This window comes from Rhinolophus sinicus, chromosome 18 (assembly GCF_057876585.1).
Source record: "Rhinolophus sinicus isolate RSI-liver-muscle chromosome 18, RSI-T2T, whole genome shotgun sequence".
In the NCBI taxonomy this organism is placed as follows: Eukaryota; Metazoa; Chordata; class Mammalia; order Chiroptera; family Rhinolophidae; genus Rhinolophus; species Rhinolophus sinicus.
In genome coordinates this window covers 37,627,982-37,693,504 of record NC_142518.1, presented here as the reverse complement: position 1 = coordinate 37,693,504, position 65,523 = coordinate 37,627,982, and the positions used below count along the sequence as shown (strand labels likewise).

General features: G+C 49.4%; 5 protein-coding genes across 9 annotated transcripts; 1 reads left to right on the top strand and 4 right to left on the bottom strand.

Annotated features, from left to right (window-relative positions):
- The first annotated feature begins 5,369 nt into the window (after window positions 1-5,369).
- Window positions 5,370-10,304, top strand: PCSK1N (proprotein convertase subtilisin/kexin type 1 inhibitor). The gene is made up of 3 exons (XM_019714266.3): window positions 5,370-5,605; window positions 9,113-9,585; window positions 9,968-10,304. The coding sequence occupies exons 1-3, from the start codon at window positions 5,492-5,494 to the stop codon at window positions 10,155-10,157; spliced, it is 777 nt and encodes a 258-aa protein (XP_019569825.2). The 5' UTR covers window positions 5,370-5,491; the 3' UTR covers window positions 10,158-10,304.
- A 1,135-nt stretch (window positions 10,305-11,439) lies between these two features.
- Window positions 11,440-12,311, bottom strand: ERAS (ES cell expressed Ras). The gene has a single exon (XM_019714280.3). It carries the CDS (start codon window positions 12,164-12,166, stop codon window positions 11,465-11,467), a length of 702 nt encoding a protein of 233 aa, XP_019569839.2. The 5' UTR covers window positions 12,167-12,311; the 3' UTR covers window positions 11,440-11,464.
- A 3,672-nt stretch (window positions 12,312-15,983) lies between these two features.
- HDAC6 (histone deacetylase 6) lies at window positions 15,984-34,814 on the bottom strand. 4 transcript variants are annotated; one of them, XM_019714298.3, is made up of 29 exons: window positions 34,677-34,814; window positions 33,475-33,597; window positions 33,262-33,390; window positions 33,039-33,127; window positions 31,130-31,214; window positions 30,994-31,034; window positions 30,204-30,300; window positions 29,965-30,062; window positions 28,913-29,017; window positions 28,721-28,789; window positions 24,462-24,588; window positions 24,283-24,348; window positions 24,145-24,204; window positions 23,978-24,067; window positions 23,554-23,660; window positions 23,403-23,470; window positions 22,989-23,160; window positions 22,771-22,899; window positions 22,448-22,616; window positions 22,038-22,171; window positions 21,475-21,543; window positions 21,172-21,364; window positions 19,499-19,648; window positions 17,928-18,102; window positions 17,314-17,816; window positions 17,117-17,227; window positions 16,841-16,987; window positions 16,618-16,746; window positions 15,984-16,409 (listed from the first exon to the last, which is right to left on the bottom strand). In XM_019714298.3, the coding sequence occupies exons 2-29, from the start codon at window positions 33,565-33,567 to the stop codon at window positions 16,341-16,343; spliced, it is 3,474 nt and encodes a 1,157-aa protein (XP_019569857.3). In that variant the 5' UTR covers window positions 33,568-33,597; window positions 34,677-34,814; the 3' UTR covers window positions 15,984-16,340. The 4 variants fall into 4 exon arrangements, with proteins under 4 accessions (XP_019569857.3, XP_019569859.3, XP_019569860.3 ...); XM_019714300.3 differs by lacking the exon at window positions 34,677-34,814 and adding an exon at window positions 34,075-34,214; XM_019714301.3 differs by lacking the exon at window positions 34,677-34,814 and adding an exon at window positions 34,012-34,030.
- A 4,894-nt stretch (window positions 34,815-39,708) lies between these two features.
- GATA1 (GATA binding protein 1) lies at window positions 39,709-46,597 on the bottom strand. The gene is made up of 6 exons (XM_019714275.3): window positions 46,485-46,597; window positions 42,388-42,626; window positions 41,509-41,886; window positions 41,264-41,409; window positions 40,639-40,764; window positions 39,709-40,226 (listed from the first exon to the last, which is right to left on the bottom strand). Exons 2-6 carry the CDS (start codon window positions 42,605-42,607, stop codon window positions 39,855-39,857), a joined length of 1,242 nt encoding a protein of 413 aa, XP_019569834.1. The 5' UTR covers window positions 42,608-42,626; window positions 46,485-46,597; the 3' UTR covers window positions 39,709-39,854.
- A 9,401-nt stretch (window positions 46,598-55,998) lies between these two features.
- GLOD5 (glyoxalase domain containing 5) lies at window positions 55,999-61,436 on the bottom strand. Of its 2 annotated transcripts, none has more exons than XM_019714277.3 (4): window positions 61,262-61,436; window positions 58,337-58,474; window positions 57,327-57,482; window positions 55,999-56,323 (listed from the first exon to the last, which is right to left on the bottom strand). In XM_019714277.3, the coding sequence occupies exons 1-4, from the start codon at window positions 61,331-61,333 to the stop codon at window positions 56,198-56,200; spliced, it is 492 nt and encodes a 163-aa protein (XP_019569836.2). In that variant the 5' UTR covers window positions 61,334-61,436; the 3' UTR covers window positions 55,999-56,197. The 2 variants fall into 2 exon arrangements, with proteins under 2 accessions (XP_019569836.2, XP_019569838.2); XM_019714279.3 differs by having other exon boundaries at window positions 61,271-61,433.
- Between the last annotated feature and the right edge of the window lie 4,087 nt (window positions 61,437-65,523).

Here is a 65,523-nt window from a genome sequence, read left to right as displayed (position 1 = left end):
TTAGTGCAATGTCTATATTTGGTTCACTGTGAACTTAACTCCCAGGCACACGCAGGGAGGAGACTCAATTAGCTGAAGACGCACAGGGTTTCAGAAATGTGCACTATTACTGAGTTGAAGGTCGCAGTCCAGGGCAGTGAGGGCTTCAGCTGAATCTCAAGGAAACCTCCATTTGTGTTAATGCCTATCAGTTAAAGACCGTCAGGAACACAGCTGTAGTCAAACCACATTGGTTGTGTTGTTGCAATGAGGGAGATCACACACCCTGGGAACCATTATTATTGGATTTGAGCTTATGTTAGGTGATTTTGTAGTTTTCAGTGTACAAGTCTTATTTTATTAAATTTATTTGTAAGCTTTTGTAAGTTTTTTATTCTTTTTGATGCTATTGCAAATGGAAAATTTTTTAAATTTAATATCTGCCAGATGACTAATTTTGTCTTCAGTTATGTCCATTCTATGTATTCAGCCCTGTGTTCATTGTTCTTTTCATAGCAGCCTCTTTTTTTAAAGACTTTATTTATTTAGAGCAGTTTTAGGTTCACAGAAAAATTGAGAGGAAGATACAGAGATTTCCCAATATCCCCTGCCACTAAACATGGCCTCCTCTTATTGTATGAGTGTAGTATCAATATTTAAGAAGTTTCCATGTTCCTTTGATTATCTTTCTTTCCTCTCATTTTTCCTGTTCTGTTTATTCTTTGTCCTTCTGTTTTGTGCCATTGTTTTTTCTTAAATTAATTCAATACTTTATACCTACCTATTGAGCACCTATTGTATTTCAGGCATGGGGATGCAGTGGTGAAGAAATCAAAGACTTGGTTCCCATAAAATATGCACTGTAGTTGGGGAGACAGTCTATAAAGCAATACAGAGATAATATGATGAAGGCAAGTGATCAGTGATACAATGGAAGATAAAGCAGACTACAGAGACAGAGGACATGAAGCAGAGAGATCAGGGAAAGCCTCACTGAAGGAGTGAGGTCTAAACAAAGACCAGAATGAAACGAGGGAACAAGCTGCACACAAAGCTACCAGCAAGTGCAAAGACCCTAAAGTTGTGAAAATGCTTGGCATGTATGAAGAACAAGAAAGATACCAGTGTGGTGGGAGCAGAGTGAGTGAGGGAACAGTGGTCAGAAACGTGACAGGACCTAGATCGTACAAGGCCTTGTGGACCGTGGGCTTTATCTGGGACCATAGACTTTAGCTTTTATTCTAATGGGGGGAGGGATTCTGAGTAGATAAGGGACATTATTGGGTTACAATAGGACCCCTCTAGCTGCTATGAGGAAAAGAGAGTGTAAGAAGGCAAGGGAGGAAGCAGGGAGACGAATGAGGAGGTTACTGTGAGGGTCCAAATGACATGTGGTGCTGGCAGTGGAGAGCATGAGAAAGGGTTGGATTTGGGATCTATTTTGAAGGTGGAGCCGACACGATTTCCTCAGAGACTAGATATGGGGGCAAGAAGAGCGGAGTCAAGGATGCTTCATGGTTTTTCACCTGAAAAGCTGGGTGAATGATGGACCATTTATTGAGATGGTAGATCCCGAGGGAGAAGTCGCACGCACACACGTGTGTGTGTGTGTGTGTGTGTGTGTGTGGTGGAGGAGCAGGCCTTGGAGGCAGTCAATCAATAGTTTAATTTTGGGGAAGTTAACTGAAATGCCTATTAAACAGCCAAGGGGAAGTGTTGAGGAGGCAGTTGGATTTTGAATCTGGATAGGCCCAAACTAGAGATAGGAATTTGGGAGTAACAGTAAATAAACACTATGTAAAGAAATTAGAGAGACAGAGAGCTCTGGAGGATCTCACACTGGCAAGTGCTCCAGCCTGAAGCAACACACACCACTTCTGTCTTCTTTACTCCCCCCTTTCAGAATTGATTTAACTATTCGCAAACTTTTATTCTTCTACATAGGTATCTATTTATTTATGTATTGAGATATAATTCACATACCATAAACTTCACTATTTTGAAGTGTGCAGTTCAATGGTTTTTAGCATGTTCACTAACTTGTGCAACCATTAGCACTATCTAACCAGAACATTTTCATCACCTCAAAAAGAAACCCTCAGAGGGTAAGGGGGGTGGGGAGTGGGGGGTGGGAGATGAGGGTAAGGGGGATCTAATATATGGTGATGTAAGGAGAACTGACTCTGGGTGATGAACACACGATGGGATTTATAGATGATGTAATACAGAATTGTACACCTGAAATCTATGTAATTTTACTAACAATTGTCACCCCAATAAATTTAATAAAATAAAATTTAAAAAAAAAAGAAACCCTGTACCTATTAGCAGTCACTCCCCATTCCATTTCCTTCTCCCCCCAGCCCCTGGCAACCACTAATCAACTTTTTATCTCTAGGGATTTGCCTATTCCGTACATTTCACATAAATGGAATTTTGTAGTATGTGTTTTTTTATGTGCCTGGCTTCTTTCACTTAACATATTTTCAAGTTTCATCCATATTGCAGCATGTATCAGTACTTCATTTCTTTTTATAGATGAGTAATATTCCATTATACGAATATATGCCTCATTTTGTCTATCCATTCATCAGTTGATGGACATTTGGATTGTTTCTCCTATATGGCTATTATGAAAAATACTGCTTTTATAACATTCAAAAATAAGTTTTCATTCTTCATTTTTTTTAAAGAAACTGTTTTAGTCATCATTATGTTTAAGGTGGTATTTGATCACCATCACTTACTTTTTTTATTTTATTTTTTATTTATTTTTGACATTTTTAAAAATTAAATTTATTGGTGTGACATTGGTTAATAGCATTATATAAGTTTCAAGTGTACAGTTCTGTAATATATCGTCTGTATATTGCATGCGTGCTCACCACCCAAAGTCTGGTTCCTTCCATCACCATATATTTGACCCTCTTTATCTTTCCTCCACCTCCCCTTTCCCTCTGGTAACCATAGTACTGTTCTCTGCCATAACATACTTTTCTGTTGTAATTTCTGCAAACATTAAATAAAAGAATATTTTTTCCAGAATAAATAAATAAGTTTTATTGATTTTCCTTAAAACATTCATCTGGGATTTAAATTGAGATTTTATTGAAATTATATATTAATTTGGAGATCATTGAAATCTTTATAATAGGCGATTATCTCATCCAAGAGAGTGAAATGTCTCTTCATTTATTCAGATCTTCTTTTATACCTTTTAATGAAGTTTTAAAATTTTCTCTATAGAGGTCTTATTTATCCCATTTATACTAGTTTTCTATTGCAGTGTAACAATATTACCACAAACCGCTCAGCTTAAAACAACATACAACAACATTATCCTACAGTTTTTGCGGGTCAGGAATCAGGGTGTGGCTTAACTGGGTTCTCTGCTTAGGGGTCTCGCGAAGCTGAAATGAAGGTGTTGACTGGGGCTTCAGTCTCATCTGAGGCTTGACTGGGGAAGGATCAACTTCCAAGATCAAGTTTTGAGCAGAATTCAGTTTCTTGTGGTTGTAGGACTGATGGCTTCAATTTCATGCTGGCTGTGCCCTGCTGGCCACCCTGGACTTCTAACGGCCACTCTCTGTTCCTTGTCTCATGAGGTTCCCCAAAGTGGCCACTTGGTTCATCAAAGCCAGCAGAGGAATGGGAGTCTCTTCCCTTGAAATGACGAGATGGTTGTCTCAAACTCATTTTTAACATAATTACATACATGTAATCACATACATCTGGTCACCTTTGGTCATGCACGTACTCAAAGGGGGAAGATTACACAAGGATATGAACACCAGGACGCAAGGATCATGGGAGCTACCTTAAGCATGTGTCCATTGCACCATCCTTGGGTATATAATCTTCAGGTCCATAAGGAGATGCATATAAGGTTTTTCATTGTAAAGTTGTTTGTAATACTGAGGAGATGGAGGCAGTTAGAATCAATGGATTAGATATTCTCACAGCAACATAAATGTATCTTTCTTCACTTTTATGTCATGTTACCATACTTCATTTTAATTCCAAAATGAAAATATCTTTATTTTTTTATCTGATTATAACAGTAATACTTACACATTACAACGTGTTTTTTTTCAGACAACAGAGAAAAGTGTAAAGGAGAAAGTGACAAATCATTAGTTATCTACCCGCCCGTACATAACCACTAACATTTCCTTCCCAACATATTCTCCTCTGTGGATCCACAAATTTTACCAAAGTTTTGTTTCCTTTGATGTGTCATTTTAAGTGGCTTGAAATCCTTTCTGGAACAATATATGGGTAAAACCTATCTACGTATTTATGGAAAAACAAGTAGATACAGACAGTTAAATACAGACAGAAGGAGGGTGTGAGGACAGAGCCAGGAGTGCAGTTTCCAGACTCTCGGCCTCACATAGAAAGGTGCTGGCTCAGGTAGTAAAGGGCCATCAACTGTGATCGGATGGCCATCAGCTGTGGCTAGTTGGCCGTCAGCTGTAACCAGTGAGCCATTGGCCACCCATATAACTGCTGTGGCTACGCTAGCAGCGAATGATGGTGGCTGGCAAGCGTGGATTGCAGTTAGCAAGGGGTTGGTTGGTTGGTTGTTGGTTGGCAGAGAAGCGGCCAGCGGATTGTGGATGCTGCTTCCTGTGTCTCCAACCCAGCCGCCAGCGAGAATATAGTGGCATGACTCCGGTATCTATGGCTCCGTGGGTGTTCCTTTTAGGCCTCACCATATCCTGTGTGCTTATGTGGGGAGCGGGACTAGAGACCCCACATGACACCCTGCATGACAGAGGGTTGTAGAGCTAAAGGGAGAAAAAGAATCAGAGGCAGAGAGAGACAGATGGGAGAGGAAGACAGAGAGTTATGGGCACAGAAGGACAGAAAGAGAAACACAGAGAGCCATGGAGCGATGAAGATACTAGCAAAGAGACAAGGACAGAACGGAAAGGAGCATTTATTGAGCTACTACTGAATGTCATTCTTATTAAACCTTCAAAGTCACTCTGAGGGGCACTTACTAGTAACCCCTTTATGCAGGTGAGGGGCTGAGTCTTAAAATGGTGAACTGACCTGTTCATGGTCACATCACCAGGATAGAACCCATGGCTCTGTAAAGTGCCTGGTCCATAATAGGCGATCCATAACTGTTTATCCAACGAACAAGGTCATATATCTCTTCTTCAAGGAGGGAGAGGTGGGGACCAGACCCCCATTCCACTCCATTGAGTTAATTTTTCCTCTCTGCTAAGGTGACAGCAAGGACTGTTGCCCTGGCAACTGCCGTGGCAACTGCCATCAGTCTCCAGCTCTCCACCTTGCCCCTTGGGCATCTCCATGGCAACCGGCGGGATGGAGGGGCTGCGGAAGCTCCCAGGCTGCGCCTGCGTCAAGTGGCGCGAGTGGGTGGCAGGAGAGGGCAGGCCGGCGTGCGCAGCTGCAGAGCACCGCAGCCTGGCCCGCTAGCCCCAGCGCTGCGCATTTGCCAGCCAGTCCGCCCGTCCGGAGCCCGGCTCGCTGGGGCAGCATGGCGGGGTCGCCGCTGCTCGGCGGGCCGCGGGCCGGGGGCGTCGGCCTTCTGGTGCTGCTGTTGTTGGGTATACTTCGGTCACCTCCTGCGCTCTGCGCACGGCCCGTAAAGGTGCGATCCGGGTAGGGCACGGGGTGGGGGGCGGGGGGAGGATGCTACCTCACCCTCCCCGACCCCAGCTGCCGGGACATGGGGAGACTTAGGCCAACGTGGCCCGGGATCCAACTGCCAGTCCGTGCCCAGGCCACGCCGGTGATCGCGGGGCCGGGCTGGGTCTCTGGGTGTGCGGGTGGCGGTGTCCTGGGCTTTGCCAGCAGCCGCGCCCTGCCCATCCCTCCCTGCCCGGCACCGGTGGCGCTGTCCATGGGACTAGTGCGTATTAAGGAAGGGGGTGCGCGCATCTTCGTCTGTGCGCGCGTGATGTGATGACACGGAGGTGAGGGTGTGGTGACCTTGTGTGTGTCCTTTGATGTGAGCGCTTAAGAGAGTCCATACAGAGGTGACGTTGTGGCTCCAGCTGGGCAGTGTGTGTGTGATGCTGGGGGTGCTTCTGGGTGTCTTTTCTCAGTGACACCGTGTGTATATTTGTGAATCCTATGGTGATGGCGTGACCTATGGGCGTGTGTGTGTGTGTGTGTGTGTGTGTGTGTGTGTGTGTGATTTCGTTTGTGTTCTGGAGGGAGTGGTCTTTGAATCCCCGGGTGCACATCCCATTTTGGTTCTGTTGCACTGAGTGACTACTAGGATTTTGTATGTGTGTTCATGAGGCTGTTTCTTACTGTTCCTTTGTAGAGCTGTGTCATTGTGGGGAGAGAAGCCATGATGTCTGTATTGCATTGTGTCTTTAAGGGTGCTGCGTGACCTTGCATCGGGGTAGCTTGGCGATTGTAACTGCATGAGCAGCCATTTGTGTGAATTTGTACAGTTCCTTGCATGTGGATGTGGCAGGGTTGGGTTGTATATGTGACATCTCAAGGCCTGTCAGCCCATGGCAGTGTGAGTGAGGCTGTGATTGCTAGTGAGTGTGTGATTCCCTGGGGGTGGTGGATGCCAAGGTCACTTGGAGCATACCCTCCTCTAACTCTTCAGAGCTGGGGAATTTTAAAAATTATTAAATATTTTATATACATGACATAATATATTTAACATATATGTGCAATGTAAGGAATTATGATAAAATAACCCCTGTGTGTGCCTACCACTCAGTTTAAGAAGTAGAGCACGACAAATCGAAGCCCCTGGGTACCCCTCCCCACAGAAGCCACTCTCCTCCATGATCATTATCCTGTATTTTCTGTTCATTAATCCCTTGTTTTTGTTTGTAACTTACAACATATACAATAAATAATATTTTGTTTAGTTTTTCCTCCTAGAAATGCAAGCATACTGGGTGCCTGGCCTCTGGTCGACACTAGGGGTCACTAGGAAGTCATCAGGTGTCGGTCTCAGGCAGCCTGCAGTACAACTCCCCAACCTCTTTTTTCCCCATCTCTACATTGATTGTGAGATTCCTCCACACTGAATGAGGTGTGGCTATCAGTCATTTTTTAATGCTGCATAGTATTTTATCCTATGAGTATATCATGGTTTATGATGCAGTCTCAATATATTAGTAGACAGTTGGGTTGTTTCCAGGCTTTTCTTTCTTTTTTTCTCCCTCCACTTTGATACCATGACAAACAGTGCTACTGTAGTTTTTCATGAATTTGTGTTCAGTAGTACCTTATATGTAAAAAAGCTTCCCTGGGGTGTAACATCCCAGGAGCAGATTGTAGATCTGCATCTTTTTAGACATTGTCAAATTGTTCTTCAAAGTTATTTTGGCAATTGACTTCTTACCAGCAACGTATGAGTGTTTCCATTTTTTCCACATCCTTTTCAACGTTGGACATTATTGGACTTTTTGATTTTGCCAATCTTTTGGACTATTTTGCATAGTACCTCACTGGCATTTTAATTTTCATTTCCCTGATTACTAATGAGGTTCACTATTTTTCATGTTTAGTAACTGCTTTTGTCTCCTTTTTGTGAAATACTTGATCACGAATTTTGCCTGTTTTTTATTGGTTTTTAGACATTCTTTGAATATTGGATACTAAACCTTTATTGACTATTGGTATTGCAAGTATTTTCTCCCACTCTGGTTTACTTTGCACTCTTTTTATGGTATCTTTGGATAAAAAGAAATTCTTAATGTAGTCAAATGTATTTGTCTTTTCCATTTTCTCAAATTTGGATCACTTGTTCCTGCATGATTTATTGAAGGAGTTCGTCCTGTCCCTACTACTCTGCAGTGCCACCTGTCATGTAGCAAGTGTCAACATGTGTGGATCTGTTTCTAAGTTTTGTTCAATCCTATTATTTCCTGTGCAGTATCTAACTTCTGTTTAAATTGCCTGTTTAATTTTTAATTTGCTTTAAAATATATTTCCAGGTGTTCTAGGTGTTTTGTTTTTCTTTTAAAAAGATTTTTATTAAAATATAGTTAACACACAACATTATATCAGTTTCAGGTGTACACCAGAGTTATTCAACACTTATAGACCTAAAGCAGTGATCACCATGATAAGTCTAGTAACCTAGAAGTTCTAGGTGTTTCTTTTTTCAAATCTTCATTCATCATCAATTTTATGGTCTCTCATTCCTTGTTCATACTTTCAACACCCTCATTTGTTTATTTAAACTAACGTAAATTGTTTCAAAACTGTCTGAACTACAAATTAGTCATTGTGTAATTTATTGTACAGGTAGACTTGCACACGTGCCAAATGATATATAAATGTTATTCATTATTTGTAAGAATAGCAAAAGATTTGTAAGAATAGCAAAAAACACCCTAAATATTCATCAATTAAAGACTGGTTAAATAAACTATTGTACATTTACACAAAAGGCATTCCATGCATAAGAAAGGAGAGAGAGAGAGAGAGGAGAGAGGAGAGAGGGGAGAGGGGAGAGGGGAGAGGGGAGAGGGGAGAGGGGAGAGGGGAGAGGGGAGAGGGGAGAGGGGAGAGGGGAGAGGGGAGAGGGGAGAGGGGAGAGGGGAGAGGGGAGAGGGGAGAGGGGAGAGGGGAGAGGGGAGAGGGGAGAGGGGAGAGGGGAGAGGGGAGAGAGAGAGAGGAGAGAGGGGAGAGGTTAATGAACTGATGTAGATATAGATTCCAAAAAACAAGGTGCCGAAAGGTCTGCTACCTTTTGGGTAAAACAAGTGGAACCTAAAATGCAAATATAGGTTCCTGTTGTCCACAACATTAATGTAAAAAAAACTATAGCTGTCATATCTACCATTGTTACTACTATAAAGAAACCTGGTCTCAGGCAAACAGCCCTAGGGCAAGTTCTGAGTCATTAGGAGGAAATCGGTGAGTGTGTGTGTGTCTGTAGGGGGAGTGCATCTCTCCGGGTCTTTTGTGGTTTTAAGTGTCGTCTGGAGATATTTGGGTGCTTTCAATGGCTTTAGGGGTGTGGTGCCTTTGAAGGGCACAATTTGAAGGGCCATGGTGCCTTTGGTGTTATCTGGGGATGTTTGAGGTTCACGGAGACCCCCAAATTGGGGGTCCCTGGCCCGACGTACGTTGACAACCCCCCCATCTTTACCCCCACTTCGTCTTCCCGCAGGAGCCCCGCGGCCTGGGTGCAGCCTCGCCGCCCTTGGGCGAGGCTGGTGCTCCCCGCCGCTTCCGGAGGGCAGTGCCCAGGGGTGAGACGGCGGGGGCCGTGCAGGAGCTGGCGCGGGCGCTGGCGCACCTGCTGGAGGCCGAACGGCAGGAGCGGGCGCGGGCCGAGGCGCAAGAGGCCGAGGATCAGCAGGCGCGGGTCCTGGCGCAGCTGCTGCGTGTCTGGGGCGCTCCCCGCACCACCGATCCAGCCCCGGGCCTGGAGGACGATCCTGATGCGCCCGCCGCGCAGCTGGCCCGTGCCCTGCTCCGCTCCCGCCTGGACCCTGCCACGCTCGCAGCCCAGTTGGTCCCCGCCCCTGCCCCCGCCGCTGCGCTCCGACCCCGGCCCCCAATCTACGAGGACGGCCCCGCGGGCCCAGAGGCCGAGGACGCCGGCGACGACACACCCGACGTGGACCCCGAGCTGCTGAGGTAGCCGGCACGGGGTGGGCGGGAAGCAGGCGCCAGAATCCTGGGGTGGAGGTGCGAATATCTGGGTCCTGGGACTCTAAGAAGGAGTGTGGGGGCAGAGGTGCTTGGCTAGGGGGTCTGGGGGACTGCACTCTCGGGCCCTTGGATGAGGGACTCCAACGCCCAGTTTCGGGAGAGGGGAGAAGGCGGGAAGCTGTAGTTTTTGGGGTGGGAGGCGGGGACTTTGTCTCAGGAAAGCAAAGGGCTGGGGACGCTGGGGTGGAGAAGAGACTGGAGGCGGTGGGTCCCCAGGCAGTATGGGGTTGCAGGGCCGTCAGGGTCCTAGGGCCCGGGCGTTGACACGCCAACACGTCCTCACTGCATCCGCTCTGCTCCCCTACAGGTACTTGTTGGGGCGGATCCTTGCAGGAAACGGGGACCCCGAGGCTGTGGTTGCCCCGCGCCGCCTCCGCCGCGCGGCCGACCAGGATCTGGGCCCTGAGGTGCCCCCTGAGGGCGTGCTGGGAGCCCTGCTGCGCGTGAAGCGCCTGGAGACCCCTGCGCCCCCGGCGCGCCGCCTCTTGCCGCCCTGAGCACCGCGTGAGTCCTGCGCGCCCTCGGGCCCAGGGCCGCTCCTGCCCGGACACCCCGACTGCTCCCCGCCGGCACGGTCCCCGCCAGCCGCAGTTCCTGCCCTCGAACCCCAAGATCCCCACAATAAATACGATCTGAAGCAGCTATGTGCTTGTTTGTGAGTGGCAGTTTCTAGGGGGCTGGAGGACTAGGTGGTGATGGCCCTTAGACCAGGAAGAGCGGCCCCTTACCTCGGTCCGGCACTTTAGAGACACCCCCTTAGTGCCGCAGGGGCAGTGCCTACCCAGTGACCCACTTGGATATGGGGAGCCCAGAAGGCTTTGGGGCCACTTTCAGGGCCAGCAGCAGCGTCTTCCAGGGTCCATCCTCCTGTTGTGAGGCGGAGGAGAGCCTGAGCTATGTTAGCTGGCATGTCCCCGAGCACCTGAGCTCCTCCTGTGAGGAGGGGCCACCGGAGGAAGGGAAAGGAGTGCGCTGCAAGTCAGGGCTCAGCCCTTCCAACGCACTGGCATCCTGGCATGAAACTCTGAGAAGTACCAACAATTCGAACCTCGGCCTCCAGGTCGTTAAGCAAGTGTTATTTGTTAAGGTAGGAAGCTAGAATGTATGCTGTTTACATTTGTTAGCTTGATTTGTAATATTTAAATATTTAGTTATATAGTATAGAGGCCACTGTATCTGTATTCTTGCCCACCCCGGAAGGTATCGGGAGTTGGCCTGTTGGTAGCCGGTTTCTGGTTATGGCCTTTGCACTGGTTAATCCCGCTGCCCCTGGTCATCTGCAAGGTTTTGCTCAAATGTCACTCCCCCAATAAGGCTTTCATCGACCTACCTGTTACACTTTATCCCGTCACCTGCCTTTAATATATAACTTTATGTCCTATGTACTGGGGCAGGGATTTTTTTTAAATGTCTTGCTTGCCTCAACATCCTTTGCACCCAAAGCAGGGCCTGGCACACAGCAGGCTCCCTCACATTTCTTGAATGAAAGGATCCTCACAATTCAAGTAACATTCTCCCCAGTTTCACTCCCACCCACATAACACTTAGCGTGGAGGCAGCTTTGAAACCTGAGAACACCATTTATTCAATTTTGCACAGAATCTCTCAACTTGCCAGAATGTAACCAACACTAGTATGCTGCACATTATCAAAAAGCCCATCACCAAACAAAAACCTCCCCAGAAGAGGGGTCCATCTATCTCTAGTACACCCAGTGTCCCACATAGCTAGTAGCTCAGGGGTCTCATTCCAAGGCACCACCACCCAGGCCTGGGGGAGGGTCCGCCTTTCTTGACAAAGACTTTCAGGCCACGGCACAGCCACCATGGCACATGGTCTTCCGGTGCCGGCCCTTCTGCCCACTGGATTTTGCCTCAGCCTCCTTTGCCATGGCATCCTGGGCCCTTTGGATTTCATGGATGAGCAGGGTAAAGGCCTCTTCTACACCTTGCCGTGTCTTCGCTGAGGTCTCCACGAAGGGGGCCCCCCAGCTCTTCGCGAGGTCTATTGCAGCAGCATGAATATCTCCGACGCCAGCCACCAGGTCGCACTTGTTGCCCACAAGGACGAGGGGCCGGGTGTAGTGAGGGCCCCAGGTAGCCCGCATTTGCTGCAGCTGCGTCAGAGAGGAGGGGTCGTCGAGGGCGAAGACACACAGCACACCATCCCCAACAGCCAAGCACTGGTCACGCAGGGCCTTATGGGCAGCCTGCCCTGCCGTGTCCAGCACGTTCAGAACACAGCCCCCCTCGCCCAGGGTCACCTCCTTCCAGTAGGAATCCTGGATCGTGGGGTCATGGTCTTCCACGAAGCAATCATGGTTCAGCTGGATGGTCAGCGCACTCTTGCCCACGCCACTGGCACCCACCACCACTGCCTTGTACTCCGGCAGCTGCTTGCCAACACCCTTAGAGGGTTCCTGAGCCCTGTGGCTCTCCTCCTGGGTGCTGGGGCTCCACGTGCCCAGGCCCAGATCAAGCGTGTTAGGTTTTGTGGGTGGCGCCATGCCCAGGGAAGAGATGTGGACAGCAGGTCTTGCAACTAGGAAGAGAAGAAAGACAACAGCACGCGGGGAGGGGGGGGATTGGAAGCGTTAGGTTAGGAGAGGAGACCATTTGGGGGCAAGGGGGCAGCTAGTGTCATTGACTCAACATTTACTGAGTGTCCAGTGTGTACTAGTCACCTTCTAATATGCTATGTATATATGTCGTTTACTCTCTCTCTTTCCCTTCTATGACATAAACTCTGTGAAGGGAGGGATTTTTAAAACAGCTTTGAGATACAATTTATAGACCATAAAGTTAACCTAGTTAAAAGTGTACAATTCAATGAATTTTAGTATATTCACAGGTTGTGCAACCATCACCACAATCTAATTTTAGAACATTTTCACCACCCCAAAAAGAAACCCCTGCCTATTAGCAGTCCTACCCCATTCCGGAGGGAAGGCAGGGATTTTGTTGGTTTTGATTTTGAATTTTGAACCACTGAACCCCAGCCCAGCACAATGCCTGTTGTACAGTATGTGATGAGCAATATTCTTGCCCCAGGGGAGTTTATGTTCTGAAAGATGATGACAACGAACCAAATAAAGAAACTGTGAAGTATGTTGGCCATTATATAGAATTCAGTCTTTATTACTTATTCAGCATACTGCTCCTGGGAACCTACCGTGTGGCAAGGTGGAGGAAAATAGAAAACAAACGCTAGCCCTCAAAAATGTGACAATCTAGTCAGGAAGACAGACACAGAGAGTTCAGCCACAGGTGATAAGTATACAAAGGGTGCTCAGTTAATGTAAGCATTTCCATTATAATTTTATTTCATTACTTTGAGGCTTCCTGCATGCCAGGCATTGTGATGGGTGCCAAGATGGGGGTGGGGAGTGACAAAATGAAGTCCCTGCCCTTGGGAGGATTAGATTCTAAAAGCGAGGAAGAGATAATAAACAAGATAAGCAAGTAAATTACCATGCAATTAGAAGAGGATGGGCACACAGCAGGCGCTCAATTAGTGTTAGCTATTAATAGCAAATAACCGTTAATTCATTCAATACACATCCTGGACTTAGTTCAGTGTGTGGCCTCAAGGAAATGCAGCATCTTAATGGCTGCTACCTGTCTCTCTGGAAACTCTGGAGCAATGGCAGTTTGGGGGTAGATGGGGGTTTCTGTTGAGTTTGGGACCTGGGGGTCAGCGTCCCAGACGGGGATCCAGCTGTGGGGTCCTCAGCCCAGAAAGATCCCTGAAAATAGTTCTTGGATGTGGTGGCACAGAAAGAAGGGGGCCGTGATGAGGAAAGAGGTAAACCGAGGACAGAATTCTGGGGCCCCCAAACATCGCGGACAGAGACAGGGAGAAGATGTAGCTGTGAGGACGACTGAGGAGGGGGCGAGGGCAGAAGCAGTGAGGCGGCCCCCGCGGTAGTCCCGGCTGGAGACGGCAGTGGTTGTGAAGAGGAGAGGTCGAATTCCGCTATTTTCTAAAGGTGGAATTAATCGGCAGGATTTGTTGAGAGATTAAGGGGCAGGGGAGGGGGTCAAAGATGACCCCTCAGTTTGGGGCCTGGGCAGATGGAAATCTGAGGGAGCCATCATTTAAGGGTGGGGACAGGTGGGATGGGTTCCTCCCTCTTGGCAAAGGTCGCCATGACGGTGACTAGGATCCCCAAAGCAGTGGGTATTATTTACCGAGAGCCTAGCTCATGCCTCTCTATCAATGAGGAACAGGAGGCTCAGAAACGTGAGGCGACGGCGACGGCCCGAGGTCCCAGAGCCCATCGCAGATCAACGGAAGAGAGGTGTCACCCTTCTCAAGTAATAGAGGAAACTTGCTTTGGAAAGTGCTCTTGGAGTGTCACTGTAGGGTCCTCGAGACCCTCTGACCCCCTTCCCCCACCCCACCGCAACCCCACCCCCATCCCCGCTGCCTGGACCACAGCCTTTGTGTGTCCTTTGTGTTCGCCTAATTGACCCGGGGGTGAGGTGGGGGGCATAGATTCAGGGAGAGTGGGGGGTTGAGGGACCACCCCAATGTAAGCCCTTACGACTCCCCTTTCAGGGCCAGCTCCGGATAACCTCACCAGGTTACACTTCCCCTGACTAAGCCAGGTGTGGTGGAAAGCTTGGGGCAGGGAGGGGTAACCCCCAAGTTTCACCTCAAAGCCCAGACCCTGTACTCAGTCTGCACCATATCGGCCAGTTTTTCTTCAGGGGGGACGGGGCAGGGCGGGGGAAGAGACGCCACCACCCCGAGGCCCGGTCCACAGCCCCGCTTCCCGACCGGCGCGGCGGGGCCCAGCTCGGCCTCCACAAAGCCAGCCGCCAGAGGGTCTGGGAGTTGGTGGCTGTCCCCCGAGGAGGGGTGGTGGCAGGGGAAGGGCTCCCCGCAAACCGCACCTCGGTTGCGCCCCAAAGCCCTAGGCAGAAAGCCCTCCCAGGTTAGGTCTGGGCTGGGGCCCAGCCGGTTGGCTCACCTGAGTCCGCGGAGAGGAGGTTGCGCTGGGACCCGAACCCGCCGCAGCTCTGACAGGACTGACAGGGAAGGAGGTGCTGCGCTCACCCCAGCGCGGGGGCGGGGGCCAGGGGTACGCATGCGCGTGGGCCCGCCCTCAGGCCCCTCCACAGACGAAACCCCTCCCCTCATCCCCCCGCCCTGGGGAGAGCGCAGGTCCTGACCCCGCCGGCAGGTGCGCACCAAGGAGGTCCGCTCGGGATGCGCTCGTTGCTGGCAGTCAGCCTTTCTGGCGGGCGCCAGCGTCCTGCGGCACCTCGCCCTTACCTTGCCTCCATCTGGGCTGCGGTTTCGGGTTTTTATTGTGCGGGGGCGGGGGGTGTCGGAATTTTGACCTGAGTGGCCAGACTTTGGGAAATATTTTGGCAGGGCCTCTTTGAGGCCATGGAGCCTGTGCTGCCCCAAGCAGGCTTTTTGGTAGCTTGGGAGCGAGTTGTGTCTGTTCCTGAAGGGGACAAGGTGCCAGAGAGGGTTGTATCCGTTGCGGAAGAGGGCTGTGTCCGTTCCTGGAGGTAAAGAGTTGTGAAGGAGTGGTTTTTCTGTCAGGGCAGAAAGAACCTGGTTTGAGATGGACATACTTCAAGGCTAAAACATTTCCCAGACTCCCTTGCAGCTACGACATGTGACAGTTGTGACCAATGAGATGAAAGCATGGGTTACTGTGTGTGGCATCCAAAATGAACCTTAACAAGAGGATGGACTGAGCTGGCCACAGGCCCCTTCCCCTTCCCCATTTTCCTTCTTGACTGGCTGGAACTCTGGTGGTCATCTTCAGGTCATAACATAGCCATGAAGAAAAATCCAGAAAACCTCAGCTATGGACTCCTTTGAGTTGCCAAATTAATTCTCATTATCTGGGAGAACTAAAACCCCCAAATTATCCTCCAATTCCCCACCTCTGGTCAATGATAGGTACTACTTCCCCCAGGAAGCTCCATGTGACCACCAAATCTAAGTATGTTACACCTGGACATTCCCCACCATCAGGACAAAAAGACAGGTGTGGAGGCTGAGGCCTGGTGAGGACACTTCCTGATAGTTTTCTTGCCTTCTCAGCCCAGGGTGTAGCTGGGACTGGCTGTGAAGCTCCTATTTCTAAGACAGGCACTGATTTTCTCGGATTCCACCATTTAATCTATTGTGGAACCAGTCAAGCTGCGTGCTCTATTTCCAGTTAGTTTTTTGGGTACTGGCTGGGAAAGGGGTTGACCGGATAAAGACGCATGCCCTCATCCTTCATTACTCATCAGCCCTGTTGGCCAGGGATGTGGAGTTCTCTATCCACTCAAAGTTAAAACACTTTCTCCAGGTTTTTGTAACAGCTTGTATTTTATTACATATGCAACCCTGCCATATCTGTCAGTTGATCCCCCCCGTTTTCCAAAGTATCTTCTTGATATCAGTCCCCTCTTAGGGACACTGAGCTGCTCCCCGTTTGCCCCCCTTTCCTTCTGGGGCGGAGTAAATGGAGTCCCAGGAGCAGGCAGTGGGCACAGCTACAATTCCTCACCACAGTCCTCTTACAGGTATTTACAATGAAATCAGCACCCTTGGGGAGTTGTAAAGGGTTTTCAGGATGGGATAGAGGCTCATCCAAGGTACAGGTTGGAATGAGCTAAGGCTGGGCTATCTTGGGCCTCAAGGTGAAAAGGAGCACGTCCTGGGAGTTAGTGTGAGTGGGGCATGTCCTCCCCAAACTTGTTCTGGTGGGCGATGTTCTTCACATCTAGGACAGTCTGAGGAAGCAAGAGAGGGTAGGTAAGAGAGAGTGGGGACCCCCTCTACCTCAGCCAGGAGGCTGCCCCCACTCCGGCTCTCAACCACCCTGTCTCCCGGACTATTCCACATGCAGGAGGGCCTCCATTTCCTCCTTACCCCATCACAGGAGGTATGTGTGTGCAGGGAGGGAGTACACACACGTTAGGGGGTCTGCCCAGGACGCACCTGGTGGTGGACATAGGCCTGACATTGGTAACACCAGGTAGAAAGGTCAACATAGCTGAGGACCAGCGGGTGTCCTGAGGCTTCATGGTGCTGGAGCATGTGGGCATTGACGTAACGACTGCAGTAGACCTGAGGTTGGGGCGTGAGTGTTGGGCAAGGATCAGCACCCACCTATGGCCTGTTCCTGGGCCAACCTCCCATCCATCCACTTCCTGTTGCGTACCTCATAGCAAGACAGACACACCCAGTTCTCCTGGAATGCTCCACAGTCCTGACAGGGTTGGGTCACATCCAGGCCTGCTTCAGGAATGGGGCAGACTGCCGCCAAATGGGGACACCACGGCAGTGGTGTCACAGCGTAAAACATGGCCTGGGTGGGTGAAACTGAGTAAGCTAAGGACTTATCTCCCCATTATATGTTCCTTCATTACATGCTCCTACCTGAAGCACAAATAGGCAAGAGAAGGAAGCCACGGTCCCCTCTTCTCCCTGAGCTCACCTGGTCAGTGTCCCCAATGACCTGCATCAGCACTGAATCATCCACGTCCTGACCTCCAGCTGCCTCTCCTAGTAGCCTCTCCTCTCCTGGGATCTGAGACTCTGGGGACCCCTGGACACACAGAGGCAAGAGATGTATCCGAGAGGCCTGATTCTTGTCCCTTCTTCCCCCTACCTGGATGTGGTAGTGGGCCTTACCTGAGCCTTGTTGTCTAGTTCCAAGATCCTGAGAATCCCAGTAAGCTTAGTGGGGGAGCTCTGAGGTGTGGCTCCTTGCACAGGTGAGGCTGGAGGAGTCTGGTTGTCAGTGCACGAAGCTGGACAGGTTTGGATCAGCTCAGCTCCTCCCACGGCCTCCTCTGAGGTGGTCGGGTCCGGCATGGCTCCCTCTGAGGTGGTCGGGTCCGGCATGGCTGCCTCTGAGGTGGTCGGGTCCGGCATGGCTGCCTCTGAGGTGGTCGGGTCCGGCATGGCTGCCTCTGAGGACTGGTCCTGAGTGAGGTCCGCCACAGCTGCCTCTGACTTGGTCTGGGGTGGAGTGGACTCTTGCACAGATGATGCCAAGGTGGTCTTCCCCATGCTTGTGTCCAGAATATTTCCCTCTAGTGTGGTCAGCCCCTCGGCTGACCCAGGATTGGCTGGTTGGAGTGCTTCCTTGGTGATCAACTTAGAACTGGAAGGTCCCTCCTTGTCTTTCACCTCTGGAACCATAGGAGGGAGAGCCTTGAGTGTGGGTGCTATCCCCTCTCCTGCCTTTAATCCCTGCCCTCTCCTGAGCCCCTCATTGTTCCCGATTCCCCACGCCTACTCACTCATGACCCGCAAGCTGCGCCAGTATCTGCGATGGACTTGGATGGTCTCAGTGATTGAGGCTAGGGCCCCTGATAGTGGGGGCCGTGGCAGGGTCAGAACAGGTGGTGGGTCCCCAAGGAGGGTGCGGGTACAGGCGGCCATGGATTCCGAGATGGACGTCAGGTTATACCCACCCTTTTGAAGGAAAAGGGGAGGGAAAGGTATGTTGGGCTAGCCTCAGGGAATTTGGGAAGCAAGATATCCTGCCTCCCAAACCTGCCTCGGGGTCCTGCAAGTCTGGAGGGTGGGGACTGGGGACAAGTGAGTAGAACCATCTGTCAGATGGGTAGCACCCACTGTGTGAGGTGGTTGTTGAGGGGGATAAATTGTGATGTAACGTGCAAGATAATAGTAAGCACAATAACAATAATACTGATGGTAACAGTAATAGCTGCCATTCGTTAAGTGCTTCCTGTGTGGTAGGCCCTATTATAAGGACCTTATGCATATTAACTCACTTAATCCTCAAACCACAGGTGCTCAATCTGTGCAGGAACCAGTCTTCACAGTATGGGAGCCCCTGGCTGCATCCACACAGAAACCCTTGTCCCAAATTGGTACAGGAACAACTGGTCTTTCTCTCTATATGAAGCCGTCCTGACCTGGTACAGGAACCCCCTTTTCTCAAACTCTATAGGGACCTCAGTCTCTGCTCTTTTTACAGATAAAGAAACTGAGACTCAGAGTGGTTAGATGACTTGTCTGAGGCCATAATGACTGGGAAGAGGCAGCGCTGGGCTTGGAACCTGGGCTATCTGATGAAAGAGTCCCTGTTCTTAACCACCAGCCTGCGCTGCCACAAGTAGTCTGGGTACAGTGTGGGACTTTTTACCACCTAGCTCATCTCTCTGTGACTTACTGTCTTCATCTGTAAAGTAGTGAAAACAAATACGTAAGATTGCTGAGAGGGTTAAAGTAGTGTATGAACAAAGCATAACACTAAGAAGCTACAGCACTTCTACAGTGCTTACCATACGCCAGGCCCTCCTCCATGACTAATTAGCCAGCCCCATATTACAGATGAGGAAACTGAGGCCCAGGGGGCAGTAGCACTGAATCATTTACGAAAGGTCAGTGAATTTACTTTGTCTCAGAAACTTGTTAGAGGCAGTTCAAGTAGAGGTAAAAAGCATAAACTCTGGAGCCAGGCTGCCTGGATTCAAGCCCTGGCTTTTCCACTATTAAAAGTGTGGTCTCGGGCTCGTCACCACACCTCTGTGCCTAAGTTTCTCTGATCTTGAGAGAGGAAAATTATGAGGTCAGCAGACCCCACCTCAGAAGGCTGCTTTGTCAATGGATTAATAATATATATAAAGCGTTGAGAAGAGTGTCTTGGACACAGTGAGTGCTCAATGAAATTTGTTAATGCTGCTGTTATTAACGCCCAGTATATGCCAACAATCCCAGGTGGAGACACTCAAAGGAGATTTTAGGAAATAGCCCCAAGTCTTGCAGCCAGCCAGCAGAAAGGGCAGGACTCCCAGTCTTCCAAATCACCCCCCACTATGGGAAGAGGGACCGAGAGAGTTACCTCTAGGATTAGGATAATGCGGCCACTGGCAAGGCCCATCAGCAGGTGGGTGAGGTGGGCATAGCCCTCAGGTGACAACTGGCAGCCCCCCAGTGGATCCCCCCGTGCCGCGTCAAAGCCAGCTGAGACTAGCACCAGTTCTGGGTTAAACTGCAGCAGGGAGAGAAGAAATGCATGGATATGAGGGTAGAGGCTTGGGTAGGCAGCAGGTGAGGTAGCCCTAGAGACATTGAGACAAGGACAAATGAAGACATGACGACGCAAGTCAGAGAGATGAAGACATGGCACCTGGAGTCTGGGAGACACAGACCAGAACCCTGGAAGTAGGAAAGGGAGGATGTGGAGACACAAGGCGGAGATACATGAGAAGCATCAACAGAGACTTGGACACATCAGACAGACCTAAAGGCATGAAACACTAGAAATAGATGGACGGGGACATAAGGTAGAGTCATGAGATGAGGAGACTCAACTGTCAAGAGATGAGGACATGCGACACAGAGAGACAGAGATATGTCCTTATACACATACCCAAGGGTGAGATCGAGAGGCACACGCTCCCCTCCCTGGTCAAACATGGGACACACATGAGCAAGACACAGGGTTTTATACCCCTGGGCCCAAAGAGAGGTACACACATACTTCCATCACAAGAAATGACAATGCAAGTGCCACACACAGAAGACGGTCACATACAGCCACACCCACCCACACACAACCAGTCCCATAAAGACCAGACTACACATTGTGCTAGTCATGCACACACACAGTTTCTCAGAGGGGACAGTAACCCACAGTGACCCCTGCACAGACACAATCACACACATGCCATCACCACAGTCACAACAGCCACACATATACACTGTTGCACCCATACAAGGTGGTTGCTTACACACAGTCACACACACAATTTCAGTTACATACAAGTGCGCGTACACACACACACACACACACACACACACACAGGAAGTAGTCACAACCACTGTGCATCGTCAGACACACATACATTTGAACATACACAGAAGTCACAGAGATGGCGCTTTTATCCAGCCTCAGAGTTAGTCACACACATACAATCTGCCACAGGCACACACAGCTTACCCATGGAGAAGGTGGTTACCTACAGCCACTCATGCAGAATCAGGTAAATATATACAGGCCAGCCCCAGTCAGAAAAAGACACACAAACAGCTACAGCAGACAGACAGATAGATGACTGTCATGTACAGCCTCCCACATGGCATAAAGTTACACACTGGCTGTCACAGAGACAGCACCCATCACAGAGAGAAACAGTAGAAATAGCCACCTGCACAGAGTTGAACACACATACTCAAACCCCTACCCACCTTGCACATGCAATTCCACAGAGATGACAGTCACATGGGGCCACCATCACACAGAGGACAGGCACTGGTGATGATATACGCATGAGACATGTACACAGCTAGGCACATGCAGACTATGCCCCCATACCCAGAAGCCTCTCACAGTTGCACAGAGAAGGGTCACATGCAGCCAGACATATGCAAAGGCCATCACAGCATCATACCCGCACCTGCCTGCCGTCCCCATTGCTGTCTGTCATCTCACAGAATCAGTCACCCGGAAGCCAGGCACATACGCCCCCGCTGCCATGCACACAGCTGTGTCACATACACCCTGAAGTGTACCTCGTAGGCAATGGGAAGCACCAGACGATGCCAGGCAGCCAGGTACTCGGCGTCACCCATGCGGGGCCCATTCCAGGCCACGTTGACGGTGAAGCCCATGCCTGCAGCCCAGCCCACCTGGTTGCTGGCACCCTCATCTCCCATGGGAAAGAAGGTGCCATGATCATAGCGGTGCAGGGAAATGTAGAGTATGCTGCCGGAGATGGGGTGGGAAGGGGGGCCATGGCTGGTTAGTGGCCTGGCACCTGAGCCATGGCCCGCCCACCTCCCCGGCCACACCCCAACACTTGCCCAGCCCCTCACCTGGGGTCCTCCTCAAATATGTGCTGAGTTCCATTACCATGATGGATGTCCCAGTCCACGATCAGGATCCTGGAGAGAGACAGCTTCTCGGTTACCCAGAACACTTGCCCCCTAGGAGAGGGCAGGGGCTAGACCCCTAGGATCTGTCTGCAGGGGCATTTACTGTGGGTGGCAGGATCCTGGATCCCTAGGGAAAGTGCTGGGTGGCAGGCTTGGGGGTCCTATGACAGTAAGGATGACAGCTGAGCCCGGATCCTGAGCAAGTGCTCACGGACAGACACCAGGCCGCGTGGGGAAGCATCGGAACCTAGACCCTGGGTTCTGTCGGGATAGTAATCAGGGGTGAGAAATGCTGGGGAGCACCCTGGATCCTGTTTTATAAGCACGTGGGTGCCACAATCTTGGGGTCCTCTCTGAGTAATAAGCACTGAGAGGCTAGATCCTCGGTCCTTTTATGGGGAAGTGCTGGGCAACTAGACTGTTGGGTGTTTCTGGGTAAGTCCTGGGGCAGCATGGGGCCGCTGGGTAAGCACTGGGCTGGGGGTGGGAGCGGGATCCCTCACCGCAGCGCATGCCCACTGATGGCCTGGGCATGGCGAGCAGCCACAGCCACAGAATTGAAAAAGCAGAAACCGCAAGCAGCGTCCTGCTCTGCATGGTGTCCTGGAGGACGCACCACAGCAACACCATTCAAAACCTGGAGGAGGAGCAGGGAGCCAAGATCAGACCACTGCCCTAATCGCTTTCTCTCCTCTCCCCTCTCTCCCATCCTCCCACTACCAGCTTCTAGGGGCTCCCAGCCCCGCAGCCCCATCCCTCTGGACACACTTCCCAGTAAGCAAGGCCTCTGGGGAGCAGGCGTCTCCTCCCCATTGGCCTTTCCCCAGGCCCTGCCCAATTCTCTCCGAGCCACCTCTCTCCCTCCCCCAGGACCACGTCTTGGAGCTGGAGCCCCACCCCAAAGCAGACGCACCTCTCCTGCCAGCACAGCTTCTACAAGGCAGCATGTGGCGCCAGTGGCCAGCTTTGCACAGGCAAAGGTGCTGGGGCAGATGTAGATGGAGTCAAAGCTGGCACCTTCGCGGTGCAGCTCCCGGGTTTTCATCTTCTCTGTGGCCCGTAGACGACCCACATACTCAGCACTGGAGGCACAGAGAGGGCACCAGGGACAGTCAGGTGGTTCTGTCCCCTCCACAGCCCCTGCCATGTCCCCCAGCAGCTGTGTCGCCAGGCACCAGCCCCCAGGTGGAACGTGTGCACCGAGGCCCCACCCCACCCTAGGCACGAGGGTCTGACCTGTGGCAGGTGAGCAGCTCAGCATCCGTGGCGGGACGTGTGGGCAGGATGAGGCAGCGCTCGGCAAGGCCCAGCTCCTCCAGACGGCACATGATCTGTGAGACGCGCTGGGGCATCTCGGGGTGGTGGCTGCAAGATGGGGAACACAGAGGCAGGGCTTAGTGCTTGAGGAGGGGGAGGGACCCCTGACAATTTAGCGTGGCCCTCTGACCGCATACTTGTCCCACAAGTTGTAGTGACCCATCATCCGTTGGTCATAGACCAGCCCCGTCCGAGCCTGCAGCACCGGCCACGTCAGGCCCGGGGGCACAGGGGGCTGCCACGGCCTCTCCTCCTCCTCCGCTTCCTCCGCAGTGCTCCCCTCCACGCTGTCCTCCTCCAGGGTCTCATCTGGAAGGGCAGACCACATTCACCCTACTCCCTCACCCTGGATCACTGGAATACTCTGGAATTCCGTTTACCCAAATGTAACAAGGGGTGGGAGGCATGAAGCCAGGGCCCAGGGAGAGAGAGGGCCTGACCCTCATCCAGCAAGGCAGCTCAGGAAAGTCAGAGAGGGGTCTCGAAGTCTCCCCCCATGGCTCATTCCATCGCTGACCTCCTCCCCACTAAGCCCACCCCCTGCCTCCTACCTGATCTCACAAGGATCTCCCAGAAGGGCTCCAGAGCTTCCAGAGTGCAGGACAGTGACAACTGGGCACTGGAGGGGAGGGAAAGTGTGACCCAATGCCCCTGGGGTGGGCAGTGAGGGTCCCACTTTTCCTCTCCTCCACCTGGACTCACCTTGGGCAGGGGGCGCCAGGGGATTCCAGCAGGGGGCAAGGGTCTCCCAGGAGGGTGTGAAGCGAGGCGCTGACGCCCTCAGCCAGGGAACGGAGGTTGTAGCCACCCTAGAAGTGTGTGAGGGGGCTCAGGAAAGAACTAGACATTACCAGGGAAGGGTGGTGGTAATACTACTACTAGGGTGCTGACTACATGTCAACCAACAAGGAATTTGGGTGACTTCATTTCACTCCCTGAACAGTACTAGGAGGTGATTACTATTAGTATTATGACCATTTTACATAAGGAAGGCAGAGGCATGAGGAAGTTCAGCGACTCAGGCAAGGACGTGGAAATGCCGGGGCAGGAACTTCTCCTAGACTTGAGAGCTTCATTCTTATGTTCTGTAGGATCCACTGGCTCAGAGACCGAGTGAGTCACTCACCTCCAGAGACAGGATCAGCCTGCCTCCTGCCAGACCCATGAGCAGATGGGTTAGCTGGGCGAACCCTGCCGGAGTGGCGGCCATCTCGCCCTAGGGGGAATGTGAAGTCAGCCTGGCTCCGCGAAGTTCCCTTTTGCCCACCTGCCATCTCAGGGAGCCCATCTTACCTTGGGGTCCCCTTGGAGGGCATCAAATCCAGCGGCCACCAGGACCAGCTGGGGCTGGAACTGAGGGGAAAAAGGACTCTATGAGGTCACCTGCCCTCAAAGCCCATCCCTCACCGTCACACCCCAGACCCCCAGGACCTCAAGGGTGACCGGCAGCAGGATTTGCAGGAAAGCAGCAATGTAGTCGGCATCTCGCATCCCCACCTGCAGACAGAGGCACATGACGGTGAGATGGGGACATTCTGCCCTCGGCCCCAAACCAGATGAAGGGTGGGTGTGGACCTCACTCTGGGTGCAAAGGGTAGGCAGACACTGACCTGGTTCCAAGGCACATTTATGGTGTATCCCTGACCTTGGCCAAATCCTGTGGTGGACCAGTTAGAGGCTTTGAGGTGCGGCCAGAAACGACCCTGCTCGTAGCGGTGGATGGAGAAATAGAGCACGCTGGGGGCAGAGAAAAAAAGAGGGCAGAGGGTTGAGGTGTCAATCCCCCCAGACACCCCCAACCCACAGCTACCAGTTCCCTCAACTGCTCATTCATTCTCTCATTATTTCCCCCATTCATTCTTTAATTCACACATTCATTCATTCTTCCACTTATTTATCCACCTCACTCATTCATTTCATGTCTTACCGGAATCCCTCCCTCAGCAAACATTGCTGCCCCCCTCAGTGCCCAGCTCTGAGACCCTGATGGCTAGCGGGTCTATCCCAGTCCCTGAGGGCTCCTGACCCTGTGGGGACTTTAGATCGTGCCCGCCCACCCACCTGCCCCCGTGACCAAGGTGGTAACAGCATGACAAACCCCATCATGTCTGGAGGCCCACAGGGGGCATGCGGCTCTAAAGTGGCAGGGGCCAGCTAAGGCTGACAAGAGCATCAGGCCAGGCTGAGAGCTCGGTGTTTCCCCTGAAAGAAGTGGGAGACTTGGGGACTAGGGTTAGGAGGGGTGACACTTGGTTCTGTGTGTGGAACTGGAATGGGGATGCTGGCTAGGGCTCCATGAAACCAGCGAGGGTGGCAGTTCTTCCCAATACCTCCAGACTATCTCTGCTACTTCTTCTGTTGTATAGGTGAGAAACTGAGCACTCACAGCAGTGAGGGGCACTGACACACAGAACAGACACTGAAAAGAGATGATGGTCCAGAAAGCCCAGCAGGGGACTGGGGGAGGGCTTAATTCTGACTGAGGCATTCCAAATGAATAATCTCTTATGCATCCATCCATCTGTTTATCCGCTCCCTGCCTTGTTCCAGGAAGGATTTAAGACAGCATTCCCCCACCCCTTTTTTAGGGAAATACGAGAAAGAGTGGTAAGCAATGAATCTAGACAAACTTGACAGTCCTATTTTAATAAATGTTAATAATATAGCTGTGAAATGTAAGACAATTCGTATAAAAAGATTCTTGAAATTGAAGAAAAATATCTTGGAATTAGGGAATGCAACCCAAGTGAAAGCTCTGGTATGGAGTAGGTGGGGGATGATTTTTTTTTTGACTCTGATAAATATCAGTTCTAAAGTTTTTAAAAATGAAGTTAACCATTAAAGGAGGAGAAATACACAGTGGAACATAAATATTATCATCAGGGAGAAGAAAAGACTAAAGAAAAGATTTGAAGAAAGCCACCCCACAAGAGAGTCACCAGAGTCAACAGAAGAAATAAGACCCAGGAAACTAAGCTTATAAAGGAAACAGATTTTAAAATAAGTTCAGTTGACTTCCAGTGAAGGAATGGTTTACCTCCTCACTCTCCTAGGATCCCCCGTCAAGACAGTAAAGGAATGTTAAACAAGTATCCGCCCAGAAAGACAGAATGGGAGGAAGGATTCAGACAATAAGAGATTTCAACAAATCCCTGGAAAGTACTTAGAGGCTCCAGAGGCCTGCGGGGATGACCCGGGGTTTCCCTTCTGGAGAAATCAAGCACAGATCCAGGTCACTGCACACAAAATGAATCCTGAATAGCCAACTCGCCCAATGACCAATTCACTAAATTTACTAGTTTCTTTTAACTACTTAGCTTTAATTTGCCTGTTTTCCTTGTCTTCATAACAGTCTTTTAAGGACTGTCCAACTTGTCTCCATCTCAGGACCCTGCTGTTGGAGTTAAGAGACTGAGAGATTGGGAGCTGGGAGATTGAAGGCCATGGATAAATTCTTTTTCATCTAGACATTGCTAATCATGAGGAAGAATGCAATGAATACATTCATACTTCCCCATATCCATGCACACCGTCAACAATATCTCCACAAAATAACAGCCAGAGCCTCCAGTGCATTTATTCAAACAAAAAAAATGATTCATGATATTAAAGAATCATTGTTAATTTGCTTAGGCATGATACTATAGTTATGCTTTTTTTCGTAAAGTCCTATGTTTTAGATATGTTCTGGAATATTTACAGAAGAAACGATATCTGGTATCCGGGATTAACTTCAAAATAATACAAGAGGGCAGCAGTGAGGGCAGATATAGATGAAACAAGATTGGCCAATCAGTTGATAAATGTCGAAGCATTCAATTCTGGAAGCCAGAAAAGAACAAAATGAAGAACACGTGGAGAAATTAATAAAAATAAAAACAGAAAAAATAACGACGTCTAAAAAAACAAACAATAAAAACAGTGACGATGGCTAAAAAAGCCAAATGCTAGATTTGAAATGATAAGTAAAATTGGCAAACCTTTGGCAAGGTTAAGGGGGAAATAAGAGATGTCACCCCAAGAAAAGTCCCCCTTTTTTTGGAATTTGTCAGGATCCCATCTAATGCCAGGCTCCTTGCCCACACTCCCTAAAGTTGAGACCTGTCAGTGGACATTACCTGCCACCATCCTGGAGAAATGCCTTTCAGGAAACAGACCCACATGCATCACAGCAAAGTAGCCCCAAGACAGCCACCTGCAACAGTGCTTCGTTCTTAGGTATAAATGGCCAAATAAGGATTGCTAGACATTCGAGGAAAACTGAAGAAAACTGAAACCACTTGTAATTATTACTCTATAAAACCAAGATCAGGAATGAGAGGGCACAGAAACAGAGAGAAAGAAAGTACTTTTGGAGATTAAAAGAATGTCTAAATACATAATCCAATAGAAGGGCTTTGAAGGTAAAGTTGTGGTCATCTCTCAGGACATAGAGTGAAAGGAAAAGGAGACAGAAAACAAGAGAGAAAAAATAAGACACACAGATCGACCCTGGAGGTCTAACATCTGACTAACAGAAGAGACCATAAAGAAATACAGTAGAAGAAATCATCGAAGATCTAATAGAAGAAAACTTCCAAGGATTTAAGAAAGGCATGAGTCTTCAGGTGTAAAATGTCTACCCACTGCTAAGCAGAAGGAGGGGCCAAGGTGAAAGTTCCAAACACCAGGATAAAGAGAAGAATGTAAAACCTTCAGAGAGGAAAATACATCACTCAGAAAGGAATTAAAATCAGATTGACATCAGACATGTCAGCAACACTGAATGATAGAAAATGATAAAGCAATGTCTAGAGAACAGCCAACCTAGATTAGATTAAGGACCACAGGAGCTCAGTATCTATGGGGGAAAAGTGTATTCTATGCAGTTGGTTCAGTAGAAGGCCGGATAAAACAACAACTACTTAGTAGTGTCCCCTACTGAGAAGTCGTTCAATCACTTTCTGCAGGAAGGGTAAGCTAGTACCCTTTTTGGAGGAGAGTTTGGCATTAGATCCCAGACTTTAAAGCACACCAACCCTCTCACCCAGTAATCCATGATTGGAAATTCATCCTACAGATATACTCAGAGAAGTGCAAAATTATGTATTTACCAGACTATTTACTGTAGAACTATCTGTAATAGCAAAAACTGGGAAGCATCGTAAATGTCCCGGAATTAAAATGACCAGAGGTCCAGTCATACAACAGAACACTGGATAGCTCTTACAAAGAACAGGGTGCCTTTTAGGGACATTAACATGGAGCAGTGTCCACTGAAGGCTGTTAAATACAAAAAGCAAGTTGCCAAAGACCATGTAGAGGATTATCCTATTGGGCAATGTGTTAATAATAACGATAATGAATCTTCATACATCTATAGGAAAAATTCTGTAAGGATAAAAAAAAACAAAACAAAAAACAAAAAAAAACCTAAACTATCAACAGTTATTTCTGAGGTAATGGGAATTACAGGAGATTCATTGCTATAGACACTTCTATATTATTTTTTAGTAAGTACTTTGCAGCAGTCATAATTGGAAAAAAAATAAAGTAGTAATTTGAGGTTCATTCCAGCTCCAGGGTAAATTGGTGAACAAGATCTCCAAGTATTTGTGGGCTCAAATCTCATCTCTTCCCATTCTTCTCCGTGTGATCTTGTAACGTGTAAGGCTCAGTTCCCCCATCTATAAAATGGTGAACCCAAGAGTCCCTGCCTCAGACTGCAATTAAGAGAGCAGACAAGCAGACAGCGGCCGAGATCCTGGTCCCAGGGCAGACCCAATGAATGTGAATGCTTTCCCTTCCCTCCCGGACCACTTCTGGCTGGGCCTCTAAGGGGTTGATGTAGCTGCGAGTCTTAGCATCTGGGGTGGCACTTGGGGCATACCTGGGGTCCTGGTCAAAGGTGAACTGTGTTCCTTGACCATGGTGTACATCCCAATCCACGATAAGGACCCTGTTAGCGGGAGAGTGGGGGATGCTATGTAAGAGGATCCAGGTGCTTCTGGGGAAGTGGCCAGACCCGGCTCCCCCACCCCATGTCACCCCATCTTGCCCACCCCTGCTGCTTGCTACTGACCTCTGGATGCCATGCTTTTGTTGAGCATAGCGGGCAGCCACGGCCACATGGTTGAACATGCAATATCCATCCATAAGACTGTGCTGGGCATGGTGTCCAGGAGGCCTGGGCAGGACAGGGAAAGCCACAGATTGGGGGGCCCTCCCCTGCAGAGATGGACTCTCCCCTGCCCTCTGCTCCTGGGCTACCAACTCCCCCAGTGCTGATGCCTGCCAATCCGCCAGGAACTGAGTAACGGGGGCTCTCAGACCCTCAACCCGTCTCCTGCTCTCCCTCTAAAGGCAACTTAATAATGCTCATTAAAATGATCAATGCATACACCTTCACACCCCGCCATTCTATTCCTGGGGACTTAGCCCACAACCTAACAAAAAGTATGAAATAACATGTTTCTAAATGGACAATATTTGCTGCAGCATTTTTTGGAAACAGCAAATGATTGGGAAGAAAAAAATGGCCAATGTTAGGGAGCTGGTTAACTTAGTGTACACTCGCAAATTGGTATTCTACATGGGTCTAAGCTAGAAACTGTTAGAGGAAAGCTTTCCAAGATGTTTATGTGGAAAATGTATAGTTTGGAAGGGAGCATTTGAGTGCTGGAGTGCTCCCCTAAAAAGAGGGGAGGGAGGAGAAAGGCTCTGTCTTCTGCATTTCATCAGTTCTGGGATGCCAATGATGGTAAGATGTACTATGATTTTACATGCCAACGACAAAGCAGAAAATGCTGCCAACTGAATTCTGAGATGTCACTGTTTCTAAGATGCATCTGGATTTCAAGATGTTGCCAATATGAAAAATATGCATCTTAGAATCAACGAAATATGGTATTTACTCCATGAAGAGGCACAGACTGTTTCTGGAGCACACATGAGTCACGGGTTAGAAAAGGAAGCAGGTGTCTGGGGGACTCGGACAGAGGTGGGAGGGAGACTTTTTCTTATACCCCGTTTTGTACCTTAAGCATGTGAATACACTACGCATTACCAATACATTTTACATTTGAGGGAAGGAATTTTTGAAAATGTCAAAAACTAAACGCTGGTGGGTCCTACCTGATGATGGCCATGCCGTTCCGGATCTCAGCCCCCAGGACTGCATCCACCAGCCTGAGGACGGAGCCTGAGGCCAGGCAGGCACAGGTGTACGAGTTCTGGAGACAGTGGGGAGCCAGAAAGGGAGTGAGGGAGACAGCAGCCCTTTTTACTTAGCTGCTTCCCCCAGGGTGGGGTGGGGGTGGGGACGGGTAACCCCAGGATTGCTACCACCCTGTTCTCACGGTTCTCATCCATACCGGATGCAGGTAAACTGAGTCATAGGTGTCTGCTAGGATGCGGAGTTCTCCCTCATTCATGTATTGAGTCGTCTCCATCAGATCAATGTATTCGAGGCTGTAAACACAGACAGGGGATGAGATTCAGGGGCCTCCCTCCCTCCTCGGGCCTGCGCCAGGCAGGGCCCTATCCCCTCCCCAGCTAAGCTCTCCATGCACCTGACCCCTGGACAAGTCACACCTCCTCAATCGCCAATCTGGGGGAACAGTTGGGATACAGGCCACATTCCCTGCTTCTTCCCTAACCCACTTCATTTCCATCACATCCCTTGCCCTCTGCTCTAGCCACCCCAATTCCTACGGCCAGGCCTTTGGTCAGACTGTTCCAGCTGTCGGTATCCCCCTTCCCTCAGCTCTCCTCTTCATCTGACTCATTCTTTTATCCTCTTACACCTCAGCTCAGACACCCACTCTGCCAAGCTAGATGTCCTGGGGCCACACCACAGCAGGCCTCTTACTCTAAGTTCCTGCAGCCATCCTGATACCTCTCTCCTCAGCTGTTTACACACCAGATTATTACAACATTTCCTTCTGGGCAGATGATAGGTCAGGCACCATTCTAAGCCCCCAGCACATCAAACCCTCCTGAGGAACTTATGTTTATTAGCCCCTATGTTACAGGCGATGACACAGAGAGGCTCAGCAACACGCCCAAGGCCACAGAGCCTATGACATTTCTTCCCCAAGCATCCAGTCTGCCCGGGTGGGCCCAGGCCTCCCCCATAACACTACAAGGCTCCCAACCCTTCACCTGTGAACCAACATCAGCTCTTCCTTTTCGGCGAACCGGGCCTGGGGAGACACAAGGAAAAAGGGCTAAGGCGCTGGCCCTGCCCAGGTCCTGCCAGCTCCTGCCCTGCAGCCAGTGTATCGGCGGGGGGACTCACCTGAAAGGACACACAGCGGTCCAGGAGGCCTTCCTGGATCAGCTGCTCCTTGATGGCATGGAGCCGCTCAGGGCCTTCCGGGAAGCTGGGGTGACAGAGATACAGTCACACGCACACATAGGTATATGTGTGGACACAGATGAGCAGTATATCTGCCCAGGTACATCTTCTCATCCATCCTTCCATCACTGCTCACACCAGAAGCTTTGGAGTCACCCTTGGTGACTGTTGGCTCTGTTCTCACAATGTATCCAGGGCCTGCCCCTCTCCCATCACTTCCCCCTGCTGCTACCATCACCTCCTGCCTAGGCTACTACAGTCACCTCCTTGCTGGCCTTCCTGCTTCTGCCGTCACTCCCCCAACAGTTCTTTCTCCACAAAGCAGCAGACACTGGTTAAAACCCAAATCACATTGTGTCCCACCTCTACTCCAAACCTTCTCGTGGATCCCATCTCATTACATGAAGTACTTTTCTCCTCCCTGCCTAGATGTCTCCTCCTCTGCTTCCAGATGTCTTCATTGCTCTCTCCCTCACCTCCTTTAGGTCCCTGCTCAAATATCAGCGAGGCCTGCCCTGACCATCCTATTCGAAACTGAAGAGTCCCCTCCACTGTGCTTTCTGCTCCTCTCCCTCCTGCTTCAGTGCTTCTCCACAGCACTTCTCTAACACACTGTACCATTTACTTTTTGTTTGTGGACTGTCTCCCTGCCTGGAAAACGTAGTCTCCACAAAGGCAGGGGTTTTGTTTATTTTGACCACTGACACGTCCCTAGCTCCTCAGGAGGCAGTAGATCTACATTCAATAATGAAGCCTTTTGACATCCCGACTCTTCCATGGGGTTAGGAGAGATCGATACTCAACCAGTAAACACATAAACATAATAATAAGCAAACAATGGCATGGGTAAGGAAGAGGGTGAAGATCAGGTGTGGGGGGAGGGGAATGACCAGGCAAAGCTCTCTCTGAGAAAGTCTCCTTGAGATACGCATATTAACTGGGAGGAGAGAAGGTAGAAACGGATCTCTGGAAGAGACTGGACGGGGTAGAGACCCAAGTCGAGGGAGTGCCTGGTATGTTGGAAGAATAGCAAGGGGACCAGTGTGGGTGAAGTGAAGCAAAGCGAATGAGGGGGGAGGATGAGCTCATGAGGTCACCAAGGTGATGTGGAGCCAGATCACGTGGAACCTGAGAGGCCGGGATGAAGAATTTGGACTTTACCTTGAAGGCAATGGTCTGCCCTTGAAAGATTTTAAGAAAGAGAACATCATCTCGTACGTATTTTTGTAGGTTGCTGTGTGGAAAACAGACAGCAGGGGTAAAGGTGGAAGCAGGGGACCAGTGAGGAGGCCTCTGCAAGTCTCGGTGAGTGATGATGGTGGTGGCAGTGAAGACAGTGAGGGAAAAGGTCAGATACTGAATACATTTCGAACAGAGAGCCGAAAGAATTTGCTGATGAATTACAACATGTGTAAGCGAATGGGAGAGGGAATTCTCCTGTTTCAGCACAAACGTCGCTTCTTCAAGGATGCCTTCTGGGAGCCCTGGATGCTAGTCTAGGGTCCCTATTAAACATTCCTGAAGCCCGTGATCTTAAGTCCTCCTTCATTAAACATTTCACACTGCTTTTGGGTGTTTAATGATCTGCTCTACTCACCTATCAGCTCCTTGAGAAGGGACCCTGTCTGTCTTGTCTGACACATTTGTATCACCAACTTGGGGCACACAGTAGGCGCTCGATAAATATTTGCTGGCTAAATGAAAAGAACCCTTTCAAGCCTGAGCCCCACCTCCCTAAATCGTCTGCTTGTGGTCTCTAGGCTAGTGTAAGAAAGGATTTGTTCCTGCTAGTAGCTCTAAGTCTGCATATTTGTGTGGTTCGGGGACAGCCTAGAGGAGTCAACCTCACCTGTCATCCCAGAGGCAGTGGAATTCATTTAGCTGCTCATCGAACACCAAGCCAGTACCAGACAGTGTCTTGGCCTCAAGGTTCAGATCCTGCAAGGAAAAAAATGTGAGATACGGATCGATTTAGGGCCTGAGTCAGAGAGAACATCCCATACTGTCCAGGATGGACAACCTCAGAATTTTGATTGTCACAGGAGGCTAAATTGTGGCCAGGCCACTCTCACCAGCCCTTGCAGGCCCACGATTAGGTCTTGCCCTGTTTCTTGGCTGAGCTTCTTCATTCTGCCTTTCTTCTTAACCTCGGCTAGTTTGGGGCTGGAGCGGAGTACGGCACCCTTCTTAGCACCTCGCTTCTGCCAAACAGAAAGAAGGGTCAAAGTCCACTGCATGGCCGGCTGCTCCCCCTCCCCCTCATCAGGACGGGTCTGGGGCCTCACCGAGGTGACGCTGGAGTCGTGGGGGGGCGAGTGGGGGTTGTGCCTACTCCTTCGCTGCCTGGTTGTGGTGGAATCCTGACCGGTGGAGGTCATGGTCGGGGAGATTTCACCCCTGATGCGGTTCTGAAGGGTGCAGTGGAGGTGACTGAAAGGTCTGGGGTGCCCTGAGGACCCCACATCCCAGCCCCTTCTCAAGCCCCGCCCCCTACACTAGTCTCCATCTCTCACTCTATCCTACTCCCCACTGCCTTCTAAACTCCGCCTCTCTCAAGGCTCTCTCCCTCCACTCGGGTGTCTAATTCACCTGGTCCCGCCCATTCCACTAGACTCCACCCCTTTAACTGTATTCTTTCTCCTTTCAAAGAGCAATTAACCCCCAGGCTCAGTCCACTGTAGGGCCTGCTCTTTCCAGCAAATCACCACCCCTTCCTCTCTACCAAGCCCCATTCCGAGACCCTTTCATTCTTCTCAGCTTCGCCCAGACCTCGCCTCTTCATAGACGCCCTTTCCATCCAATCGCCCGGGATAATCACCCACCCTTTCACTCAGCCAGACCCAGACCCAAACCCGACCCCGGCCCCAACTCCACCCTTAACGAACCACTTAACTCCACCCCTTATCGGGCCGCACCGGCACCTTCCACTGGGCCAGATCCCGCCCCTAATGTTACAACAGGCCCTGTCCCTCAGGGGACGGCCCCTTTCCTTCTACCAGGCCCCACCTCCCGCCCGAATCCTAGCCCTGTCGCTTCCCCAAGCCCCTTCACCGAGTTTGGAGCCGCCTCCCGCCAGCCCCCGCCCCCTCCGTTGACGCCAACCAATCCCTTCGGCTCCACTCTCTGGGCACAGCCCTTTTCTCAAACTCCGCCCACGGCTAGGACCGCCCAATTCCCGGCGACCTGTGGGACTGTGGGAGCCTGAGGCCAGCTTTTCCTTTGGGCCGAGTCTCTCTACTGCCCGCCCAGATCCCGCCCACACCAGGATCGGGCCGCAGGACCGCGCCCCTCTGGCGGGCCACACCTCCCGCGAGCTCACAAACCGCGGGTTTGCGCGTCCGCCCGCGACGCGGGCGTTGCTGCGCCTGCGCGAAGTGCGCTGCGGCGGTTCGACGCGGCGCTCAAACTCAAGCTCGCCCCTCCCCCAACCCCTGCCGCTGTCTCCCTGGCTTTCCTGGTCGCCGTCCCTCAATCCCTGACCAGTCACCTTAGGAGCCCTCCGGATCTGCGGCTACTGTGCCGTGCGATGACTAAAGAGAGCAAGCGAGCAAGCGAGGGAGTTGGGAAAGGGCGTCTTCCCTCCTCCCTGCAGCTTCCCGCGCGGCGCGCTGTGATGACGTGGCGCGGGCGGGCTGGAGCTAGGTTGAAACTGGAGGAAGGCTGCTGGCGGCCAAATGGGATTGATGATGCTAAATGTGGCGAGAATATTCTAGGTTAATGTTCACGAAGGTGGTACACAGGCCGCACTTACCAAGTGTTAGCTATTAATGTTTTGCCGTGAAAATGGATGGTGGGCGGAAGGAGTCTTAGTAGGGGCAAGTATTAAATGATAACAAGTATTATGTGTCAGGCATTGCTGTAAGTCACAATTCTGTGAGGTAGTTCCCATTATTAAGACTGTTTTGCAGATAAGGAAACTGAGGTTATGCGACTTAGCCATGTGACGTGGGGCAAGTTACTAAACATCTCTGTGCTTCAGTTTCCTCATCTGGAAAATTGTGATAAAATAGTGCCTAGGGACAGAATGGACTCAGGGAGGGGAGTTTTTCTTGGGCGGCAGCTTTCCCTGTCAGCCCCCTCCACCGAGTAACCTTTGCTCCCAAGTTGTAATGGAAAGTGTGTGCCTGGGAGGAAGGGTAGTTGCCCCCTTGCGGCCCCCCGCCAACTCCCTCCCACCCCAGGTCTAAATAGCCCCGCAGGAGGCCGGTTTGTCTCCCTAATCTCCCTTTCTCATTCTTCACCATTTCCTACCGGGGCTGTAGGCTGGGGCCCGAGAGATAAGCGGTCTGGGGTTCAGCATCGCTGACTAACAAACAGATTGACAGCCCCACCACCCACTAGCCGGGTCCTCTGACCCTCTTTAAAACGCCAGTTCCAGCCTTCCCTTCCCTTCCACTCTTCCTGCCTGAATATGTCTTTTGTCCTGGTGGAAGAGGGTCACAGCCCTAAGACCTTTAAACCTCCACATACACCAAAGAAAACACATACAATGATGCACACAGGAATATTCTGGGGTTGTGATGCCTACAAAGTAATAGAGTAGGGAGTCTTGTAAGTGTCAAGGCCCATTTTTCTGTATAGTCAGAAGAGAGGCTTCTGAGGAGCAGAGGTCATCAAACTTTTTCTCTGCAGCACCAGATAGTAATATTTTAGGCTTTGCAGGCCACGTACGGCCTCTGGTAAATTCTTCTTTCTTTTTTTCTTTCTTTCCATTCTTTTTAAAAATGTAAAAACGGGCTGCAGTCTGGCTTTGTCCTGAATGCCATAATTTATGGGTCCCTGCAGTAGAGTGTCAGTCTTTGGCTTCCTTTATCTGGCTGGGATCCTTTTATAGGATAAGTACAGAGGTTCCATGCTTCCTGAGGAGAGGTATTCCTTTCATGTGAGGTGTAAGGAGAGGGATTCATGGACAAGGTCTGGTCACTTCTGGTCTTCTTCTACTGGGTCAAGCAAATGTTTCTGGACAGGGATTTCTATAGTTTCCTTAGTGTGCCTCCACTGAACCAAGCAGGGCTTTCTATATAGGACAAGACAGTTGTTTCTAGAGAGCTCAAGACTAGGGGTTCCCATACAAGTTCAGGATGGGGCTCCTTAGACTGCATTATTCCTACAAAGAGATAAGGTGATCCAGCTTCAGAGTCAGCACAGGTGTTTCTGTACAGGTTCAGAGCTGCATTCATGTACTCGTGGACAGTAGGATCAGGTGTTCGTGTCGAGATTCAGCCGAGATTCTTATTAATTGGACTAAATTAGGCTAGCTGCTGTAACAAACCCAGAATCTCAGGAGCTTAACAAATGTTTATTTCTTGCGCATACAAAATCCAATGTAAATATTTACTACTGGTCATTAATGGGCCCAGGCAACTTCCGTTTTGTGGCTCTACCCTCCTCTGAGTCCACAGAGTTTTCACTATTCAGCTGGTAGATAGGGAAAGAAGGAGGATTCCATGAGAGGTTTTCATGGGCCAGGCCTTGAAGTAGTGTATGTCACTCTGCCCACACTTCATTGATCAGAACTCTGTCACAAGTCCACGTCTTAACTATAAGGGAGGCTGGGAAAGTGAGTGAGCTTAGGAAGAAAGAGAACAGGTTTGATAAACCTGTGGTGGTGCCTGCTACAGGATTCTGCAGACTCTACAGAGCTGCGCTGCTTAATGCAGTAGCCATTAGCCACAGTCATGACAGTGGTTCCTGCATGAGATGAAGGTAGGGCTTCCAGAACAAAGCCAGGGCAAGAGCTGTCAGAGAGAGTCATGTCAGGGTTTCCCAAACAGGTTCAGGAGAGTGTTTCCAAAGTGTAAGGTCAGGAGTTCCTATGAAGGATCAGGTCAGACATTTCTGTAAACCAATCAAGTTAAGGATTTCTGTTGAAAGTCAGGAAAAGGTTTTCTGTAGAATCCAGTCAGAGTTTCCAGTACAGTTGTAGGCAAGGCTTCCTGTAGAAGGTCACGGCCACGGAGCTAACACAGGGTGAGGATGGGAAGTCCTGTACAGTGTCTGGGCAGGGGGTTCTGTGCTAGGTGAAGCTGTAGGTAACTGTATAGAATGAGGTCTGGGCTTAAAGTAGAGGGTCGGGAAAGGGTTTTCCATGTAAGTTGAAGACTGGATCATGGGTTCCTGTGGACTCTACAAGGTGGGGTGCGAGATAGGGATTGTTGTGCAGAGCGACGTCTTAGGGTCATTGCCAGCAATGGAAGCAAGGGCTCCTGAACTCAATCAGGGTTCCTGAAGAGGTGCCAGATGGGATGGAGATTTCTGCAGAAAGAGTCAGGTCCGTGGGTTAGAACTAGATTTTATTGTGAGCAAAATGTTTGTAAACTGCTACCTGGAGGGCAGGGCTCCAGTACAGTGTGAGGACAGAGGTGGCCTGTCCCAGGTCAAGGTAGGATTCCTAGAGAAAGATCATGGCTCAGGAAGAGGGTCAGGATAGGCGTTTGTGAAAGAGGTGGTTCAGGGACTTCCTTACAGTGTGGGTTCAGAGATTCCCATGGCAGGACAGGGGTTCCTCCTATACAATACGAGGACTGGTGCTCCTGTCCAGGGTCAGTATGGGTTTCCTGTTGATAATTAGAGAAGGTTCCTTAGAGTTCCAGAGCTAGGTTCCTGTACCAGGCTAGGACTGCAGTTCTTACAGGGGGTGAGGCCTGGGGTTCCTGAACAAGGTGGGGCCAGGCACATTTCCAGCACAGGTTCTGAGAGGGGTTTCTTTCTGTTTCAGAGGAGGGGCTTCTACAGGGTGAAAGGGCTAGTGATCTGTGGGGCGGCCGGGCAGGAGGCTTTTACAGGGCCAGGGCAGTTCTAGACAATCCCTGTAATGAGTGTGGGCTCCTGTGATTCTGCAGTGGTCTCGTGTGGCGACTCGCTAAGGGGTGCTGTTGTGTGGAGGACAGCTGCTTACCCATGACTATGTTCAGGATATATGGTCCCACCATCCCCATCTCTGGGGCTGCGGGTGAGAAGCAGCCCAAAAGCAAATCCAGATCTGAGTGAATTGAGGAGTGGTTTAAAAACGAGAGAGAAAAGCAGCCCAAGTAAGTGTGAGCAAGACTCGGGGGTGGGGGGTGGCACCATCTAAAATCTACTCGTTAAACTCAGTGTGGTCAGGGCAAGTTACTCATCCGGACTCAGACTCACTTTTTCGTTAGTAAAATGCGTACGAATATACATACTTTTTTGGAGTATTTTTTTTCAGGTGTTCATGAACTAAAGCAGCGGAGGCCTCCCAACCGTTGCCGACCCACGGTAAACACTCAGTAAATGGTGCTGCTTGCTGTTAGGAACTGCGGGGTAGAGAGGAGGCTGAGCCACGGAGCCGGGCTCAGCCCCGTGCCATCAGCTTTGTGGCCTTGGTTGACCATTTAACCTGTCTGTCTTAGAACGACACCTCACTCAGTGCGTGCTCCTACCGTGTTTCCTCGAAAATAAGATGGGGTCTTATATTCAGTTTTGCTCCAAAAGACGCATTAGGGCTTATGTTCAGGGGATGTCATCCTGAAAAATCTGCTAGGGCTTATTTTCCGGTTAGGTCTTATTTTTGGGGAAACACGGTATGTGAGGGTTTGTTAAATGGGAGAACAGATTCTGCTTTGGGAGAGCAATTCACCTAAGTGTGCTGGGGAGGGCGTTGGCACTGCGGGGAGCGCCCCCACCTACGGGGTCTAAATATTCCCCCAGAGGCTATTTGGTCCCCCTAATTTCCCCCTCTCCTTTTCTACCATTTTCCACAGGGCTGCAGGCTGAGCTGGGCCTTGAGAGATAAGAGATGAGTGACAGGAAGTCCCATGGACAACCCCACGGTCCCAGACTGGTCTTCTGACCTTTTTGTTGGCTACCATTCCAGCCGTCCCCCTGCCTTCCATTCCTGTCCTGAGTATGTCTTCTGTCCCTTGGAAGGGGGTCCCTCACGTATACCGACTGAAGCGATGTGTGTTGAGCTGCTCACAGTGTCAGCCACTGAGGGACACGGTCACGTACCCCATCCCATGGGATATGCTTACGTACACAGACTGGCACAGAAATACTGTCCTTACCAGACCCACAAAGCCATGCTGACACACACACCCTTATGGTCTCCACATCCTGTCATACATAGTCCTTGTTCAATGTTTCAGAAATTTTTATCACTCAAATTCTGTGCCCAGTACACATGCTGTCAGGCGGTTTGCACACCACCCTGTGGTGCTCAGTCACACGAACGCAACCCCACACATTTCCTCAGCCTCTTGCAGTCATCTGGTGTCACGCACGCAATCTCTTGCTGCCTCACCCCCACGCAGCGCAATCAGCCAGTCACACGCTGTCTCTCACCATGACGTGTGGATACACAGGCTGGGTTCATACACTATTATAATTGCACATCATAACCCACTATTGTGAGGGGTCACCCGTGCTGGGTCACACGTGCTGGGTCACACGTGCTGTCTCACACAGCCTCACGCGGTCATCAAAGAATCACACACTGTTACATACCCCACCTACCGTGGCTCTTTATTCGGTCCCACACAGACTCACACCTCCAATTTCAGGACTTTGTTGGTTTTATTTTACAAAAGCTTTGAAGGTCCAGGCCAAGGGGTGTCCGTGGCCCTGAGGGTGGGGTTGTACTGACCTCTGGCAACAAGAGGAGAAGGACCCCACCGCTGCCCCGAGGCCATGCTCTGTGCCCTCACGAGCTGAGTGGCGCCACCACAGTGGTGGTGGTAGTTGGAGGCATGGGGCCTGTGGGGAAGGAGCCTGTGGGCGAACCCAGCAGGGGCCCAGGGAAAGGCACGAGGTGGCTAACAGGCCCCGACAGCACCATCGGGCCCAGACCTTGGTAGAGATGGGCAGTACCAGGTGGGCCCAATGTCAAGCCTGAGGCCACCTCCCCACAATTCCCGCTACCACTGCCCCCAGCCACCACCATGAAGCCACCAGCTGGTCCTTCAGCTGCTCCTGTACCTCCCACACTCGACCCCCGTTTCTTTTTCCCTTTTCCAGATGCCTTGCGGTTTCGAGTCTGAATACCATCCTTCCGCATGGTCAGTGGTCGGTTCACCTGTCAAAATGAAGGCCATGGGTATTTCCCAACTCCACACCTTTGCCTCCACGTCTCCATCAGGGACACCCTCGCCACCCCACTCCTTAAGAATAGGGAATTGGGGGGAGGACTTCGGGAGCCGGCCCTGGGTGTGGCACAGTATTGTCCTAAGGAATCGTGAGGTTGTGAGGTCCTGCGCTGGGGAAAGACTGGGGAAAGCCTCCCAATGTAGGACTACCTGATGCTGGAGGGAAGCGGAAACGAGGAAGGAGCTGGGAGATGGAAGAGGGAGAAGGGAACAGGAGGGAATGAAAGGGAAGGGGAGATGGAGTAGAGTAGGGAGGGATGAGGGACAAGGAGGATGGGGGAGAATAACAGCAAGGAGGGAGGAAGGGAGGGAAGAAAAGAGGGAAGGGGAAGGAGGGCGCACCTGGTGTAGCTTGTAGTAGAGGCCACAGGCATTGCAGACAGGGTCCCCGCTGGCATTTCTCCGCCACAGTGTTGTGGTGGTTGTCTGGCAGTTGGTGCACTGGGTACCTGCCCGTTTGCTGACAATCTGGGAGAAGCGAGACTGTGAGGATCAGGGCATTGGGGGTAGAGGATCCAAGAGGTGAGGATCAGGGTGAAGGCAGGGCTTCCTGTACAGGGTGCAGACTGTGGCTTCTGTATAGGGCACCGACAGGGCCTCCTGTCCAGGACAGGGGCTTTCAGTATCACGTGGGGAACTACATTAGTAGTTCTCAACTTTGGCGGACACTGGAATCACTTGGGGAGTTAAAAACAATCCTGATGCCCAGGCAGCACCCCAGACCAGTTAAATCAGCCCGTCTAGGGGAGGGCCCCAAGGTGATTCCAGTGTGAGGCCAAGGATGGAAACTGCTGTGCGGGGAGAGGACAGGCTTCCTGCTCACAGCCTGTGAGGGCAGGTCAAGGCTAGGCGTTCCTGTGCAAAGCTGGCTTCCTGTACGAATGGGGAAGGGACGGGGGAGCTGGGTTCTTGTAGAGCTTGAGGATAGGAATTGCCCGGTTAAGGGGAGGCAGGCCTGGGGTCTTACCAGGCGCTTCTTGGGTCGGATGAGGGGCCTGTTCTGCCCATTCATCTTGTGATAGAGGCCACAGGCATTGCACAGGTAGTGGCCAGTCCGGTCCCGCCGCCACAGTGGAGTGGCTGTTGCTCCGCAGTTCACACACTCCCTGGCCTCTGGTGAGATGGACAGAGGGGAAGAGGGAGCCAGGCTCAGCCCAACTTTGCCAAGGACACCCCCACCTCAGCCTCCCTGTCCCTTTTTGGGAACCTCACCACAGGTGGCCAGGGGCAGGGTTCCACGGAGCTTGGGGGAGGCGTAGGTCGCTGGATTGAGGGGGCTCCCGGTGGGAGAAAAGAAGTTACTGGGAAAGTCAGGGCCCCCATAGGCATTGCTGGGGACAGGGAGTGATGAAGGCAGTGCAGGCCCCAGAGTCAGGAGGTCCGGACTCAGTCGCTCTGTCTTTAAGGTCTCCAGGAAGCTGCTGCCGCCTTTCCCATCCGGATCTTCTGGGGCCTGGGGAGGGGAGTCCTCACGGGTGGGGCACACAGTCGAGGGAGGATACAGCCCGGTCTTGCTGTAGGCCCAGCTGGCATATGGTGAGCCTCCTGGAATCCCCTCCATGCAATTGAGCAATGGGTATACCTGAAAGACTGTTACAGGGGTGGGTATGGGAAGGAAGAAAGAAGAGGACAGAAGAGTCTAAAGCCGTCCTGTACATCCTAAAGCTTTCAGGGTGCAATGGTGCCCGACAGCCCCAACATGGTGGCCAGCTCTCCAGCCTTCCCACAGGTTGCCAGAACAGCTGCTGGCCCTTGGGTGACTCCTGGATCCTCAGCCCCACTGGTCACTCTGGCAACTGCAGTAACCTCCCGCCATTTCCCAGTGGGCTTTGAGGATGACTGTGGGGATTTGGAGCCTCATGGGACACTTGACAGCCAAGGCCACCACCACCTGCTTCCAACACTGCTTCCCAGTGTGGCAGGCTAAGGAGCATGGGCATTCCCAAGTCTGGGCTTCAGTAGGGGAAGTCATGTGAAGGCTTCTGGCCATGTTCAAGATGACCTCCGTGTGGGGCTCTGCCATAGCAAAGGGTCTCCATGGCAACTCAACAGCATGACACCAGTGTCAGGGCAGCCACCCAAAGGAGTTACCTGGGGAGTGTCTGTAGGCCTCAGCATCCCTGTAGTAGGCCAGTGCGGCAGCTGCAGCTGAGGCGGTGCTCTGGGCTGTGGAGGAGGCTGCTACATCCAAGCCCTCAGGCCCAGGGGGGAAGAACACCCCAGATTCTGGTGGTGAGGACACCAGGGCAGGGTCCACAAACTGAGGCAGGGACTCAGAGGTCCCCAGGGCTCCCAGGCCAGGGAACTCCATGGGGCCTCTGGGGTTTGACCTGTGAGGACAGGAGGGGTCCTCAGACACAGAAATCCTCCTCCCTCCCCTCTTCACCCCCTCTTCCTTCCTTTCTCCCTCCTCCCACTCCCTCCTCCCAACCTATATCCCTCCTTTCCAGCTCTCTAGTTTCCTCCTCCTCTTCCTCTCTCCTTCCTTCCCTCTCCTCCCTCATCTCTCCCTTGTCTTCCACTCTCTCCTCTTACTCCCCGTCCTCCTTTCCTTTCTCATTCTCCTCCCATCTTGCCCCATTTGTCTTTTCTTTCCTCCGTCTCTCCTCCTCTCCTTCTACACCCCTTTCTATTCCTTCCCCTTCTCTTCCTCCCTCTGTTCCTTCCTCTTCTCTTCTTCCTCTTCCTCCCTTTCTTCTCGTTCCTATCCCTCCTCCCTCTTCCCTCCTCCCTCCCTCCCGTCTCTTCTTTTATCTTCTCTCACTCAACTTCCTTTCTTTCTCCTCTTCTCCCTCTTCCTTCTCTTTCCACTCCTCCTTCCTCCTCTTCTCCTTCCCCCCTCTTCTTCCCCTCCCCTTCTTTCTCTCCCTTGGCCCCTCATCCTTGCTCCTTGGTCCCCCTTCTCTCCCTCCACCTCTCCCTTCTTCTCTCCCTCTCCCCTCAGCCACCTTCTCTCCCTCGTCCCCTTTCTATATCTCCTTCCCCCTGCTTTTCTGTCCTGTTCCCTTCCCTCCTCTCTCCTCCCCTCCTTTTTCTCCATCCTTCTCCTCTTTCTCCATTTCTGCTCATCTCTTTCTCCCTCTCCTTCTTCTCTCCTCCCCTCCTCCTCCTCCACTTCCTCTTCTCTCCTTACCCCCATTTTCCCTCCCCTCCCCCTCTAGAGGAGTCTGGGTGGGGTGGGCTGGGGTGCAGAATCAGAGTCCCTTGAACCACTTGTTCACTCCCTGGGACCTTGGGGTTCACCCTCCTGTGCTCCCCAACTTCATCCCTATCTGTTGCATCTTGCCTTCTGACTTTCTCAGAAACCCCATGGTTTCCGGCTTGACTACCCCCTCCCCCACCTCCGTTGGGTCTGCAGACAGAGTTCCTCCCTGCTCCATGGGGGGGTCAGTACCCCCACTGCTTATCTCTGCCATCCCCACCCAACTTTTGAAATCACCCTACGGCCACTAGCTTCCTCTGAGGAGGAGGACAGGTGGGAGGCGTTCCCTTTACCCTCTCCCCTGGGGAGTTTGGCCATAGTTCTGCTTTCGGGTTCGTCCAGTTTTCACCATCCCTAGGCCTCAGTTTCCCCATCTGCCAGATACAAGGTGGTGACAGGGCCAAACTAAGACCTGTGAGATGGCGGCTTGGCCTATACCATTTTGCCTCTGTACTTCCCTGTGTGTATTTCTGTCTCCCCTGGGTCTCTTGTTCCCTGACAATCTCTTTCTTCTCAAGCTTGGCTTTCTGCATTTCTCTCCCATTTTTCTATGCTACCATGATGTACATCGCGCTCTTTCTCTGTGCTTCCATAAATGTCTAATGTTTTCCCTTCCCTTTCTCTGTCTTTCCATGTCTCTATCTCTGATTGTTTCCCTCCATCTTTATCTCTCCGTCTTTTGATCTCTGTTTCTCTTTCTCTTTCTTAGCTCTCTTTATCTCTTTCTGTTTCTCTTCTCTCTCCCTCTCCACGCGTATCTTCCTCTCTCCTACTCCATCTCTTTCTGCTTGTGTGTCTCTCCGGGCGCTCTCTCTGGGCCCTCTGGCCTCGTTTCCGTGTCTGTTTTACTATCCCCATATCCCTGACCACACCCCACTGCACGCAGCCCTGGATGATGAACCAGGAAATCTACCCCTACCCCTGACTTGCCCTGTGAATCTGAAGCCCTTGGTTTCCCTGCCTGTGGCGTGCAGGAGATAGAGCGGAAGGCCATCTTCAAACTCCTTGCCTATGTGACCCATTGTGTAGATAGGCTCAGGGCTGGGCCTGGGGTTGGAGGTTGTACTGGGAAAGAGATGGGCCTGTGGATGTGTCCACCGCCAACCTAGGCCCCAGCATCTCTCCCTGGGGAGGGCGTCTTGGCCCCTCATCTCGGCCTCCATCTCTTCCCTCTGGGTCTCTCCAGGATTCTGTCTATGAGTCTCTCTCTGTGTGTGTTCCTGTCTCACTCTCATTTCTGTTCCTGGGTCTCCCTCTCTCCTGCTGTCTCTCTTACTCTATTTCTGAGTCTCTCTCTCTCTTTCTCCTTTCTCTCTCTGTATGTCTCTGCCTCTTGCTCTTTTATCTCTTTTTATCCTCATCTCTCTCTTTGTTTCTTCCTTCCTACTCTCTCTGTCTTCCTGTGTGTCTCTTGCTTTTTGTCTCTATCACCACTGTTCCTTTATCCCCTCATCCTCGCCTCATCCCCCATAATCTCACTCCAGCCCCACTGCCCCCTGTCCCTGCACCTGACACCTTGGTGGGTCCAGGGCTGCCTACCCCTCCCATGGCAGGGGCCCACCCCCCCACCCCCAGTTATCACTCTCTGGACAGAGATAAAGTTTATCTCGAGGCTGGGGGATATGAAAGCTCCTTATCAGCTGCCCCACTAGAGTAAGTGCTGCCCCAACGGGCAGTAGGCAGCAGGTCGGCACCCTCAACTCTCCCTCGGCCCAGCCCCTCACCCAAGGTAATGACCCTCTCCCAGCCTTCAAGGGAGGGTCCCTCAGGACTGAAGGGAGCAGAGATGGGGTCTGAGGGCAGATGCATCTTAGGAGGGTTTGAGGCTCAGGTATGGGGTTGAGGAGTCAAGAGAGTTTGGGGGTATAGCTATGGGGGATGAGGAAGCAGACACAGGGCTTAAGGAAAAGAGACAACCTTGAAAGGTCCCATTTTGTGATCAGAAATAGCTTGGGAAAGCGGAGACAAGGTTGAGAGTCAGGGGTGGAATTTGAGAGTCAGATGAAGTTGAGAAGTTGGAGATGTAGTTTGGGGGTCAGACTGGATTCTGAGGGTCATGGAAAAGTTTGGAGGTCCAAGGGTTTTATTGGAGCAGAGATGGAGTTTCAGGGGTCAAAGATGGTTTTGGACATGAACAAATGTGTCTGATGATTAGAGATGGGTTATGGGTGCACAAGAGGAGTTTGAGAATGGAGATAGAGCTGGAGGAGAGAAAGATTTGGGGCCAGAGAGAAGATCTGGGGAACAGAAGACATTCTGAAGCTGAGATGGGGTTTAGGGAAGGCAGACACAAGGATTCATGTGACAGAATAGATTTGGAAGAGTAGACTTGGTGTTTGGGGTAACAAAGACATTTTCGTGCACAGCCAGAGGGTTGGGGGTGAGAAATAGTTTTGGGGGGTCAGAGAGAAGTCACAGAGAACAAATATAGGGTTTGAGAGGCAGAAATGGGGGTAAGAGAATGGAGCTAGGGTTTGGCAGGCCAGAGACAGGTTTGGGGGGTCAAAGAGAGTATTGGGGGCAGAGGCAAGGATGGTGTGGAGCAGATAAGGGTTTGGGGGGCAGAAATAGGAAGGAGGCAAAAGTGAGTTTTGGGGGAGAATTTGGAGATGAAGACAAGTTCGGGTAAGTGAAAATCAGAGTTGGGACAGAAGTAGGATTCAGGGAGATGAAAGAATGTTTTAGGGGGCAGAGATAGGTTATGGGCAGCAGCAATAAGGGATCAGGGGAACATAGGTATCTTGAAAGACATGGATGGGAGTCAGGGCAGAGAGAGGTGGGGTAACGGGGTAAATTTGAGGTAGAAATGGGGGTTGGGAAGACCGATGGTCTGAAGGAGCTGTCAAGGGATTCAGGGATGGTAGACACTTTGGGGACCAGCAGTGGGTTGGGGAGTCTGAAGCAGGCTGCAGGAGTAGCCTTAAGGTAAGAGGCAGCAGACCCGGGGTTTGCCTTGCTGGGGACTCTTGGAGGGGCTGAGACTGACCTGGGCTGGTTGGTGCGGAGGGTTCAGCTGCTTTGGGGATGTGGCGAGCTCAGCGTGAATCCAGGGGTGTCCTGGCTGGCCTTGGCCTTTGAGGCTCCCTTCCTCCTTCCCTCCCTCCCTCCCCTCTCCCTCCTCTCTCCTCCCCAGGGAGTGGCTGGTGCCCTAGTGGGTGGGGCGGGCCAGGGGAGGGGGCGGGCCCCCTGCTGGTGGGGCACCTCTTGGGCAGTGGGGGCCTTCCTTCACCCCACCTGCCCACCCTTCAGATTCTCGGACCCTGTTAGACTTGGGCTCCTGAGGACTTCAGCGTCCGGCCAAACAAAATGGGCTGAAGCCAAGATAAAATGTAAATAGCAGATAACGGCTTCATGACTCTGCTGGGCCTTTCGGTGCTTGTAAAGCCCCTACTGTGTGCTGGGCCAGGTGTGGGCTGTGTCCATATGTATGCAAGTCTTTGTGGCCACAAGGCTAGGAGGGATGTGACTGTACCCATTTTGCAGGCGAGAAGAATGAGGCTCAGAGAGGTTCGGTGGGATGTGAACCAGAGCCTGAGGGACGTCTTGACTATCCAGGCCCAGCACAGGGGCCAGGGCAGGGCTGGCAGGAGGCAGGGGCACACTCACTCAGCACCTCACTGGGGCTTAGGCCAGCTCTGGCCTGCCCTGGGACAACAGATAAGTCTTATCAGATGGAGGCCACTGTGGCTGTTGGCTCCGGTAACTGGCTGTCTTGGGATGGGGGCGGGGCTGGGGGTGCACACAGGCACAGCGGCTTCAATTTCTTGCCCGCCATGCTGCTCTGGAGGCGGGAAACAGGTGGGAACCAGAGTTGGTTCCTCTGCTGATCCTTGAGGAAGGGAAGGAGAAATGAAAGGACAGAGAAGGGAGAGAGATAGAGACAGAGAAAAAAGGAAATGGGAAGACACAGAGACAGAGACACAGAGCTGGAAGGAGGCAGAGCACACAGAAAGAAGGGAGAGACAGAGGGAGAGGGAGAGAGACACACAGGGAGAGCCAGAGATAGTTAAAGACAGAAAGGCAAAGAGAACGAGAGACAGAGATGGACAGAAGGGAACGATAAAGCCTGCAAATGACAGAGCCCAATGACACAGGTGCAGAAACAGAAGGAGACAAAGCTGACATTGTAGAGAGGAGGAAAGAGACAGAGAGGTGGCTATTCAGAGGCAGAAAGTCTGAGAGGAAGTCCATGAGATCCAGGTGGTGGCCTGGGTATGCCCTGGGCAGGTGGTGCTGTGGTGGGTGGGACAGGGGAGTGTGGATTGCTGTGGACCCATGTGGCCTGTGGCTCTGCCCTATATCTGCTGAGAGGGACCCCTAGAGAGTTGCTGGGCCTCTGCACCTCCGCCACCACCTTCCTGCCCTGTCCTACCTCCCCTAGATAGTAACAACAATGACAACAACCAGTGTTTTACGCTGTCGTAGATCCATGCCTGGCCTATTCTGAGCACTTTCTCCATGGGAAATCATAGGACGCATGCTCACAGTGGACATAGTATGTGTCCAACTTGGGTCCTCAATATGGCAGAGGTATAAGACTACCCAGTTGTGACCCCAGGACTTCATGGGACAGGCAGCTCTTCTGACCACCCATTCTACAGATGGGGAGACTGAGACCCACGGAAGGCAGAGGGCAAGATTGGAGCCCTGAGTCAGTGGGGTCTACTCACCCATGGGCCCACCCCAGAGGGAGTTTTCCATCCTCATCTGCCTCTCTGGGCCTCCGTGTCCTCATATGCAAAATGGGAGTTTTGAGGAGGAAAGAGCAAGGCCGTGACTTTGAATTTATTGAGCTCCTGCTGTGTGCCATGCCTTGTGCTGAGCCTTCATTGGTAAGAATGAGGGCAAAGACCCCTGTGATGTCAGTGGCCATGGTTTCAGGACATCTACTCTGGAGCCAGCCCACCATCATTTACAGACCGTCCTACCAGTGACTGGCCATGTGGCCTTGGGCGAGTTCTTATCTGCTCTGGACCTCAGTTCCTCATCTATAAAGATGGGGTAATAACAGTGGCTGCTCCGTAGGGTGATAGGGCCGCTAAATGAGGTTTAATCCGTCAAGTGATTTTTAACTCACTAGAATCTGAAATCTCAATAACTGTTAAGTATTCTTATTTATTTATTGAGTACCTACTGTATACAAGGGATAGTATTTGGACCTGTTTTTACTGTGACTACTACTAATTCTAGTACTGATGCTAATCAGATGCTGACACCAATACCAACACTAATTCTAATTACTAATATTAATATTGATTCTAACACTAAGACCATTTATTTTTAATTTATTGGGGTGACAATTGTTATTAAAATTACATAGATTTCAGGTGTACAATTCTGTATTACATCATCTATAAATTCCATTGTGTGTTCACCACCCAGAGTCCGTTCGCCTTCCATCACCATATATTTGATCCCCTTTACCCTCATCTCCCACCCCCCACCCCCTTACCCTCTGGTAACCACTAAACTATTGTCTGTGTCTATGAGTTTCTGTTTCTCATTTGTTTGACTAAGAACCAATTTTAATAGTGAGAGTAATACTAATGCTAATTCTAATCTAACACTAATGCTATTATTAATACTAATACTAAACTAATAATTATTCATTTTAATTCTATCAACAACAGTAATGATAATGCAAATACTTTTCTTAGCACTAATATAATAGTAATAGCAACAGCGGCAATGCTTGCCAAGCCGCACCAGGCACTGTGCTCAGTACTCTCCACACATAATTGTGTCCCATTCTCACCAGGTCCTGGTGGTGTAAGTGCGTATAATTGCCCCCATCTTCTAGACTGAGAGAAGGCGCAGAGAAGTGAAGACTTTCGTCCAAGGCCCCGGGTTCTTGTCTCAGCTCTGACACTGATTTGCTTCATGATTCCCGGGTGAGACACCCTCTGAGCCCAGTTCTTTTGCCTGGAAAATGGGTATAATCATAGAGCCCACATGGAATGTTGTTGAGAGGCCACTCAACACAAGGCCTGCCTGGCACACCACACGTGGTGAGCTGTGTAATGGTCACTCATCATCATCATCATCATCATCATCATCATCATCATTATTAACAGCCATTGAAATGTCGGTGGAAAGGTAGAGAAATCTGTCCTCCTGGGGAAGGGCAAGCGGGAGGCATGTCTCAGACCAGGGTTTGGCCACTGGACTCACGGCCCATTTCTTCATAACTGTAGGGAGAAAGGGCTCAGGAAGAGAAGTAAAGGGTGGGGAGTGGGGGGGCCTCAGAGCCCTGCCTCCATCAAGAGCCAGAAACCCTAAGGCTCTGAGGCCAGGCCTCACCCTATCCCCTCCCCCATCCTGGTGGAGGGGGCACAGGCCCAGAAGTCTGCGGCGACAGCTCAGCCAGCAGGGAGGCAGCTGGGAGTGGGCAGATAAGGGAATCGGCAGGGCCAGGCCAGGCTTTGGGGGAGACCAACGACGAGGGCAGGCAGTGGGGGTGAGGGTGGGGGTGGAGTGTCCCGGCCAAGCAACCTCTTTGTCAGGCCTCCATTTGAGACTCAGCCCCAACGTCCTCTCTTCCCGGAAGCCTTCCCTGACTGGTTCCCTCCCTCCTGGCATTCTCTGAGGTTCTAGAGTTTGGTGCAAGCCCTTAGTATTGGGACTATTCGTGCCTCTTCCAGACTGTGGAGTCCACCGGGGCCAGGACAGAACCCGACTCCCCTGGGTGTTAATAGCACCTAGAGAAACATCAGCCAAAGCCTGGCTAAGGAGTCAAACATTCGCCTTAGAAACAAACCGTTTTGTTTAACAGAAAAGTATAAAGAATTCTATAACAAGCATTCACCTGTGTCAAACATTAGTATTTTGCCTTATTTACTTCAGATCCTTTTAAAAAAGAAATATAATATTACAGAAATAGTTGAAATCTTTGCACCAATTCCATTTCCCTTTCTCCTTCCACTGCCTTGTGTTCGGTGTTCATCTTCCTCATGAGTATTTTTATTCCATTAGTACATATATATGTACCCATAAACAACATAAGTTACTGGGGGTTTGGGGCCTGTGTTTGAATTGCATATCAATGGAATCATACAGTAAGTGCTTCTTTTGATCGTCATAATGTCTGTGACATTCATCCAGGTTGTTGTGTTTATTAATAGTTCATTCTTTTTTATTAGGATGATATTTATTAGAATGATAATTCGCGTACCATAAAATTCACCCTTTTAAAGTGTACATTTCAGTGGTTAGTCTATTCACGTAATTGTGCAGCTATCAACATTACCTAACTGCAGAACATTTTCACCGCCCCAAAAAGAAGTCCTGTACCCATTCACAGTTACTCCCCATTCCAAGCCCACTAATCTAATTTCTGTCTCACGGATTTGCCTGTTCTGGACATTTCATAGAAATGGAATAGGAGGCCTTTTGTGACTGGCTTCTTTCACTTCACATAAAGTTTTCAAGGTTGATTCATGTTGCAGCATGGATCAGTACTTCATTCCTTTTTATGGCTGAATAATATTCCATTGTATGAACATTCTACATTATCTTTATTCATCTGATTAATGAACGTTTTGGTTCTCATGAATAATGCTGCTATGAGCATTCATGTAAAAGTTTTTATGTGGCTGTCTGTTTTCAGTTCTCTTGGGTATATAACTATGAATGGAATTGCAAAGGCTTATGTTAATTCTATGTTTAACTTTCTGAGGAAATGCAAAAGAGTTCTCCACAGCAGCTGTATGAGGGTTCCAATTTAGCCGCATCCTCTTCAGCACTTGATATTGTCTCTCTTTTTGATTCTAGCCATCCTAGTAGGTATGATGTGATATCTCATTGTGGTTTTGATTTGCATTTGCCTAATGAGTAATGATATTGAGCACCTTTTAATGAGCTTATTGCCATTTGTACATCTTTTTAGAGAAATGTCTATTCAAATTCTTTGCCCATTTTTGATTGGGTTATTTGTCTTTTTATTGTTAGGTAGTAAGCTTTTTTTATATATCCTTGATGCTAGATCCTTATATATATGTGATTGGCAAATATTTTCTCCTATTTGTGGGTTGTCTTTTCATTTTCTTGAGAGTGTCCTTTGAAGCACAAAAGCTTTTAGTTTTTTCGTGTTTTTTTTTTTTTTTTTTTTTTTTAAGATTTTATTGGGGAAGGGGAACAGGACTTTATTGGGGAACAGTGTGTACTACCGGGACTTTTCCAAGTCAAGTTGTTGTCCTTTCAATCTTTAGTTGTGGAGGGCGCAGCTCAGCTCCAGGTCCAGTTGCTGCTGTTAGTTGCAGGGGGCGCAGCCCACCATCCCTTGTGGGAGCCGAACCTGCAACCTTCTGGTTGAGAGGACGCGCTCCAACCAACTGAGACATCTGGCCACCTGGGAGCTGAGCGGCAGCTCATTGACTTCATTCTAGTTGCGGAGGGCGAAGCTCACTGGCCCATGTAGGAATCGAACTGGCAGCCCCGTTGCCCAAAGCTCGCGATGTAACCAACTGAGCCACCCGACCGCCCCAAAAGCTTTTAGTTTTGATAAAATGCAATTTATTTATTTTTCTTTGGTTGCTTATGCTTTAGGTGTCATATCTAAGAAACCATTGCCTAATCCAAGTTCACAAAGATTTATGCCTATGTTTTCTTCTAAAAGTTTTATACTTTTAGCTTTTACATTTAGGTCTTTGATTCATTTTGAGTTAGTTTTTGTGTCTGGTATGAAGTAGGGGTCCAAGTTCATTCTTTTGCATGTAGCAATCCAGCTGTTCAAGCACCATTTGTTGGAAAGACTATTCTTTCCCCACTAACTTATCTTGACACACTTGTCAAAATCAATTGCCTATAATGTATGAATTTATTTCTGGACTCTTCATTTTGTTCCATCGATGTATATATCTGTTTTTATGCTAGTACCACAGTCTTGATTACTGTAGCTATGTAGTAAGTTTTTAAATTGGGAATTGTGAGTCCTCCAACTGTGTTTTTCTGTTTCAACATTGTTGTAGCCATTCTGGATCCCTAGAATTTCCATATGAATTTAAGGATCAGTTTGTCAATTTCTGCAAAGAAGCAAGTGGGGATTCTAGGGATTGCATTAAATCCATAGATCGATTTGGGATGTATTGCCATCTTAACACTATAAAGTCTTTTATCTATGAACATGTGATGTTTTTCCATTTATTTAGGTCTTTTACTTTCAGCCATGTTTTCAGTGTACAAGTCTCACCCATCTTTTGTTAAATTCATTACTAAGTATTTTATTGTTTTTGATGCTATTATAAATGGAATTGTTTTCTTAATTTCACTTTTGGATTATTCACTGTGAGTGTGTACAAATATGATTAAGTCTTGTGTAATCTTGTATCTTGTTACCTCACTGAGCTCAAGAGAGAGCTCGAGAGAAAGCTCAAGAGAGAGATGGTTTTGTTGTGGGTTCCTTAAGGTTTTCTGTGTACAAGATCATGCTTTCTGCAACTAGAGATAGTTTTGCTTCTTTTTTCCAATATAGATGACTTTTATTTGTTTGTTTGTTTGTTTGTTTGTTTTTACCTAATTGCCCTGACTAGAACCTCTAGTACGATGTTGAATAGAAGTGGTTGGAAGGGATGTCCTTGCCTTGTTCCTGATCTTTGGGAGAGTTTTCAGTCCTTAATCATTAAGTATGATGTTAACTGTAGGTTTTTTTGTAAATGTTCTTTATCAGGTTGAGGAAGTTCTCTTCTATTCCTAGTTTGTTGAGTGTTTTTTTCAATGAAAGGGTGTTGAATTGTGTCAAATGCTTTTTTTTCTGCATCTCTTGAGATCATGTAGTTTTTGTACTTTATTCTATTAATCTTCTGTATTACATTGATTGATTTTCATATGTTGAATCAATCTTGCATTCCTGAGATAAATCCCACTTGGCTATGTTATATGTCTTATATGTTGCTGAATTCTGTTTACTAGTATTTTGTTGAAGATTTTTGTATCCATATTTATGAAATATTGGTCTGTAGTTTTCTTGTTATGTCTGTCTGGTTTTGGTATCCAGTTAATGCTGACCTCATAAGTTTATTCCCATTTATTGCTGAGTAGTATCCATGGAATGGATATACCATAGCCTGATTTTTTGTTTTTATTAGTTTCAGGTGTACAAAACAATGTGATAGTTAGACATTTACACATCTCACAAAGTGATGACCTGCCTCCCCCAATCTAGTACCCCTGTGATATCATTATAGCTGTTACAATTCCATTGACTCTATTCCCTATGCTGTACTCCACATCCCATGAATACACACACACACACATATACATATATATATATATATATATATATATATATATATATATATATATGGTTTACATTCCATATTACTCAGCTTCAGCTTCAGATGTACAGTGCAGTGGTCAGACATCTACACAGTCCATGAAGTTGTCTCCCTAATAAGACAAGTGCCCATCTGACCCCCTACAAAATCTTTGCAACATTATTGATTATATTCCCCAAACTGGGCAGACTCAGTTGGTTAGAGCGCGAACTCTGGGCAACGGGGCTGCAGGTTCGATTACCACATGGGCCAGTGAGCTTCGCCCTCCACAACTAGAATGAAGTCAGTGAGCTGCCGCTCCGCTCCCGGGTGGCCAGATGGCGCAGTTGGTTGGAGCACGGGCTCTCGACCACAACCACAAGGTTGCCGGTTAGACTCCCGCAAGGGATGGTGGGCTGCGCCCCCTGCAACTAACAGTGGCAACTGGACCTGGAGCTGAGCTGCGCCCTCCACAACTAAGACTGAAAGGACAACAACTTGACTTGGAAAAAGTCCCAGAAGTACACACTGTTCCCCAATAAAAGTCCTGTTCCCCTTCCCCAACAAAAAATTCTAAAAAAAAAAAAAAATTCCCCAAATGATTTTATATCCCTGTGACTATTTTGTGATTACTAATGTGTACGTTCTAATCCCCTCACCTTCTCCCTCATCACCACCCCCCTCCCATTTAGCAACCCTCAGTTTTTTTCCCTATATCTCTGAGTCTATTTCTGTTTCGTTTGTTCATTTATTCTGTTCTTAAATTTCACATGTAAGTGAGATCATATGGTATTTGTCTTTCTCCATCTGACTTATTTTACTTAGCATAATATTCTCTAGGTCCATCCATATCATTGCAAATGGTAAGATTTAGTTCTTCTTTATGGCGAGTATCATAGCCTGTTTAACTGCTCATCTGCTCATGGACATTTGGGTTGTTTCCAGTTTCTTCCCTATTAAAGCAAATCTGTAATTTACAAACTCATTTCTTTTTCCTGAGCACAAACATGTGGAAGAGTTTCTCCAGGGGCAGGGGATATCAGTTCATCTACCAGTCCATCCACTTGCCCACCTAACCATTCATGTATCCACCCATCTGCTGTCCACCCTTCCTCCCTCCCTGTCTCCCTGTCACCCTCCTTCCCTCACAGCAGCCAGAGGGAGCCTGTGAAATCCTAAGTCAGATCATGATCCTTCTGTGCTCACAACCCTCCCGTGGCAAACCTGTCACTCAGAGTAAAAGCCAGAGTCCTCTCCATGGCCCGCGAGACCCTACACAATGTGTCCCCACCACCTCTCCAACCTCACCTCCTCCTGCTCCCCCTCACTCACTGCTCCCTCCCTCTTTGCACTGGCTCCCTGCCTTTCCTCACAAACCAGGCACATTCATGCTTCAGGGCCTTTGCGATGGCTCTTCTCTGCCTGGTATGCTTTTCCTCCAGTCATCAGTGCGGCTTCTTCCTCATCTCTTCAGGTCTCTGATCAAATATCTCCTTCTCAGGGAGGTTTCCTCTGTCTATCCCATTACACAGTGGAAACTGTCCCAGCGATTTGTATCTGTGTTCCCGCTTTTCCATCGTTTCTTTTTCTCCAAAGCATTTATCATCCTCTAACGTACTTCATATTTTCCTTACTTCATTTTATTTATTTTGAGTCGCTCCCACTAGAATGGCAGCTCCACAAACATACGTATGCTTGTCTCTTCTGTTCACCGCTCTTTCTCCAAAGCTTGGAACAAGGCCAAGCACAGAGTAGGTGCTCAATATATGTTTATTAATTGAATGAGTGAATGGGGTGGTGGTGGTGGTGGGGACAGGAATAGAGGAAATTCGTCCTTGTCTCATCTACTGTGCCAGGAGCTGAACCTCTGTTGAGATGGGTCTGGGCCTAAGTGCTACATCCCCTAGGGGTGAGACCGGGTAAGGCATACCAAGAGGAGATAGTATCATCTGGGCTGTTCCTTGAAAGTCTCATGGGAATCATAGAGATCTTGGGGTTCAGTGAGTCCTCTGGGGTGGAGGAAACAGTACGCAGCACCTGGGGGGGTAAAGCGAGTCTAAAGGGATGAAAAAGGATGGCTTCAGGGACAGGGAGAAATCTATTAGAGGCCTTGAATTCCAAGGGCCGAAGCCTGGATTTGGTCCGTAGAGGTCATACCCTGGCGCTGACCCCCAAACAGCTCAGAGACCTCACACGCTGGACAAACACATACATAATGCCGAGACAATGATAATGAAGTGCCCATATTAATTAAGAGGTTATTCATTTACTGGAGCAGCTTAGGAGGACATTGAGACACATAGTTTTGATCTCAAACCCATCTCAAGTTCCCCCAGCGGGATGTGTGAAGTGCCTAAGTCCTTAGTCCTTGGAGGTTTCTGGGCCTGGGCAAGGTTCTGGAGGAAGGAAGGAAGGAAGAAGGCAACATTGCAGGGAGCGCCAACCTCCATCATGGGGAGATACAGTTGGACACCTCAATCAGGTTTCTGTCAGGGTCTCGAAAGTAGATGGACATGAGGGGCCCTTTTGCCCCAGTTCTGGGGACTGGACCCTCCTCAATGGGGACATCACAAGCCTGAAATGGGAGAAGACAAAAATCACAGTCCATGTGTGAGACCCAAAATGAATTCCTTGTAGTGACCTAGGAGTCCGCCGTATTTTTCTGACCTCATGTCCTACCATTGTCCCCTCCCTCCCTCTGCTCCAGCCACATACCAGCTGTATGACCTTGGACAGAGTACCTAACTGCTCTGTACCTCAGTTTCCTCATCAGTGAAATGGGGATGATAATAGTGTCTAGTATTTAGTAAGTGGCAAAGTTGGAATTCAAACCCAGGCAGTCTAGGACAGAGTCCATACTCTTAACCCCTATGCTTTCCCCACTTTATTCCAAACCAGACTTTTTCACTGATACTTTCCAAAGAGGGAGTCCAGGATATTTACACAGAATATACTCAAGGCCTCGATCTGTGTTCCCCAGCAGGAGAACCAATGCCCCCTTTACATGAAATCATTTTAAGTGTTACAGGAACACCAACATTCAATAACAGTGAGCCAGAAATTATTTCCTCTTCACTCCTCTTTCAATCCTCCTGATTACACCCAGAAAGCCTCCGGTGGAGGCTAACAAGTCCTTAGCACCTCCTTAACCACTTGCAAATCTCCCTTTGGAATGTCAGGCCCAGAGAATTCGGGGAATGGAAATGGCTAGAATTGAATGACATTGTGATGCTTTTATAGCTATTTGTTTTTAGTTACTTTCCCTTTGTGCCAAGATATAATGTTTTTTTCATTTACTTGTTTGAACATTTTCTTTTTACATAAACACATTTATGTAAAAAGAATTTAGGTATACTTTTTCCCAAGGGTGATGTAAAGTTTCCTTTTAAAATACATTTGTTCATGTGAAAAAAAAAATGATGTCAATAAAAATAACAAGTAAACAATTGTGTCCGGGTATTATCTGGATGTGAGGAAACCCATTATGCCTGAAGTTTGAAGAAGACCCCTTTGGGTTATGCTTCTGTTTTTACCGTCTCTGCAGCAGCTTTCTCAAAAAGAATGTAAGTCCGACTCACCTGGAGGTACAGGACCATTTCCTCCAAAGGCACGTCTGTGATCAGACATAGGTCCAGGGAGCCAGGAACTGGGTGAGCAGCTTTGGGTTCAAATTCCTTTCCCACCTCATGTAGGTTAAATTTCTGGTCTCCAAAACACAATGCTTTCCGGTCTCCCTATTTGGGGAGAGAAAACAATCTAGAACTAAACCTCTAAGATGAGTGTGAAGCAAAGCCCCGGTATCTGCCCCCACAAGGTTAAAAAAAGTAGAACAGGGCTTTTAATGAAAACCAACAGCCTCTTTCGGTACGCTAGTCTCATTCCCTAGGGGCAACTGCTTCCCCTGTGTGTGTGTGTGTGTGTGTGTGTGTGTGTGTGTGTGTGTATGTGTGTGTGTGTGTGTGTGTGTGTGTGTGTGTGTGTGTGTTTCTTCTGGAAATTATTTGCGTATCTCCAAATAATGTTTATACTACCCATGGCAGAGACGGCAATTTGCTTACTTAATATACATGTCTCCCTTTTTTTTAATGAACACAACCCAAATTTCAATGGGTTCAATTGTGCGCTCAGCTTTAAAAACTTAACACTGAGACTCTGGAATGTGTTCTATTGTCTTCTAGTCTTTGATGTGACTCTTGGGAAATCTGATATCTGCATATTTCTTTTCCTTTGTAGTTGAATTACTTTTCTTTTTAACACATCGGAAAGCTTTTAGGATCTTCATTTCCACTTTGATGTTCTATAATTTCATAAAATCACATCTAAGTGTCAATGTGCTGGATGTATATTCAGTTAACTCTTTCCTTATAAAGAATGAAAAGTTCTCTGCATTATTTCTACGGTCATTTCCTCCCCTCTATTTCTCCATTTTCTCTCTGGAAGTTTCACTATTCAGAGTTTGGAATCTCCTCCACTGATCCTTTAAGTTTTTTCTCATAGATTTGTTGTGGGGTTTTTTTAAAGTTATTTTCAAAAGTATTATAATCAAATTTTACTCCACTTGCACTTTTGCATCTGGGGAAATGATTACCTTGAAAGTTATGACCTCCATGCCCAGAATCTTGGAATAAAACATGGTGGTATCTTTGATACTCTTTACTGTCATCACGATGTGGTCAAGTCTATGAATAAGACATGGAGAAGGGGTCTGACTGCTGTCCCTCCATGACTTAAAAAAAAAAGAGAGAAAATTCATAAGAGATCACATTGCCACTGGTCACACCCAAGTTTCCTGTTTCCCTCTCCTCACCTCCCCCAATAGCTATACTTCCTCTTCACCACCATTTCAAGGGGAGAGTCCCGGGAGGAAACTTTAGTAGTCTTATTGCCCATGTGTGGATTCACGAGGGCCCATATGTCTGCTATGACCACTCTCCACTGTATTCTTGTTCCCTTTCTCCTTCCAGAGGGATAGAGGCGAAGATAATGGGAATGGAGGCCAAGACCAAACCCTCTCATTTTCCCAAAGCTGAAATTCATCTCTTTTGTAAGAAAATACAAGACATGGAGGAGGCCCAACCCTAGGAGTACAAACCCTCCGTTGGCCAATGTAACCCAGTCCCCTCCTTTCCAACTCTGCAGTTATGACCAGGACGGGATAAGAAGGGATCATCTTAGATGAAATTAATGCTTCTGGGCATGAGTGTTTACAGATCCACCTTGACACCCAGCGGGAGGGCACACTTCCTCCCCCCAACTTCCCGCCCTTTTCACACTTCCCACCAGGTCTTTGTCTTGCTTTGCATTCTTTAGTAATTTGTATATTTACATTACATCTGCTACAGGATTATGTGGTGACTGCGGTCTGGCACTACTGGTAGCAGAGTATAGTGGTTAAAAGAATAGACTCTGGAGACAGACTAACATTTAATTGATCTCTCTGTGCTTTAGTTTCCCTTTCGGTGAAATGGGCATGGTTTTATACATATCTTATAGTACTGTTGTAAACATTTTTTTTGAAGGGCTGTGTTTTTAAGGCCTTAGAGCAATGCCTAACAGAGCACAAGTGCTGTAAGAGTTGATGATGATGATGATGATGTCGTCCTGGTCATCTTGCTAAAATTCAAACTCCCTACCATGACCCCCAATCTCTACAAGCCTCATCCATTGCCCTTGAACTCCAAGCCACATTGTCCTTTGCTTGCTCCTTATAAGGGCCATCCTTGTACCTTTGGCCTCAAGGCCTTTTGCACATGCTTATATCTGTCTCTCTTGCTAGACCACAAGCTTCATAAGGGTAGAGATCTCTCTGTTTTGTTCCCCATTGTGTCCCAAACAACAAGTACCTGTTCAATAATATTTATTCAATTAGTGGATATCTACTACAATTAGGACCAGTGCCTGGTGCATGGTGCAAAGTCTGACTTCTATTTTATTCTATTGTTCTATTCTATTCTATTCCATTCCATTCCATTCCATTCCATTCCATTCCATTCCATTCCATTCCATCCCATTCCATTCTTTTCAATTCCACCCTGTGTTTTTTATTCTGTTCCATTTCACAGTGTTCAATTCCATTCAAACCATTACCTTTTAAACAATTAATTTCACTGAGCTCCAGCTTAAAAAAAAAATACTGTGCTGTTCTATTTTCATTAGTGGAGGAGGCATTAGCAAAGTTGGTGAGTTCTGCTGTCCTCCTGGATACAGAGGATCCGCAGGGATACAGAAACAGTAGAATGAGAAAATGACTCACATTGGGCTCCACTGAAAATAAAGTCGTATGTTTAAACAAATCTTATTAACCTTTTAACATATGTAAGATCTGTAATAGCATCCCCTTTTCATTCCTGATATTGGTAATTTATATTTTTTTCTTTTAATTGTTTGAGAGAAAACAGAAATTACTAATATTTTATTAATCTGTTCAAAGAACCAACTTTTGACATTGTCAATTTTCTCCAATGTATGTTTGCTTTCTATTTCACCAGTTTTTGCTCTTATATTTATAATTTCCTTCCTTCTACTTTCTTACGGTTAAATTTGTTTTTCTTTTCCCAGCTTCTTGATATGAAAGCCCAGCCACTGCTTTTCACCTTTTCTGATCTATGCATTTAGACTGTAGCTTCCCGCTAAGCACTGCTTAGCTACAGCCCCACATTTGGATAATCTTTTGGAAATCAACTCAACCTATTCCTCCCATTTTTTAATGCTCTGCCAGCTCAGACTCACTCCCCAGATCCTGTTTTGCATCTGGGGAGCTCCGTCTTCGTAAATTCAAGGATGAGCCAGGCTGGCTCTCTTAAGGAGTAGGAAGAAAGCCAGTGTAGCTGAGAATCCAAGGGTGAGGTGAGTGACGCATGAGCAGGAAGCGAAGGCAAGGGCCAGGTCATGCAGGGCTGTTGAGGCAAGGTTAGGGAGGCAGGTTTATAAAAAGATGATCAAGACATAGTAATCACCTAAGGCTGACTGTGTGCCAAGCCCTGTTTGAGGAACTATACAGAATAGAATCCATTTTATTCCTCGCAATAACCCTTTATAGATAATAGAGTGCCCAGACCATCATGCCCTCCCTCCTGCCTCCTTCACAGGGAAGGCTTCTGTCTTTCTACAAAGTTCTCTTCAAGGTCCTCTTCAAGGTGAGAAAGATCCCTGACATTCTTCTGGCTAACCTTAAGGTCAGTGCTGTCTCCTGGCACCTCCTACGCTGCCCCATCCTTGTGTCCCCGGCTGATGTGACTTCCCTTAGCCACACTGAGGGAGCAGAGCAGCCGGCCCTCAGCCAGGCCCACTCCTGCAGACATGTTGCGGCTGACAGCGTGTGAGAGCAGAGCCTTTCCGTGTCCCTCTGCTGCCCTCTGCTTGTCTTTGAAAGGAAGAAAGAGAGAGGAGGAGGGAAAAATGGATGTCAGGACAGCAAGATAGCCGGCATAGAAAGGAACCTGATTACCAGGCCTGAGCTGGAGGATACCCAGCCTTGGTGCCAACACCCGTGCCCCAGGCCCCTAGGGGTCACCTCGTTCACCTGCTTCAATGAAGTTCTGCTCCACATCCTGGCTGACAGCCTGGAGGGCAGACGGCACAGCATGGCACGCTAAGTGTCCTTGCTCTGAGGCCTCCAGACAACCTTTGGCTCAGCACCTGTAGCTCAAGGGGCAGGAATGGGAGGGCCACAGGCTGAGGACTGCTAGTGGTGACAGAGGTAGGCGGTGCAAGTACAAGGACTCTGATAGAAAACAAAGGACCTTGAAAGTGAAAGCTTGTGTGTCTTAGCCAGATCGAGCCACCATAACAAAGTACTCTAAAGCCTGGGTGCCTTAAACAACAAAATTTATTTTCTCACAATTTTGGATGCCGGAAGTCCAAGATCAGGGTGTCTGTAGGTCGGGTTCTGGTGATGGCTCTCCACCTGGCCGGCAGATGGCCACCTTCGCACTGTGTCCTCACAGGGCAGAGAGAAAGAGCAAGCCCTTTGGTCTCTCATTATCAGGGCACTAATCCCATCATGAGGACCCCACCCTCATGACCTCATCTACCCCTAACCATCTCCCAAAGACCCCATATTCTAATGCCATCACATTGGGGGGTTAGGGCTTCAACATATGGATTTGGGGAGGGTTCACAAACAGTCAGTTTGGGAATATGATGTAAGGGATTACTTTGTAAAAATACAGAGAAACCACCCATCCTGAAGTACTGAGGGGAGGGGCCTTTATTCTAGGATGTGAGGCCTCTGATCTCTTTAGGGGTGTGTCTCCAGAGTGTGAGATCTCTGATCTGTTGGAGAGTCTATGTCGAGGGTGTGAACTTAGGAGCTGGGTGAGGGGATGACCACTCTGACCTATTATGGGTCTGTTTCTCAGCCAAGATCTCTAAGCTATTAAGTCTTCTGTGCCCCAAGGTACAATGTTCCTGAATTCTTTTGGGGTGTGAGCTCTGGGGTCTTCCCCATCCCCAGACATCTCTCGCCTCACCCTCACCCTCCGCTGCTAAGAGGTGGGGAACATTCATCAGCCCCATTGCTGCTTGCCTTAACCTGAGCTGAGTCCCCCTTTCTTGTGGGTTACTTGTCCAGCCCCTGGGACATGTGAGTTTAAGATTCTTATTCCTAGACGTACCCTAAATAACTCCCCCCTCTCATACACAGACATACAAATACTACGTGTCATGGATATTGTTTTTAGCATATGATTTTCCTTTATAAAGAGTTACACAAATAATACATGAATATAGGCTTGTTTAAAAGGTTTCACTAATACATCAGTATACGGACTACATAGGTCATTCCCACCTCCACTCTTCAAATGACCACTGGGGTCAGTTTCTGGTTTTTCTTTCCAGACACACACACACACACACATACACACACACACACGCACCCCATAGCCAGCTCCCACCCACTTTTCCGTATCAAAAACGTGTCCTGTGGAAGGCACCCCCACCCTTGCAGGTACACAAAGGTCCCACTCAATCTGTATCACGTGCGGCAGGTGCTCTGTGGTACATAGCACGAACCACCACCATTCATTTCTGCAGCAGTCATTGGCCATAAGTGGACATTTACAAGACTTTCCCATTTGCTTGCTCCTAGCAGATTTGCTCACACAGCTCTGGGCACGTGTGTGTGTGTTAGAGTTAGAAGTATAATTGCTGGGTCAAAGGGCTCTTTCGTTCGACAAACAACTAATGTATGTGTTCTATGTACTGAGCACTGTTCTAGGTGCTGAGGAGACATCAGAGAACAAGACAGACAAATGTCTCTGCCCACGTGGAGCTGACATTCTAGTTAGGGAGGAGGAAGGTATCCAATGTTTATTTAGATGTTTCACAAGTTCCTGCAAGGTTGTCCTCCCATCAGTGGTGCACTGATTTCCTCTCCACTACTCACTGTGGGCCAGGGTCTACTGCAGGAGGCGGCTGTCTTGGCCGTTGTTCTGTACAGGATCTGCAGAGTCTGGGGCTGGGATGGCCTATTTGGGGATGTGGGACGTGTGTGCGCATGTGCATAGTGCGGGGAGGGATATGGAAATTGAGTGGTCAACTGGGGAGAATGAGGGAAAATGGGAAGAGAAGACACCACTTACTGGTGCTGGAGGGAGCTGGGGACACTGAATTAGGCCACACCCTTCCAGGCCACACCCACAGAGGATGTCGGGAGCAGTGGCACTGAGGAATGTAGTACAGTCTCAGAACATACCATTGTACGATTGTTATGTGGACATTCCTGGGGCCACACAGACTGGTGTGTGGACACCCTTGGGGTGAAAGAGACAGGGGTGTGGACACCACATGAGGTAACACACATGGAGGTGTGGACAGACTTGGGTTAATCAGACGGGGACCTGGGCATTCCAGAAGTCATATGCACTGGGCAGTAGACACTCCTGGAATCACACACACTGGAGACTGCACACTCTTGGGGTCACCCAGAGTGGGGTGTAGACACTTCTGGGGTCAGGTTGACTAGCATGTCAAAACTACTATAATCAAACTGGGATGTGGGCAGACCTGGGGTCAAATAGATTTGCACATGGACACATCTAGGGTCATACCCACTAGGGAATGGACGCTCTTGAGTCACCTAGATTGCCTAGTGGACATTTGTAGGGTCACACATACTGGGGTGTGGACATCCAGGGGGCTGATAGCTTAGGTTGTGGACACCCCTGAGGTAACACAGATTGGAGTATGGAGCCTCTTGGGGTTCCTCAGACTGGGATGTAGTCCCTCCTGGGCTCAGACCACCTAAGGTGTGGGTGACTGTGATGTCACACAGAGTGGGTGTGCACAGACATGGGGTCACAAAGCAGGGGGTTTGGACACTCCTGGAGTTCACACAGGCTAAAGTGTAGACAGACATGAGGTCACTCAGATAGGGGTGTGAACACTCCAAGGGTCACACATACTGGAGAAACAACATTTCCAGGGTCATCCAGAAGGTGTGTGGGACACTCTTGTAGTTAAACACACTGGGGAGTGGACACCCCTGAAACAACACACATTGTGGACTGGACACTTCCTTGTGCCACACAGGCTGAGGTGTGAACATCCACGATGTTACACAGAGGAGGGCACATTCCTGGGGTCAGAGTGACTGACGTTGGGACAGTCCTAGGGTCACATAGACTGCGATGTGGACACTCCTGAGATCTCAGTGAAAGGGGTGCGGACATTCCTGTGATCAAGCAAATGATGAGTTGGCACCCCTGGGGTCAGAGTCGAGGTAGGACATTCCTGTGGTCCCACAGAGCAGTGCATGGACACTCCTCCCTATCGACTTGGGAGTGGACACTGCTGAGATCAGAGACTGTGGTGTGATTGGCCCTGGGGTCACACAAATGGGCATTTGGACACTCATGGGTCACATACACTGGGAAGTGAACACTTCTGGGGTCACGCACACGGGGGTTTGAACACTCCTGATCATACAGCTTAGGGTGTGGACACTGCTGGTTTGACACAGATTCGGGTTTGGATACTTCTAGAATCACACACTGGGATGGGGACATTTCTGGCATCACACACCAGGGTGTGCATACTCCTGGTGTCACATAGACTGGGGAGAGGCCGCTCCTGAGGCTACACACACTGGGGAGGGAATGACGCGGAGGGGTGTATTTGGAGACCAGACAGAGAGGGCAAAGTTCAGACACAACCTGTTAAAGTAGTCAGACAAGGAGGCCATTAGACTGAGGTGGCTCTGACGCCTTGTTAGCCTACAAAAGCAAACCGAAACCTACCAGTCAATGCACTCGTATCCGAGACATCAAAATGGAAGAATAACCGGTCACAAACAGCCATGGAGGCTTCCCCAGATGAGGCAGCCGTAAGCTCCAGCCAATCCAATGATCGTCTTGCTATGCTTCTGCATCTGCCCTATAAAAGCCTTGCCCTCCTCCCGTTGCGGAGCGCTCCTACCCACTTCTGGGTGCTGCCCAATTCGAATCAATATTTGCTCAAATGAACTCCTGAAAATGCATGTGTCTCAGTTTGTCTTTTAACACATATAAGCCGTGTACATAACAGAGAGGCTCCAGAATGTGGGCTTCACTTTTAATTGCCACATAAGACCCACAGATGGCCTCTTTTCATGTATAAATTTGGGATGCCAGAGTAAGAGAATCATCTATCGTCTATTGCTTGGGAGGTCCACAGTGCCCGTGACCTTGGGCTTATCACTTCTGTTCAGTGCTGATCTTACTCAGTTTGCTTTTCTGTGAAATGGGGATCAGTTGTTTTCCTCCCCCTTTGCTGAGACATTTTGAACATGACGTAAAG

What these genes read in the sequence shown, in the direction of transcription:
- PCSK1N (XM_019714266.3), top strand. Translation starts at nt 5,492, where the DNA reads ATGGCGGGGTCGCCGCTGCTCGGCGGGCCGCGGGCCGGGGGCGTCGGC. An exon ending in TCTGCGCACGGCCCGTAAAG is followed by an intron (nt 5,606 to 9,112) that starts GTGCGATCCGGG and finishes GTCTTCCCGCAG; the next exon opens with GAGCCCCGCGGCCTGGGTGC. An exon ending in GTGGACCCCGAGCTGCTGAG is followed by an intron (nt 9,586 to 9,967) that starts GTAGCCGGCACG and finishes GCTCCCCTACAG; the next exon opens with GTACTTGTTGGGGCGGATCC.
- ERAS (XM_019714280.3), bottom strand. Translation starts at nt 12,166, where the DNA reads ATGGCGCCACCCACAAAACCTAACACGCTTGATCTGGGCCTGGGCACG.
- HDAC6 (XM_019714298.3), bottom strand. Translation starts at nt 33,567, where the DNA reads ATGACCTCCACCGGTCAGGATTCCACCACAACCAGGCAGCGAAGGAGT. An exon ending in CAAAAGCATGGCATCCAGAG is followed by an intron (nt 28,790 to 28,912) that starts GTCAGTAGCAAG and finishes TCCCGCTAACAG; the next exon opens with GGTCCTTATCGTGGATTGGG. An exon ending in CACTACAACTTGTGGGACAA is followed by an intron (nt 22,900 to 22,988) that starts GTATGCGGTCAG and finishes CCCATCTTGCAG; the next exon opens with CCACCACCCCGAGATGCCCC.
- GATA1 (XM_019714275.3), bottom strand. Translation starts at nt 42,607, where the DNA reads ATGGAGTTCCCTGGCCTGGGAGCCCTGGGGACCTCTGAGTCCCTGCCT. An exon ending in GGCCTACAGACACTCCCCAG is followed by an intron (nt 41,887 to 42,387) that starts GTAACTCCTTTG and finishes CCCCTGTAACAG; the next exon opens with TCTTTCAGGTATACCCATTG. An exon ending in TCCGACCCAAGAAGCGCCTG is followed by an intron (nt 40,765 to 41,263) that starts GTAAGACCCCAG and finishes CGCTTCTCCCAG; the next exon opens with ATTGTCAGCAAACGGGCAGG.
- GLOD5 (XM_019714277.3), bottom strand. Translation starts at nt 61,333, where the DNA reads ATGCTGTGCCGTCTGCCCTCCAGGCTGTCAGCCAGGATGTGGAGCAGA. An exon ending in CATTGAAGCAGGTGAACGAG is followed by an intron (nt 58,475 to 61,261) that starts GTGACCCCTAGG and finishes TTTTTTTTTAAG; the next exon opens with TCATGGAGGGACAGCAGTCA. An exon ending in TGGAGGTCATAACTTTCAAG is followed by an intron (nt 57,483 to 58,336) that starts GTAATCATTTCC and finishes CTCCCCAAATAG; the next exon opens with GGAGACCGGAAAGCATTGTG.